The 72,089-nt window shown below is 35.8% G+C and overlaps 1 protein-coding gene across 1 annotated transcript; it reads right to left on the reverse strand.

Annotated features, from left to right (window-relative positions):
• Positions 1–29,119: 29,119 nt before the first annotated feature.
• On the reverse strand, positions 29,120–59,141 carry LOC131156997 (translation machinery-associated protein 22). Its single transcript, XM_058110805.1, has 7 exons — positions 58,812–59,141; positions 58,621–58,713; positions 42,713–42,777; positions 31,198–31,279; positions 31,042–31,109; positions 30,870–30,953; positions 29,120–29,455 (listed from the first exon to the last, which is right to left on the reverse strand). Exons 1-7 carry the CDS (start codon positions 58,957–58,959, stop codon positions 29,399–29,401), a joined length of 597 nt encoding a protein of 198 aa, XP_057966788.1. The 5' UTR covers positions 58,960–59,141; the 3' UTR covers positions 29,120–29,398.
• Between the last annotated feature and the right edge of the window lie 12,948 nt (positions 59,142–72,089).

Genomic DNA, 72,089 nt, shown 5'->3' on the forward strand with positions numbered 1-72,089 from the left:
TCACAAGCACAAGGATTCCACTAAGGCTCACTTCACGGGTGGAGCGGCACTATATACAACACCTTACCAGAATGGTGCACCTAACTTTCCTAATCGGGTCAAAGCCAATCCAAGACTTTTCAGAGGGCAAGCCTCCCTCTTTAAGCACATGCCTGGAATACAATCAATTAGCTCAAATTTGGCGTAGAAATAAAGTGCTTCTAAACAAGCAAATGTGTACTACTATATAGTTCAAATAAATATGCACTCACAGATGATTGTAATTATGCTTAGTGCCAATGAAGTGTGCTAACACTCAATCTAATGTAAATATACAATCAAGTCCTAGAGTGTATTTTCAAACAATCTTCGAAACAAAGTATCAATATTAATCAATCACCAAAAGTTTCAAAGAGTTCCAACGAGAGTATTCAAAAATATCTCAAAGATAATTTTCTTAAAATAATAGATCAAGAGATATTTGAAAAGTATGCTTGTGGAAAAAATTTTGAAAAATTAAAAACCACAAGCTTGATGAGTCTTGCAACAAAGATGCAAAGACTCACTAGCTACAAAGGTTTTCGCACACAAAGATTTATTAGTTAAACCGAGGGAAAAACCTTGGCTAAAACTCTCAATAAAAACAATCAATCAATCTAGAACAAGGAGAGTTTTGAAGCAAATGGAATCACTCAAGAACACTCTTAGGAAGCTTGATTTGTCAAAGGAATGACAAAGGAAGAGTGTATGGGCTTTGGATTTGATAAATATGCACTCAAAAATCACAGGATTTTTAGGCTAATTCAAATTTTAATCTTGTGTTAACTATGCAAATGAACTCATATATATAGACAAGGCCAAAATTATAACCGTTGGGGACACTCGAGGAATTATTAGAATTTTTTAAAATATGATTAAGAAATTAACCCTGTTTAACCCCAATTAACCGTGGTAAAATTTTGGCCAACCCGAGAGTTTTGGTCGACCGAGCCATAGGTTCCGTCGCCCAAACAAACACATGGTAAAAAGTGAATTTTCCATGTTCAGGTGCCTGATTTTAAGTTCAGTTTGCTATTCAAGGTGATTTTCCAAAATGTCCGAGGTCTGGTCACCTAGTCTTAAGTTCGGTTTACTGAACTTGCATGTTCGGTCGCCCAAGGGTGATTTGAACGTGAACGTTCGGGTGCCCGAGTTGTTGAACAAAGCAAGGGTGTGAGTTCGGTCGACTACAGATACTCAAGTCATTTGAGTTTGGTCGCCCAAAGTCAAGTCAACTATTTGACCAGTCAATAGTTCGGCCGACCGAGGCAATTTGACTTGCCTGGTTCCGTTGCCCGAAGCCCTTATGATTTTAAGCCTAAGGTCCATACTTTAATTTAAATTTACCCCTGATGATATGTGAGCTTAGAGGGGTTCTGTGCACTAAGTGTAGGAACCTAAGGGTCAATCTAAGGCCACCTGAGCATATAGTCCTATCATGCATGATGCAGTTCTTACAGACCATATTGAATTACAATCCAGAATGAAGAATATAAAAATACAATTACAAATGAAACACAATAATCGTCATTCGTGCTTGGGGTCACCATACGCCATCATGATATAATATTCTTTTCAATTCCATGCGTAGAGTGAACCTTCATGCAAGCTCAGGGTAAACATTAGTACGAAGGTATTTGTCATTATCAAAATAGGATACGACCAATCAGGTCAACACAAACCAAGGCATCTAAGTGTGCCGATAAGTGTATATACAGGTATTACAGTATAAAAGCACAATGAAAGATGCAAAAATAGAAAGCCATAAAGCACACTAGAAAATGAAATATGGCTATTGACATGTAGCTTGGATAAAGACCAAGCGTAAGGGCATGAAGACCTAAATAGTTTATCATGTGTATTGTAAAATAGGTTTCATATAAGTACATCTCAATTGATTTTTGTTACAAAACTCTTAGGGAACTTAATTGGTTCTTAGACATTTTTAAATACCTTAGGAAACATTTTTACAAAGCCAAAAAGTTATTTCAAATGGTTAAAATCATTTTCAGAATCAAAAGTAAAAAGGAATTCATACTTCAAGATTTTTGGGCAACTGAGGCACAGTGCTCAGTTGGCTAACCGAAGAATAGTCTAGACACTAGTCTGGCATCAGGGAGTTCGGGCGACCAAACTTAGAGTTCAGTTGACCAAATGACTACTAATAGTTTTTGAAATTCCTGATTTAATTGGTTTGGGCGACTAAACATTCATTCAGTCGACCGAAGTGCTGCGATAAGTTTTGCAAATGACAAAAAATATTTTCAATTCTCAAATATTAAGTTACCAAAACACGTACAATGACTATAATTCAAACCTACATATAAATAGCTAACCCTAAACGTGTTTTAAATAAGAGATTACACCTATTATTGAATATCAAGTGTGATTTGTGTCGTTCTTGCTAAAAAGCTTTTTTGTGTTCATATTTTCAAGCATATAACTTTTCAAAACCAGAAAACCTAGCCTAAATCTTTGAGCTTCATAGCAATATCATTCTGAGAGTGTATTAGATTTGATTGTTTACACATTTACTTTATTCAGAGAGTCCTTTCTGTACAAACTCTTTTTAATTACTTCTTTGTAACAAACAAAAGGGGATTTTCATTTTAGAGTCTTCTATACCTATTGAAGGAGAGAGGTAGTGCCACCTAAGTGAAGGAGAGAGGTGACTCTGCCTGGTGAAGGAGTGAGGCTACTCCGCCTAAGTAAAGGAGAGAGGTAACTCCACCTATTAAAGGAGAGAGGCAACTCTGCCTATTGAAGGAGGTTTGTAAAAGGCTTCTTTGCCTACTAAAATAGAGAGGCTTCTCCACCTACTCAAGGAGGGATAGTAAATCCTCAAAGCGGGTTGTTTGAGGCAAGGACGTAGGCACAGTCGTCGAACCTTGTAAAAATATGGTGTCACTTTTATCCTCACTCTTTCATATTTAAGCATACTCATATTAATATTGATATGTTGTGAATGTTGTTAATATTGTGTAGCTATGAATATTCATATTAAGATTGATCTACTGTGAATGTTATTTATATTTTGTAGTTAAGCATATGTATATGAATATTGATCTGCTAAGAATATTGTTAACATTGTGTAGTTGATCACATGTTAAAATCAGTGAACAAAAATTTTTCTTATTTAAGGACATCTATTTGCTGAAAATACTTCCGTGATTGAGAAGTTAAGGTCACTTGTGAAAATAATATTTAAAATTGACTCAAGCTTCCACATAAATTTTTAAATTTCCAATTCACCCCACTCTTAGGATCACACCTCGACTTTCAGTTAGGATTAGTGGCACATTATGATATGTATTTGGATCAAATGGACGTGAAGAAAGCATTTCTCCATGGTGATTTGGAGGAGTATATCTATATGGTATAGCCAGAAGGGTTAAGTCAACCAGGACAAGAGCATTTGATTTGTAAACTGAAGAAGTCACTTTATAGGTTGAAACAGTCTCCGAGGAAATGATACAAACGTCTTGATTCCTATATGATTCAGATAGGCTACAGAAGGTGTTGTTGGGACTGGTGTATTCCCAAGAAGGGGTGAATTGGGTTTTAAAAATATTTTGGTTGAATTAAACATTTATGTCGATTCACCACATATCATATCTCATTTTCACGTGTATGTAAATTAATAAAATGATAAATGTAAACATACACATGGAACAAATCTCATTTAAAATAGAGGCATGCATACAAATAATTAAAACAATAAATGAAATCATACACATTTGGAAATTCAAGTGCAGAAATATAAATGAGATAGAGAGAGAGCGACACAAGATTTGTTATTGAGGTTCATCCAAACCAACCTATGTCCCCGTCTTGGGCACCCCCCAAGGATTACACTATCCCTGCTCACTTGAATGAGTGGAGCAGAAGCTGTTATAACCTCTCCTTACGGGGTGAGGTAAACCCCAACTCAATTATTGGGCGGAGCCCAACTGGTCTCCCTTACGAGGCGGAGACTCCCCAGTTTAATTTTCAGACTGAACCAAACCGGTCTCATTTACGGGGCTGAGACTCCCCAGTTCAATTAACGGACTGAACCCAACCGATACATAAAATCAACTTTTGTAAATAATAAAATTCTTCTAAATACAAGTAGAGATGTACAACATTTAAACTCAAATACATACACTCTAATATGATATAAGTTATGCTCAGTAGAGAAATGGTGTTTTTCAAAACAAATATTTCAATCTTTGAAGAAAGATATATATGATAAAATGCTTCAAATATTTGAACCCTAATAAAATACTCTCCCAAAAATATTTTTCAAAGATGAACAAGAGAACCTAGGGCTTTTGGTCTTAACAATATTTTTGAAAAAAAAAAATGAAGATGTGTAATCTTTGATGTTGAGAGAAATATGCAATACACGCTTCAAAGATCAAAATAAAATAAGCATTTCTCCAACAAAGATTAGCAATAAAAAGTATTTGGGGAAATTAGGATTTATGCTCAAAATTTGTTTTTACAATAAACACAATCAAAATATATACCCAAACAAAATAAAATGCTCTCTTTCCAAATATTTTCCAAATAGTAATAAAGAGAGTTAGAGAGTGTAAAATTTTACCCCAAAGTGAATTTGCAATTGAAAATGTAAATAGGGGAACTTTGATTAAGAAAATAATTTTGAGAGAAAAATTGGTTAATCAAAGTTGCTAATCAAAGCAAATGAAGTTATAGTTTTTCAGGAAATTATGACCGTTGGGGACATGCTCGATACTTTCAAAAATGTTTAATTAAAATTAAGACGTGATTACTGCTGAAAAATAACCCAACCCGAGAGGTTCGATCGCCCGACGCCTAAGGTCGGTTTCCCGAACACTCATAGAGAATTTGAGTCTTAAACAAGGTTCGATCGACTGTGGACGACGTCGGTCGGCTGTGGACGAAGTCGATCGGCTAAGCCAAACGCAAAAAAATAAACCTTTGTAGGTTTGGTCGACCGAAGCATTTTTGAACTACAAGTTCGGTTGCCCAGGGAAAGTAGAAGAAGTCAAGTTCCATGGTTCGGTCGACTTTGGATGGTACATTCATTTTACGGTCAGTCACCAGAGACATGGTCAACAAGTTGACATTTTGGCCTATAGTGTGTTCGATCTACCGAGGTGTTTATAACCTTAGTGGGTCGGTCGACCAAGGCTTTTAAACTAAGCCAAAAAAACTAACGTCAGTCGACCTTCGCCCTAAGGTCAAATTATGGCCTTTGATTTCCTATGGTCAGTCTATTGTCATCTGAGCATTCAAATCATATCATGCAGATGCATGAATTATTACATACCAAATAATAAAAACTTAAATGCATAGACAATATAAAAATAAATGTCTTCTTCTTTGCTCCTCAAGACTTCATGGAAAGTGCCTGAGTGTATAGTCTTTATGTCCTTTCTGGCTTCCATGTCCTATCCACTTATGTGTGTGTTAAATTATAACATGTGCAGTCACCAAATACACACATAAGTAACTTGTGCTTTGTCAGCATCAAAACAGAGATCAGACTCAAAAAGCCAACAGGCGTTGATAGTTATGGTGCAACCCTAAGAGGGGGGGATGAATTGGGTATTTAAAATTTGTTGCCTAGGTCTGCAGATTTTAACAACAATGTAGTTTAGCCTAGGGTTTGTTTATGCAATCATCAAACACACATACACGTGCAGTAAATGTAAATAGCAAAAATGTAAAGAACACGCACGATATTTTATCGGGGTTCGGCCAACTGTGCCTACGTCCCCTCCTTGGCCACACCAGCACAAGGATTACCACTATAATGCTCACATAAATGGGTGGAGTGGCACCTATACAAACTAAGTCAATTCAAGGGGCTGACCTCAACCGACACACCTTAACAGGATGACATACTTATCTTTCCTAACCGGGTCTAAGCCAATCCGAGACTATTCAACAGGGCTAGTCTCCCTCTTCAGGCCCGTGCCTAGAAATACAACAATGTGTATGAAAATGTTTGTACACGAAAATGTGCTTCTCGAAAAGCAAATGTGTGAACCAATATAGCTCAGTTAATAATGCAAGCACAAATGATATGTAAATACGCTCAGTGCTCTAATGTGTGTTAAACACTTAATCACGTAAATATTTTCAGTCCAGATCTAGAGTGTACATCTAAGCAAGATTTGAAACACAGTATTTGAGTATCATAATATCAGATCAAGGATTCAAATATGCTAAGCAAAATAAGTCAAACAAACTCAATAGTATATCTCAATGTATAAAGCACAATGAAGTTGTTTGAAAGACTAGCTTTTTGATGAAAGATTTTTGCACACAAAAACTAGGTTTAGGTAACTTGCAACAATTATGCAAGAACCCAAATCCTCAAAGTCTTCCCACACAAGATTTATCAAGTGAAATCCGTGGAAGAACTTTAATGCTAAACTCTCAAAAAAAAATTATCAAACAATAATCCAAGTGAGAGTTCTAGCTAAGTAGGTTAAGCACAATAGCCTCGAAATACTCACAAAGCTTAGAGAAATCATGAATGAGAAATATGTTTGCAAGAAATATTTGGCTAATATAGGGGGTTTTTAAGGTTTTGAGAGTTAAGAGAATTTTTTTCCTAATCAAGTTTGCTAATGCTTTGTAATTAAGACAAATGAACTGGTATATATAGGCAATGAGGATTTTTTTACCGTTAGGGATACAATGGGTATAATTAGAATTGTATAAAAGACCATTAAGAAAATTAACCCAGTTTACCCCATTTAAAAATCAGTAAAAATTATTTTAACCTGCAAGGTTCGGGTGCCCAAACAGACATAGTAAAAGATTCAATTTTTAATGATTCCGGTGCCCGAAGAGTGAGTCAGTCAGCCAAACAAAAGTCAGTAGCATTTTTTCGTTAGTTTAAGTGCCCGGCTCATAGTTCGGTCGCCCGACCCTCATTTTGAACGTAAACCTTCGGTCACCCAAGTAGTTGAAAAGCATCCTATCAGGCTTTTAGGTGCCCGAGGAAAGTGTGTCCAAAATAGGTTTGGGTGCCCGAAGACCAAGTCAACATGTTGACTGGTTCGATCACCTGGGCCATTTTATACGGCATAAGTTCGGTCGCCCGAACCCTCTCAACCTTTTCAATTTAAGTCCATATTTTAACCAGTTGTAATACCCCTAATATGAAGATGATAATGGGCACTTTGTGTCCTTAGTGTAGGTACCTAAGGTCCAACTAAGGTCATTTTGAGCATACCTACCTACCATGCAAGATGCAAATTATTACAAGCCATACACGCACACAGTTCACAATAAATTACATCCCTGAATGAAGAAATAATCAAATGAATATTAAAATACAACACATAAATCTTCATTCTTCGGCACAAACATCTTATGCCATCAAAATATGTCTTTCCGTCCTAGAGCATGCACAAGGTGATCCTACATGCAATTTTCAGTACAACTATTTGTACCAAGAGTATTTGTCATAATCAAAACTGGGTGTGACCAATAAGGTCAACAATCTCCCCCTTTTTGATGATGAAAAATACTTTATGCAAAAGTGGGTTCAGCCAAAGAGCCTACTCCCCCTGACTTTATGCATAAAGATATGGGTAATAAGTGATGTAAGTAAAAAAACACAGTAATACCCACTTTTGCCTCTTCTCCCCCTTTTGGCAACAGCAAAAAGGGTTAATCACTAAAGTGCGAAGGCAAAGCACATCAATTAGATACAAGAGGTATATTGGGAAAGTTAAAAAAAAATTCGGCAGCATGCCGTTTGAAAGTAGACTATTTCCAATCATAACTCTGTACCTAAGTGACCTGTTTAGAATTATAAAGAATAGTATATGGCATATTTCAATCAATTGACCCAAACAGAATATGCATTAAGGAAGTATAAGTAGCATTCAGCATGTCAATAGTTTTAATATTCGATACTCCCCCAATGGATGATTATGCAAGGATGAAGATTAATCTTTCATTTGGTTTACACTCATCCTTTCAAAAAATATTTTAAATCTAATTTCATCATAATCATCTTTGGTTTCCAAAACGAACACGTATGCCCATAAGGTATAGTATATTGAATGTGTGAGTCTGATACCAATCGTTATAATTACGTGGTGAAGAAGATACGAATTATTAAAACAATACCACAGTTACAAGGGCACAATGTTAGTTTTGAAATGAACATGATATCAAATATAGATTTGCCAAGATGTGCACAATGATACCAATTGATATTTTTTGTTCCAAAATCTATAGCGGTGAATGCAAGATATAAATATATGTATATTTTCTCAGAGCCTAATGATTTTGAAATAGAGGACTCCCCCTAAGAATATGCATTTTCTTTATAAATTAACTTGAGTAAAATTCACAAAATATCGTAGAAGCACACTTAAGTTTTAAAGGAGTTTAGTATTAAGAAAATGATATTAGGTTATATGCAAAGATTTCAAAAATTTGGCAGCATTTTGTTTAAAGATGTAAGCAATCCATAAGAATCTGCCAGCATTCTAAATAAATACGCACAACAAGCCTAAGGAGTTTAACCAATTAACACAAATAAGCCAAGCGTAAGCATTTAGACTTTAAGTGTAAATCACATTTGCACACAACAAGGTAAATCATCTTAATTATTTTGTGCAAATGTTCTACAGAAAATTCGACAGCATGCCGTCTGTAAACAGGACATTTCCCAAAAATGACCTGCACAAAAATAATTCTCAAATAGGCAGTATTTCAAGAGTAAGGCATGCGAGAACCTATAGTCTACCAGCAGGCAATTCTCAACCACTGCATCCGCCATGCAGGAGACTTTCTATACTAAACATGTATTTTAACAAAGTAATCATTTAAACACAAACACATGCAAACCAAAGTACTGCATATATATATCATAATCAAATAGCATAGTCACCATATCATAGTATCTGTGTGTGTGTGTGGTGAATGTGAAAGTCAAATAGGAACAAATGTATAAGCTGTTTTAAGTATAGGTACAGAACAAATAAAAAAAGTATCTAAATAACATAGATGATAAAATGCAAAGCTGTAGAATGACGGACTGGATCCTCATGAAGCACTCCTAGGTCTCTCTGTCATCATAATCATCATCTCCCTCTTCCCCAATCAACTCCATTTGGTCGTCCTCACTGATATCCTCATCATTCATCTCTCGCAGTTGCTCACCTAGGATGTCGAAGTTAGCCCGCACCTTGGACCAAAAATCAGTGAACTCACTGTAAAAAGAGTCAAGTCTAGCTTGAGAAAAAGATGCCTGCTCAATCATGGAGACTCGAAACTCCTTAAACGAGGTAGAGAGATCGGTGATAGCTGCCATGATCTCAGCGGTAGATGGTACATGGGGTAGCTCTTGCAAGACCTCCTGCGCGTCCCAGCTCTCTCTCATGTGCAGTAGGCAACCATATGTTGCCAGTCAACTCATATCCTATCAACTTTAAGGTGGTAGAGTTGAAAAGGTCGGATGGTCGTACTTTCTTGATGGTGGCAAATGGTAACCTATTAAGTCTCTCCCTAACAAATATCCTAAATAAAATCCCACCGTAGGGTAAAATGATCCTTTTTCCCACGGTTTTGACAAACATCCACCGTAGGATCAATCTATGCAGATCTAGCTTCTTCCTGGTGAAGAGGCACCACATGACAAAGCAGTTCAAGTAGGACACATGATCCCTCGATCCTGACTTGGGCAAAATGTTATAGAAGATCAGGTGGTGTACCACCTTTACCTCTAAAGTCAAGGATTTGTAGCTGGGGGTATGGGTCAAATCAATTACTGGACGTGCCATTACCAAGTTAACGAAGGTACTTACAGTGAAGTCCTCCTCGGCTATCCAGGTGGAGGAAGAATCGAGGCAGATGAAGTTGCCACGCTGGATATCAAACGTCTCCGCCAGGTATGCATCATCGAAGTGGATGTCTATCTCTAACACCCTGGTGTAGTAGCCCTAGCCATTCTAGACAAGGTTGGCATAGAAGAGCCGAATGAGCAGCAGGTACATCCCCCTAGGCTGATACGCGATGAGCTCGTATCATCCCTGATATCGAAACATGTCTAAGACATTGTTGAAGTGGGTTTGCATGAATTCGATATCAAAGACTTTTCCCAAAATGGGATCCTTCAGACGAATTATCCTGTCATACTTTATTCGCCGATCGGGTGTGGGAAACCATTGATCCAATGGAACTCCCGCGGAAACACGTCTCTCTTCTCTGACCATGGAAATGAATCTAACTGAAGGCTAGGGAAGGATATGAGAGGAAAAGCAAGGGAGGCTCTCAAATTTATGGAGAAAATGAACCATTTTTTTGAGGAGAACCATATATATCAGAGCGGTTCAGGCAATTGAGCCTTGGTTCGGTCGCCCAAACAGCCTTAAATACGGGATCTTTGAGTCTATTCGGTAACCTGAAGAATTGTTCGGTCGGCTGAACTTCAAGTGCCAATTTTGTATTTTCGAGGGTCGGCCGCCTAAACAGATTTTGAACTAAGTCAATCGGTCGCCCAAAAGTCTCAGTTCGGTAGCGCGAACATATATTCGGGGACCCAAAGATGGTTCGGCAGCTCGAGCGGATTTGAACACGGGGATTCAGCCACCCGAAATTTGGTCAACGACTTGATCAACCTTCTAGTTCAGTCGACCGACGTACAAATGTACTTATGAGTTTGGTTGCCTGATTTGGGTCTATCTGTTCTTATTTTATCTGTTTCTTGAAGTAAGAGACCCTATGGATTATCTGTAGGAGTCAGGACACTGAGATGGCTTTCAGGCAAGATTGGGGTAGAGTTTATGACTTTAATTCCTAATCTTAAAGCTGAACAATGGACTGAGTATTGCTTAACGTAGGATGTTCATATTCGAGCAAGGGTTAAGCAATTTGAGGTATAAATGCAGGGCACTCATTTGTCATGTCCATTTAGGAGAGGATTTTGATTTAAACAGCCAATGATATATATTTAAACCAACAAGAATATTCATTTAGGCCAGATTGGTTTTACTTGAATTTACGTATTGGCTTAATTCTCCAAGCTGCTTAGTAAGCTTTTGAATGGTGAATATACAAGATTTCATATTTAATGAGCCCCAAGCCACTACCTAACCTTTTAGATAATGCTGCACCCTACAGCTAATCCTAACTACTAAGGAAGGGTTATGTGATCATTTAATTCCTATTTGAGCAAGTCCTTCCTTTTCTTTCTTAACCACCCATAGAATTATTCTTCCTTTTGTCTTTAATGGGTTAGGAGTTGGTGATTCTTTGACTTTCCATACTTGTTTAGGTTTCACACCTTTTCTTTTAAATGGGCAATCAAATTTTGTGTGCCCCTTCTTTTTACATAAGATACATGTGGTGTGTGTGTATGGACTAGAGGAGGTACTGGCATAGTGTTTCGATTCTTTTACAAAGTACCCCATGTATAGGTTCTTTCTTTTCTTATTTTCAATCCCATTATAACCTATACCTTCTTTATCTAAGGTCATCTTTTGTGCACCTAACAGTTTATCAAAGTTTTCCTTGCCTCTAGTGAAAGTATAGATGATCTTAGATTGGTCTTCTATTTTCATGCAAGCTTCATACTTGTTTTCCAAAACAAAATATTTCTTATTTGATTTTACAAGTGACTTATGAGTTCTCATGTATTCAATTTGTAGTTCCTCATAAGATGGCATGCTCTCACTATCACTACTATCATATGATTCACAATCAGACATATCATTCAAATCAGCATATGAATCATTTTCAAATTTGTCTACTAAAGCAGAAGGAATAGAGATAACCTCATCATCAATAAAAGCAACAAAGACCTGGTTACCTCCCTCAAGATCAGTGGAGCCTGAATCGCATGGAGAGATGACTCCTTTTTGCATGGACGCACCATATCTCCACTCAAGTTCGTCCCAAATCTGCTTAGCACTACTACAGGCCATAACCTTACATAAAAAATTAGAATCTAAAGCATGCAGTAAGGTATTCATGGCATCAAAGTTTACCTGTACTAAGCCCCTATTTTGATCATTACACCCAATAGACTTCATAGGCACATAATCACCCTGATCAATGACTTTCCAAATTTTCCAATTTAGAGCTTTTAAATATACAGTCATTCTAAATTTCCATATAGCATAATCAATACCACAGAATACAGGTGGGTGTGTGACTAATCTTCCCTCACAGGAAGGGGATGCACTAACACGAGCCATCATGATCTTTTACAAAATAACTTCTAAGTCTAAGTAACGAGACTCTGATACCAATTGATAGTTATGGTGCAACCCTAAGAGGGGGGGGTGAATTGGGTATTTAAAATTTGTTGCCTAGGTCTACTGATTTTAACAACAATGTAGTTTAGCCTAGGGTTTGTTTATGCAATCATCAAACCCACATACACATGTAGTAAATGTAAATTGCGGAAATGTAAAGAACATGCATGATATGTTATCGGGGTTCAGCCAACTGTGCCTACGTCCCCGCCTTGGCCACACCAGCACAGGGATTACCACTATAATGCTCACTTAAATAGGTGGAGCGGCACCTATACAAACCAGGTCAATTCAAGGGTCTGACCTCAACTGACACGCCTTAATAGGATGACGTACCTAGCTTTCCTAACCGAGTCTAAGCCAATGCGAGACCATTCAACAGGGCTAGTCTCCCTCTTCAGGCCCATGCCTGGAAATACAACAATCTGTATGAAATTTTTTGTACACGAAAATGCGCTTCTCGAAAAGCAAATGTGTGCACCAATATAGCTCATTCAATAATGCAAGCACAAATGATATGTAAATATGCTCAGTGCTCTAATGTGTGCTAAACACTCAATCACGTAAATATTTTCAATCCAGATCTAGAGTGTATATCTAAGCAAGATTTGAAACACAGTATTTGAGTAGCATAATATCATATCAAGGTTTCAAATATGCTAAGCAAGATAAGTCAAACAAACTCAATAGTATATTTCAATGTATAAAGCACAATGAAGTTGTTTGAAAGACTAGCTTTTTAATTAAAGATTTTTGCACACAAAGACTAGGTTTAGGTAACTTGCAACAATTATGCAAGAACCCAAATCCTCAAAGTCTTCCCACACAAGATTTATCAAGTGAAATCTTTGGAAGAACTTTAATGCTAAACTCTCAAAAAAAAATTATCAAACAATAATCCAAGTGAGAGTTCTAACTAAGTAGGTTAAGCACAATAGCCTTGAAATACTCACAAAACTTAGAGAAATCACAAATGAGAAATATGTAAGTGTTTGCAAGAAATATTTGGCTAATATAGGGTTTTTAGGGTTTTGAGAGTTGAGAGAATTTTTTCTCTAATCAAGTTTGCTAATGCTTTGTAATTAAGACAAATGAACTGGTAAATATAGGCAAGGAGGATTTTTTGACCGTTGGGGACACAATGGGTATAATTAGAATTGTCTAAAAGACCATTAAGAAAATTAACCTAGTTTACCCCATTTAAAAATTAGTAAAAATTATTTTAACCCGCAAGGTTCGGGTGCTCGGCCTGAGGTTCGGGTGCCTGAATAGACACAGTAAAAAATTTAATTTTTAGTGATTCCGGTGCCCGAAGAGTGAGTCGGTCAGCCGAACAAAATTCAGTAGCATTTGTTCGTTAGTTCGGGTGCCCGGCTCATAGTTCGGTTAGCCGGACTAGGTAATTCGGTCGCCCGACCCTCATTTTGAACGTAAACCTTCGGTCGCCCGAGTAGTTGAAAAGCGTCCTATCAGGCTTTCAAGTGCCCGAGGAAGGTGTGTCCAAAATAGGTTCGGGTGCCCGAAGACCAAGTCAACATGTTGACTGGTTCGATCGCCCGAGCCATTTTATACAGCATGAGTTCAGTCGCCCGAACCCTCTCAACCTTTTCAATTTAAGTCCATATTTTAACCAGTTGTAATTCCCCTGATATGAAGATGATAATGGGGACTTTGTGTCCTTAGTGTAGGTACCTAAGGTCCAACTAAGGTCATTTTGAGCATACCTACCTACCATGCATGATGCAAATTATTACAAGCTATACACGTGCACAGTTCGCAATAAATTACATCCCTGAATGAAGAAATAATCAAATGAATATTAAAATATAACACATAAATCTTCATTCTTCGGCACGAACACCTTACGCCATCAAAATATGTCTTTCAGTCGTAGAGCGTGCACAAGGTGATCCTACATGCAATTCTCAGTACAACTATTAGTACCAAGAGTATTTGTCATAATCAAAATTGGGTGTGACCAATAAGGTCAACAGGTGTGAGTATGATTGTTGCGTTTATGTAAAGAATCTTGATGATGGTTATCTCATTTTCTTGTCACTTTATGTTGATGACATACTAGTTGATGCCAAGGATATGACTAAGGTAAATCAGTTGATGATTTTGTTAAATAAAGTGTTTGACATGAAAGATCTTGGTGCAGCTAAGAAGATACTTAGGATGGAGATTCATTGGGATAGAATTGCTGAGAGATTGTGGTTATCTCAGGGCAGTTATGTGGAGAAGGTGGTGGAGAGGTTTAGCATGACTGATGCAAAACTGGTAAGTACACCTTTAACGAATCACTTTAAATTGTTTAGACTCAATGACCAAGGATGGATGATGATATCCGGGACATGTCAAAGGTCCTCTATGCTACTGCAGTGGGGTATTTAATGTATACTATGGTATGTACAAGGCTAGACCTGGCACAAGTTATCAGCATGGTAAGTAAGTTCCTTTCAAATCCTGGTAGACAGCATTGGTTATGTTGTCAAGTGGATTTTCATATACTTATTGGGTACTTCTCTCTATGGCATCTTGTTCGGTAAGCAACAGAGTAATCCATCAGTTGTGAGGTATGTTGACGCAGATTATATATACAGGGGAGCTGGATAATAGGAGGTCTACAACAGGGTATGTGTTGACCCTTGTGGGAGGACCCATTTATTAGAGGTCCATGGTACAACCTTTGGTAGCATTATCAACAACTGAGTCAAAGTATATGGCAGTCACCAAAACTACAAAGGAAGCAATGTGGCTTACTGCTTTAGTCAAGGAGTTAGGCATACATCAAGGAGGAGTTGAGCTGTGTTGTGATAGTCAAAGTGTCATCTATTTTGCGAAAAATCAAGTGTATCATGCAAGAACCAAACATATAGATGTGAGGTTCCATAGGATCAAGGAGTTGATTTCTTCAATTGAACTTGTATTTGAGAAAATTCACACATTTGATAACACAGTGGATATCTTGACGAAGACGGTTACCACTGATAAGTTCAAGAATTGCAGGACTTACTGAATGTCTCCAGTTGCTAGATGGGAGATGGTCCCAACCTAATGTCCCAAGGTCAACGTGGAGCAGCAGGTTTATGTTTTCAATTTCTCCTAAAGGGCATATATTCGCCAAGGTGGATATTTTTTTAATATGTGGCTCATATGATTTAGTGGAAGGCATGTACAAAGAGAAAACATGAAGAAAACATGAATGCTGACTTGCAAGAGGAAACCGTCAACGGTTTCCCTGTAATCATCGACAGTTTAGGCCAGATTCAGTGAAACAATTGATGGTTCTAAACCTGTTACATCGATTGTTTGCTCTCAGCATTTAACCATTGACAATATCTCTGCAAACCGTCAACAATTTGACTTGGGAACTCGGCATTTGTTTTCAAATCTTGAATTGGGATGTTGGAGAGGTTGGGTTTTGGAGGGAAAGCCTCTGAGAACTTTATATATACGTTGTATATGTTGTAACTATGTTGTGGTTCGTGTCTTTGAACACGAGATAGTAAAATCACATTACTAATTGTTTACGTGGATGTAAGTATTGCCGAACCACGTAATTCTTTGTATCATTATTATTACTTTTATTATAATCTGCGTGATTATTGTTCTGTATGTTTTACCGTACGTTGAGTGTTGTATTGTAAGATCAATTTATTCCGTTGTGCATTCCTTTTTTACAGTAAAATATTTTCATATTAAATTAAAGACAAATATAATCATCTCGAGTAGATTTTGAACTGTTATAAAAATTATAATAATTTTTAATTTCGAGAATGGGAGCATGTGTATGCAACTTTATATGCATCACCTATGCACCAAAGAGCTTTGGCTGCCATGAACCAAACTCACTTTATGGCATACCGAAAATAAATAAAATATTATATCTCCATGGAAAGGGACTCTATAATTCTTTACCATATGTAATAAACAAAGAAAATGACTAAATTGAGGGAGCCATCACTTTCCAGTTATGGGAATTTTTTTTATTACAGGAAACAACCTTTGATAAACTTAATCATTGTGGACATGCAATGATTTTGAAGAAAGATTTCATTAGATGCCCAAACACCATTGTTCAAGAACAGTTTTTGGCACTCTTACAACATCTTTGCGGGAATCCTGAAACCAAATCAAACACTAATCATGTTTAGAAATGCACATGTTCACTCCTATATACTCTAGTACGGATTCCAACCCTTTTCCTTTTGCCTTTTTTATTCTTTATGTTTACCTTTTGCCCACATGCTTGAACAACTGTATGTATGTTAATTAATGGGCACATTTTTTTTTTTTTCATTTTTTGGGCTCAGACTATGGTAATTATTTGGCTAGTGTTTGGCTCAATGCCTTTTTTTTTTTTTTTTTTTTTTTTAAATGGTCTAATACCTAATGCACAAGGTTCATACACAACTGAGGGTCTGAGTCTGGAGAGGGCAACATGCACATATTCTTAATTAAAATTTGATGATGAATGTTTAATTGTGCAATTTAAATGTCCATACTATGGGTGTTCAATTTTCACATTGCAATAACATTCTTAGTCTTTAGAAACAATATCCATAATATTTCCAAATTTAAAAATATTTTTATTTTGATTCAAACATATTTTAAATATTTTTATATCAAAATCAAGATTTTCTCAACCATCAAATAAAACATCAAAATGTCCAAAGACATCCACGATAGTTGTTTATATTTTTATTGTGAAACAACAAAAAACATATGACAATAATGTGTTTGTGTATGTTATAATATTTATTCTTATCATTGGTTTTAATTGTTGTGGATTTTATTTTTTTTATTTTTTTGTTTTCACGATAAAATTGGTCGGATTTGGAATGAGAGCATAACCTGAATCTATCTTATCAAGGATAATTTGCTTTACCTACTGCCTCGAACCACAAGGATGGCAAAATAAGTTGGTGGATTGAGTTTGGTTCAAGTTATAACAAGTTTGACTCATTCATATATGGGTAACTCTAAATCTAAACCCGTCAATTAATAAATAGGTGTACCTATTAAGAAGTATATAATATATTTATTTTAAATTTGCTTCTTTAATATTTCACAAAAATAAATGAGTTAAATTAAAAAAAAAAAAAAAACTCATTCATTCTTTTCTCATTAACGAAAGCTATTTATTATTTTTTCTCTCTAGTATTTCAAAAAAATTATTTGAAATTTATAGAACAACACCTATAACCTATCTATCATTTTTTTTTATCCTTAATATTCAACAAATTTAGTTTATCTCTATTCTTTTAACACATACATGCATCAACTATCATAATTTATACATATGGAACCAAATGATTTTTTTATTTATAAAAAAAAAATCAAATAGGTAACGCTATGTGTATCAAACCTGAACCCGGCTAACCCATTAATTGATAAAGGTGGGTTTGAGTTAAAATGTTTATAAACGGGTCATCTCTCCTACCAAACTCAATTTAAATGAGTGATAGCAGGTTCATTATATATTGACCCGTTTTTATACTCTTATATATCCTTATCCCTACTTCATTAGAAGATACACCTCCCATTAGATATCCACAAATTGAAAAAAAAAAAAAAATTGCATATAATTTTTTTAAAAAAATGGATATACCTTTATATTATTAAAATAAAGTAACTTATGTTTATTTTAATATAATTATATTATTAATGGAAGCTTACCTTCTAATAGAATAATATAAAATAAAATGATAGACAAAGAGATATGAAGCATTGAACTAAAAAGTAGGTACCTATATATATATATATATATATATATATATATATATATATATATATATATATATATTTACAATAAAGCTAATTAGTCACTAACATTCTTTGAATGGAGAGTCACAATTCTGTGTCACAATACCGCCGTTTTGGCAATAAAGAAACAAAATAAAGAAATAAAAGCACAAAGGCAAGACAAAAACAAGGGAGGGGAGGGACAAGCATTGCATTGCATTGCTTTGCAGGCTTGCAGTGTCATGTCAAAGTGGACATTTTGAGACACAATTTGTGATTTGTCTTTTATCCCTCGCATTAAAGGCAGTGTCATACAGATATATGCATTCATTGCTAAACCCAATGACACACCAAAAGAGACCAGCCGTGGAGAAAAAGAGCTGCATTAATTACCTTGCTCTCACAAGCCATCATATGCACATGCACATGCACAGACAGATGGGGCGAGAGAGAGAGAGAGAGAGAGGATATACCTAAAAACTTTATTATGGGCTGCTCCCTCTAGATAGAGAGAGAGGATGCTCCAAAGCATACATTTATTATGGGATGCTCCCTTGTAGGCTTGCATGTAGAAATAGCCCTTTCTTTCTGTAAGAACCAATGATTCTGTATACCTCTTTTAGGGACAGCCACAGACTCTGCATTCTTTATTGAACCTGCAGCCACGATTCCGGCCTCGCTCAAATTATTGTCACCTATAGCACACCAATCCATCTCTCTCTCTCTCTCATATTTTTATACATTTAGCACTGATGCATTTGTTTTTACACCTTAATTGCTTTCTCTGTGGGTGGTGTGAACGTGCAATTGTCTTCGCATGTTGGTGCTTCTTATTCTTTTGTGAGGGGTCCAATAGTGATAAGTTATAAAAAGAGGGGAATCCCCTCTCTCCCCTTTTTGGTATGTTCTTTTTCCCTGTTTTTCCAAAGAAAAAGCCTATTTTTGGGGGAGAGATTCTATGTGAGCCAATTTTCTTAATACTTTAAGAGTGCTCTAGCTACTACTTAAGTTGGGATGATTATGAATGTTTTGAAAGTCATAAAGTAATTATGATCCAAGGAAGCTAGTGCACATGATTTTACTAAAAAAATGAACTAGGAAACACTTTATGTCCTTTAAAAATATAATAAAAATTGCTAAGTTTACAAGAAAAATTCTCTACTTCATTTCGCTCCTTTTCTCCTAAGTTTCTAAAACTACATGTATGTATATATATATATATATATATATATATATATATATATATATATATATAATATTTGTTAGAGTACCTTATTATAAATCTTTCTTAATTCAATAAAAATCATGTAATTGTTTTTATTTTTATTCTTGAAATTTTTTTCATTGATCTTCTTGACAGGGTCTTCCTAGTAATCATATAAAGATATATGAATTTGATATCATTATGTTTTTTCGTCCTAATTTTTTTTGAAGTTTATTATGAATAACAAATGCATATGAGAACCTACATGTGTGTAATAAGGAGATTTTTCTCGTTTATTAAAAATTTTCATAGTTTCCCTATCATTTCAATGAAAAAAATAATCAACTGCATAATGTTGTGAATGGTGGTTTATTTCTTGAGATGACTAAGTTACACAAGGAGAAGAATATAGTGCATAATTCTGAGAGAAAATCGTCAACGATTTTCTATGGCTTTATTGAAATTGTCGATGGTTTCACTGAAATCTCAAACATCTTCAGAAAATGCTCTCGGTATCTCAAACCGTCAATGGTTTTAGGAAATCTTAGAAAATCGTTGACGGTTTTGTTTCTGGCCCGCGAGATAAAAATTCAAAATTTGAATTTGAACGTTAAACTGGTTGGTTTTTTTTGGGGGGAGGGGGGGAACCTCCGAAAGGAAAGTCTATTTATACTTGTCTGAGTATATTGTGACATATGAAATATCATTTTGAGAAGTGTATTGTATACTCTATAATTTCTTAGTGAAATTGTTATACCAATTGTTTACATGGATGTAGGTATTGCCGAACTACGTAAATTCTCGTGTTGTCGTTGTTCTTGTTGTTTTTATATACTGATTGTGTTGCTTGTGTTTTATTTCGCTGTGCATCTTTTATCCGACCATTATTACAACACATAAAAAATATAACTTAAAAAAAAAAATGAACTAGTCGACCATATTGCTCCACTATCTCCTAACCATTTCTAAGCATCAATAATGATGCTTTGCATTCTTTTTTTCATAAATTAATATTTAGGTTTATTTTCCTATAATTTTTGGGCATATCCCCTTTTTCTAGCCTTTTTCTCATTAATTAATTCTTAATTTAAGATTTATATTATTTTTTATTAAATAACTTTGTAGAACAACTTTTTCTAATTAATTTTCTTTACTAAAGGACAATTATCACTACTTTTATACATTCAATATTAACTAGATTTTCACTTTCTATGGCTCTAATAAACTTGGATAAAGTTTGGTTTCTTGCTTTTTGTTTCACTAACATCCTCTTTTTTTCTTTCTTTTCTTAATGTTGTGTTTAAGCATATGAATTTTAAGACTTAATTTTAGCTTTAGAAATATTTCTATGAATTATAAAATATATCTAAATTTTCATAAATCTAATACAAGATTTGAATTCCAAGCTCTCAAAATTGGACAAACATATTTTTCCCTACAAAGCACAAAACACAAACTCTTTCACTAATTTAATTATAAAACTTGCGGCTTCCATCGAAAAATGATATCATTCCTAGAAATCAATCCCCACAGCCCAACTGCTTATTTCTTAAAGCAAAAATTTTCTCTTGCTAGGTCCATGCAACTTGGTGCAAATGAGTACCTAGATAACTTCTATAGACAATTCAGTTCTTATGAGTAGAAACTAAAACCTTCCCAAACGGAGCTAAGAGACTAACTACTAGATCAAAGCCGGAGCTCAACATCCATATTATATTTTTAAAACTCTTTATCACCTGTGGGTGATGAGGAAAGTTTTAAACAATGCGTAACTTCTATATTATTTACTAGGTTCCCAGCCATAATGATTAACCGAGAAAAGACTTTATGATAAAGTAAGATAGGACTTTTAACAGACAGCAGCAGTACATTTCTTTTTGGACGGTGAGAACAAAGGGCTGCATCTTGTAAGAAAGGAAAAAGGAAGAAGAGGCAGAAGGGAGCGTGTGGATATTCTTTTTCCCTTGTTTGGCAGGATGGAAAATGAGTAAACAAAGAAACTGAATGCAAATAGGGTATTTCACTCCTAAAACTATTCTTTTCCAAAGTCTAGAAGAAAATCATCTGAAGGAAACCTAGCCTTTATTTCAAGTCGAGTCCACCAAACAAATGATGACGATGTATCTCACACATAAATGTCTTCCACACCCAAGAGTTTCTCAACCAGACAAGAGCAAAGGCAGATCTGACTCTCTTTCATTCCCATTTTCCTCCACTGCACATTCTGCTCTGCCATGGTGAATCTTGAAGCTGGGTGCATTTTTAACAAACCACAAGTAACGGCAGGAGATTGAATTCACGAAACCATATCATGACATCTATAAGAGGAGGACCCTGTCCCTAAACACATCCCGACAATTACAATTACAGTCATATATTTTAAAATGTTAAAACATGGGACAACCGAACGTGTGTACATAATTGCTTAATTTAGAACGTGGAGCTTTGGTAAGCAAAGGGCTTTTCCAGCCGCACACATGAAGTCATGCAAGCTGTCCTCAGACATGGTGGACCATATGAAAAAGACCAGAGGTATGAATTCTTTTGAAGTAGGCAATATATCAATGGAAGGGGATTTTCCCATTTTCTAATCACTTTCCTTTTTAAAAAGAAATAATAATATCATCTGTGAGATTGTTGATTGATTAGAAAAATTAATGGGGATAAAAATAAAATAAAATAAAATAAAAGTTGTCAGACACATAAGATGAATTTTTTTATTTATTTTTTTCATTTAGTTAATTAATTCTTCTCTGTCTTTTTTTAATTTCATTTTTTTGTGTATCTCTAATGTTTAGTCCTTATGTAATGAAGAACGTTAACATGGTAGTAATGGAAAGTTTTTTAATCGAAATTTAGAATTTGCCTAGGAATATTTTAGGATATTAAAAAATCAAGATTCACTATATGAATTAACTAAGTTGTAAATATTTGTATTAGTTATTAGTTATGGGTTGATTACACGATGCCTAGTATTTTTCTATATGAGATTAGTTTCTTATTACCCAATCAATATTTATTTCAGAAAATAAAATGTCAATACGAAATTCAGGGAATTCCCTCAACACACTAGACATACCATATATATGCACAATGTATGTGTAATTTTTTGCTCATGTTTTAAAATAAATAAATAATATAGTTAAGATTTTTTACCTTAGAATTTGCTCCCTATCTTACTATAAAACTATCATAATCTATTAGATAAACTACAATCAAATAATAACATTTTAAACTTAAATTTACAATTTTTATAGAGATATTTATGCTTTTAAACCATTAAAACAAGAAATTAAGAGTTGTACTTGTGGGTTATAAAATTTTGTGTTATTTATAATTAATTATCACGAGATACCTAAGGTTTTTTCATATTTCATTAGTTTTACTATTTAATTGATGTTTATAAAGAGGCATTTTAAATAACAAAAAGTGGGATCAAAGTAGAGGAATCTTGCCCCCACAGCATGGCGCGGTGGAAAAGCATCAGTAAATAAGAAGGAACATCGAGAGTTCAATTTTAAGTAGATACACTCACAGAACCAACGGACCTATGGATGGTGAGACTTTATTCTTTGAGTCAGCGAAAACCGTGGATGGTGAGAGTTCACTTTATGAGCCAGCGGAGACTGTGGATGGTGAGAGTTCTCCGTGAGCCAGCGAAGACCGTGGATGATAATGGAAATGTGTCTCGGGAGTTGGGTTAACCGAACGTCCAACTAATGCACAAAAGTCGTGTCCGCATCTGGACTTTACCCTAATCAGCGAGACCTGGGGGCGGAGAACGCTGATCCGTAAGTTTGGTGTCCCACCAGGGGGTCCGAATGGCTCGTTGGTGGCTGGAGTTCCTATGTAATCAAAAAAAAAAGTGGAGGAATCTCTTCTCTATATGTAAGGTGATACATGCAATGTAATTGTCTTCATCTTTTATATAATTACTTAGTTTTTTTTATTTTTTGTGTTTTTTATTATTTAATTACAAAATTTTTTTAATAGGGAATATTACGCGTGTAAAGTAATATTTGTTTTTTGGAAAGATTTCTAGTTGAAAATTTTGCTTCCTCTACCTCTTTTTCTTGCCTCTATTACTCAAGTTCAAGTCAAAATAGTGTTGTTTCTTCTTTTACCATTGATTTGGATGGTCCTTTGCCTCATTTGGATTTTCATTTTCAGAGGCGTCTATTCAATGATAGGAATAGGGTTGAGCTTTCTTTTTGGCTAATAATGTTGAATAATTGTTCTCTATTCTCGAGTGCAGATAGTCGATCTTTGCCTTTGATCCTTGAAAATCATTTTGCAATTTTTTTGAACTGTTATATATTTCCTTTCCTCTCCATAAGAAAAATAGGAAGCTAGACCAATGTTTCTCTATAATCTAAGGCTTTTATTTAATTGGTTGTGCTTAATATAGTCAATATCAATAAGTTATTGCAGAGTAGGAGACCTTTGAAGGAACTTACTTCAAATGTATGCATTCTTAGCTACAATAGTTTACAAATGGCATTGCATTTGTTTTTGTAATGTGATTTCACCTGTTAGTATGACATAAGCTATTTGATTTATTGAGAGAGAATTGAGTTTGCTCGAAAACGATGAAGAAATTCAACCCCCCCCCCCCCCAACACAAAAAATCCAAATAAAATTGCAAATACACACCTTCATAAAGCTACCTTATCCTTCTGCCAAAACTTGTGAAAAGAAATGGCTACTAAATCTTCCACTAATACAAGACCAACTCTCCCCCGTTATACCAAACAACTTATTTCAAATCCACCAAGCAAAATCGCACTATAAAAGGAGATAAGAAGTTGTCTCAGAATCCTTGAAATAGAGGATACAAACATCAAGAGAAAGAGCCTTCAAAGATCTTTCGATTTGCAACAAGTTGTTAGTATTTATTTTATTGAGTACAATAAACCAAGTGAAAGCTAATTTTTGAGAGAAGGCCTTCCACATTATAGGAAAGAGCATACATAAAGAATTAGAATGGATCAAGAATTCAAAAAAAAAAAGATTTGCAAGAACACACTCCCCACTGATCCAAGGACCAAATGCAAATATCTCTTCCCGAAGAAAGATTACTTTCGTTCAATAAAGATAGCAAAGAATACAATTCCTCCATATCCTTATCATTAAAATATCCCCTAAAATTAAGATTCACCCAGGGCTACTCAAATTTCCAATATATATATCTATTTTGCTCTACACACGTATAAATGAAGAGACGAAGGAAAGAAGTGGATAAAACTTCAACACCTAACCAACTGTCTTTTTAGAAGTAGATACTTGAACCCCTCCCCATCACAACATTAGAGTGAGGGGTAAAGGAAACATAAATCTGAAAAATGGACCTCCATGGACTCCCCCAAAGAATATCTTAGATTACTACTAATATCTTATCGATTCTCATCCAAGCCAAACTTGCTTCATATTACTCTGCCAAAGGGAAAATTTTTCTAGAGGGAAGCGTCATAACCATTCCTAGGTTCACTTTGACGTGGTAGTTGTGGATGCCTTAAAGCAGTGAGCTCCTCAAATATCTTAAAGGAGTGGGTTTTTCGTATATCTAAAAGCATTCGCTCCTCTTTTTTCTTTTTCATTTTTCTTTTTTTTTTTTTTTTGGCTTGATTCTTATTTTTTGTTTTTTTTTTTTTTTTTTTTTTAATCTATCTTTATCGAAAGGCATCTTACTCTCCTCTTTGTACATTCCTAATACTTTAGGTTATGTTTGGTTGGTAGAATACTTATTCTTAGGAATAAAATAGAATAGATATTCCATAGGAATGAAATAGAAATAGAAATAGAGTAGGAATAGAATAGCCATTTCTATGATTGTTTGATTTGTGAAAAAATAAATTCCTAATTTTCCCAATTTTCATTTCCTTTTCTTTCTTTGTGCAATTCTCACTTTCTTCCCTAATAAAGAAAATGACGAAGGACTCCAGGCTCCCTTCTTCCACTATTCAAGTCTCTTGCTCTTCTTCCCTTTCTTCTCCTTCACCCTTCACCCTCCCCTCACGTGCAACCCGACAGCACATGGAGAGATAAACACGTGATAAATAGCACCCATAATAGGGAATGTAATAATTTTTTTAAAATTGCGAGCAACAAGACTAGAACTCAGGACCTCTTGGTAACCAGCTCTGATATCATGTTAGATTATCAGTTGACCTAAAAACTTAAACTGTTAGGTTGGAACCAACAATGTATATCAAGTTTTAACAAATATCTTAGTTTAATCCAAATAATAAGTGAAGTCATTACCTCCTTGAAGGATCTAACGAGCTTGAGTCAATCAACAATTATGAAGTTCATCAATGACGAGTACACAAAACTAGTGCTTTTGCCCAATTATAAGAAGCATGAAGTTCATCTATGCGAAGAAGTTCTCAAAATCAGAGAAATCAACCAAAGTTATAAACCCTACAAAATTCATGCTTCCAAAGAGGCAAAAATGGGTGAAGGCCATAATGGTGGCAAAGAGGTTTCTGGCACAGCGATGATGTTGAATTAGAAGGATGCAAAGAACATAGCATCCAAGACCCAAAAAAAAACCCATTCTCTATACAACAAAGCCTATAATCTCTAAACATAGGGTTCAGGGAAGCATATTTGACCAATTAAACCTTGATTGAAAGACCCATCATTGATCAATTTCAACAAAGATGCTTATTATGGAAGAATAAATTAAGATAGATTTTGCAGAGAATAGTTGCAGAGAGTATCAGGTTGGGAGGGGATTCGGATTTGAGGATATTATTGGATCATTGAGATTTATAACATGTTATGGTTTAAGCTAGAATAGCTATTTCAATGTCTCTTCTTAATAATACGTGTTCTAGATTTAATTGAAACTAGAAACCTCACAAGGAATAACTATTTCACCATAAAAATCCAAACACATGAATAGAAGATATTCTATTGGGAATAGATCAGGAACAAAATAGCTATTCAAACCAAACGTAGTCCATCAATCAAATTCTGTTCTTTTTCTATTAAGAAAAGTTACCCATATAAAAGCTATAAGTTTTAATCAGAAATTTATTATCACCCGACCATGCACGGAATAGAGAATAAACATAAGAAACAGAAAAGGAATGAAACAAAACTATAAAATAGACAAACTTTTTTTTAGCAAAGAATTAATTAATTATATGAAAAAACAATGAAGTAAAAATATAATAGACATGCACCACACGTGGTTGTAAAAGAATGTGAAACCAAAATGCAGGGTGGGTGTGATTCGAGCTGGCTGTTAAAAATGGAGGAGGATGATGGATTTGACTACAAACCCCAAGCATGAGTGGATCATGTCAATGATATCAATGGAGAGGGTTGACCCACAGCATGATAAGATTTTGAGTTCCGTGAACCCCACTCACCCCAAAAAGATACAGCCCCCACCTCCAAATCCAAATGAATTGAGTACTAACTAATGCATCCATGGAAAATCAACTTCACAAGATATCATTACAATTATTTATTTAAAATAATAATAGATCTGAATCTGCCAGATTTTCTAATGTTGTTATTGATGACTGATTCCAAAACAGAAACAAAATAAAAAAAAAAAAAAAAAAAGAATTGAGAGAGACGAGGGGGGGGAGGAATTATTCATGTACTTCATATTCATGTACGTGCTCTTCTTCACTAAAATATTTCATCGTAGAGCCACCATGTAACACTAGTTAGTCTTATATAATGACCTGGATCATCAGGAATGCAGGATCAACTAAACAGGAAGCAGATGAAGCCAAACCCAAAATGAAAACTCAATCGGAATTGAAAAACTTACAACTCGTGTTCACAAAGAAGATGCAATGTCTATACTTAATTTTGGGGATTGACACTGTACCTGGACTTCTCTGCCTATACTATTTTGCACTTGAAACCTTAGCGTTTAATCTGTGAATCAATATCTTGACCCACGCCCTAAGCTGTTGGTGAGAGTCACAGTTTGACATTTGATACTCCCCAAAAAGGTGGCAGCCACCAAATGCACGAGGGTAGAGGAGTAGAGAATATTATTCCTAATCCACTGGAAAACAAATCTGATCTGTGTGCCGTGAAAATAATTTATTCATGGGAGGATTGCCTAAAACCAATCTGCCAACCCAATATCCTTGGTGACTACTCTTGGAAAACCATAGGTCGTACTTCAATGAATATATTGAAATAAGCGACCAAAAACCAGATCTCCGACATTAATAATGAATCAGATTTGGGTTTATGTTTTCATAAATAGGTCAATGCTCTCCCCATTATTGCAGATGACTTGGCGGATACCAGCTTGGAATTTTGCACTTCCAGCTATTAACATATTGACAAAAAGAGATTCCATACAACTTGCAAAGAGACACAGGTATGTCCTACGATGTAACCCATTACTTCAAAATTTCTGTGGCATTTGTCTAGACATTCGAAAATCCAACAACATATCTCCATGGGTCCGACAGATGTCCACTGCATTTACCAGAAACATCACATCTTGGTTGCTACAAGTATATGGCTGTAAGTCATTAGAACAGATTGCATCTATCCTTCATTCAAATTGCCTTCTCACCTTGGGCAGCAGAACACAATTTCAAATTCCAACAGTAACCCTGCTTAATTCTATTCACACGGGGCCTGCATCACTAGAGTTTCTCAGAAATAAAATTTGTCCCACTTACAATAATATATTTCCACAAACAAATTATACAAAACACAGCGGAGCAAACAAGCCAAAAATAAAAAATAAAAAGAAAAGCACAACAGAATGGCAATCATTTGGTACCGATCCCACAGCCATCACTGCTATGCTACCAGCTGACCAACCCACACTAACATGACCACCATCACCTCTATTCATACCACTATACCACCACTGTCTCCACCTTTACGGCTGCAACCAAGAAGTGTTCTATATGTCCACATTGAGCCTCTAAACTCTATAGTTGAGGAAAGGATTTGTTCACATAACGATCAGAACGTCTAAATCATACATGATTTTATGTCCAATTATGAAACAAAACTTTAAGGAAAAAATTTGATTACTAAACTAGCCCCACACAGCATTGTCCACTAGTATAGGTCATCCACAACTTTGCTTCCAACAATTCACTTTTAAATTTGAACCCCTTAATGCCATCATTTCTGAGTGTATATTTTTTTAGTGCAAGATTGCAGGTGCCTCTATAAAACTTATGTGATTTTGGATTGATCTAATTCCTCATCAAACCTAAAGAAATGTTTTCCTTGCAATATACCTACCATAGATAAAAAATCATCAACTTTGGAAGGCTAGTTGAAGACGTGGTTCCTGCATCCACGAATCTGCAGTCTAGTTTAAGTGGATATGACCATAAAAGTTTATAGTACTTCAGTTATTTAATTTGTTTTCTTGTTCCTCAAGTTGTTTACCTAGTTTAGGGTAGTCTGGGGAGGAATTAAGTCTATAAAAGCCTACACAATGCATTATTCTCCATGGATACCTTGGGTGAGGGTATCCATCGTTCCTCATCTCTATTCCCAGCTCCAACCCCCTTTCTTTCCCCCATTTTTTCACACATGTGCCATCCCTTTGTTAAGTTTTGATTTCCCCCCACATTCAAACATTAAATAAATTTACAGTATCTGATGATACATATACAGAAAATTACTATAAACTTGGCAAATCATTCATGCAATTATTCATATGAAAAGGACAAGTATATTCAAACCCTGCTTGGCATGAATTATTAATGAAAATAAATCCATCTCAGAATTCAAAGCCATTTCCCAGAACATATACATATAAAACTTGTTATCCAAACAACTTTATAAAACAACCCAATTGGGGAAACAGCAGCAAGATGAAAACAGAAGGAAAAACAACAAAATCAACTGAAATAGTAACAGTGCTCATAAAAGATTTAATTCAACAGCCACTAATTATATAGCACAGTAACACAAGTGCATAAACAGAGCAAACAATATTTAACAATGCCTCCGATACAATTCACATCTGTTACTTGAGCATAATTGATTGAAAAAAGATTAAGCCATTTTAGACAACAAAGATTCGGGAGTGTAGCCAACATAAAAAAATGTCTCACTTTTAGCACTAGATTCTCCAAACATATCTGGAAGCCAAGCAGCCACTTTAGCAGGGCATGAGGACTCAAGGCAAGAGGTTGAAAGACTTCCAAATTCAAGCGGCTGCGACCTTTCTTCCATCTTCAATAAAGAAAATTGCAGTCTCTGGTACCTAAGAGTAAAAAAGTAGAAAGTCCGATCAGAAATCAGTAAACCCATCACATGTCCAACTTCTGATAAATCAGATATCCACATTTAACTCTTAAGGTGTGAGCAAACATGTTCCTACATCTTACATGTAATATAATGTAAAAAATTCTCACTCCTCAATCCTCATGCATACACTGGAAATCATTATACAAAAGAAAGAAAACTTATTCAAAGCAGAGAGAGATCGGCATTCAGAACCAGAATAGGAGTTTCTTGTTCAAAAATCAATTTTAAAAGGTTTTTTTTTCAGATTAATTATCTGTTTAGCAGTTGAATATGATCAATGAATGTTTACAACCAAAATATCAACAATATGAAAGTGGAATAAATCCACAAATAGTTTGACCCACTCCAAATCACCTCCATGATAGAGGTCTATTAGCAAAAACATGATTTGGAACACTAAAACAGCCTCCATGTAATCACATCACAGAGAAACCTCAAGAAGGCATGCAATGGGGTGCCACCATGCCTTCCACCATTAAATATCCAAAAGAAATAAAAGTCCACCTTTATTTGCCCTATTACTTTTAAAAAGGAATTGTCAAAAGAGAAGAACAGGCATACAAACACAGGAACTGTCAACAAAGAGGAACATTCAGATTAATATGCAAAATTCCAATGCATCAAGAATTGCAAGAATCCCAAGTATTCACACAATGCATGTTAGTCTTGCAACTCTTGGCTAAGTACTAGGTGTCACAGGTAACAATTTAAGGGGATAATGACCTTATATGTAGTTCTCCAGCAATTCACATTGTAAATTAAACTCTTCAAGTAAACGAATATATTGTTGCCTTGTTGGATGAATGATATAAAGAGACCCGCTCATGTGTGTGTACCATGGTGCTTGTTTGTTGCGTCAGCTATTCTTGATGGACTGTTTGTTATGTTTATAGCTCTTGTACATGTGTACCTGCGGTTGTGAATAATACTCCTCTTGTTGCCACTGTGGTTTAAGTGATTTATGTGATGCACGTGCATACAGGCTTGATCAAGTGAACATTCGCTGACTTGATAGGGGAGAGCTCTCAATAAATTGGGTCCCTGACACTAGGTTTCTGCTAGTGTGTGCTCTTTAATTTTCCCAGGATGCAGCATGTACCATGAAGATATGCAAGGGAACAAGGGGCAACTTCATGAAGTTGAAAATTAGAGTGACATCGTGGCAGTATTTTAGAAGTAACCCTACCTTAAGCTTCTGTTCCTTCAATACAGTGAGATCAGACATGACCTATCTTATGGCAAGCAGTTCTAAAGTTCTACCTTTATTTTAGATGTAATGGGGAAGGAGGCTAACCAAGTATAACCAAACAAACATTTAATAGTTAACACCAGATGCCATATGAAAAAAGAGATCACAACAGAAAGTATACATCAGGCCAGGTATCCGTAACAAACTCCACGATGTCATAGGATATGTCTCCTTGAACATCAATCTGCTCCTTCTCAGTTGGACCCTAAAACCATTAATCAAAGATATAGTAAGACATAAAAGCATTTCAAGCAGTTTAATTTTTCATATTAGCCCCTGAAAATATTGTACACCTTAACAACAGAGGCTCCTGTAGCAAACTTCTTGCCAAGCTTCTTTGACGCATCACTAAGTTTAACACCTGATATAGTATCCCACAGACTGAGTTGATAATGATAACAAATTGTAAAACACAAGTAACATGAGAACCAGAGCAAGATACTGCTCACCAAAAAGTTCCAGCCCTTTCACAGTGGTGATACATTTTCGCTTGTTACGCACAACCTTCTCAATAATGATTTCTTGCTTCTCCTACCAAAAGAGAGAGAAAAATAATAAAGGAAAACAGGGCCAAACTTGAGATGTTGTTAAGGTGTAACTGAAAAGGAAATTTGAAAGTTGAAAACTTTCCATTGACAAAATATCTATATAATGTGGTCTAAACTGTCTTCATAAAAACAATTAAAACATAAAACCCAACAAACTCCAGAGAATTCTAGTCCTAAATACTCTTTCGAACACTTTTAGGCATTTGAATCCAAATAACTAGTTCTGGCAATGCCTTTGGCCCTTATTGTGATTCATAACTAATTTTCACAAGATAGAAAAATTTTTAGCTCATTTGAAGAAAAAAAAAAACCATATTTAGTCAAATAGCTCCCCTATGCAATCAAGTAGGATCTGCACATGACTTACATGAGACAGAAGAAAGGAGGAGCTGGCTTTGGCAGCTCAAAAGGCACAAATATTACAGACGTATGCAATGGATGCAATAAAATAAAAGAAATTAGAGAAGCAGTGACAATTGTATGCATTTAGGCAATAAATCTTGTTACATAAAGTAAATATGAACACACCAAACAGGGGTTGGTACATTCATGTATCATAGTCCTACATTTTTGTACCCATGACACATCCAAGATACTCGCTTGGGCAACCTTAGAAGGGCACGGTGTCACATCAGATGGGTTGTGGAAGGAATTATAGTAAACATGGATTCAACCGTGGATGTCATATTACGTACTTTGAATGTCCCTATGATGTTTTGGTGTACCTATTAAGCATAATTCTTCAAACTTGGATGGGTTACTCATGCTAAAGCGAGAATGTGACAGAAACATAGTATCTCTAGGAGGAACACCAAGTGAGCATCTTACCATCCCTAATTCCCTCTGGACACTAAGTGAGCACCCCAAGGAGTGCTTGGGGTTGTGCTCTTGATATCCTTGAACGGTTCCTAGGGCTTCTATGTGGTATTGAGAGCTCCATGGCTGACCAACTGAAGATTCAGTTCATGCGCCACACTCAACATGGAGGTTTAGACATGCACCTATGTTGGCCTTTGGTTATGCTCTAGAGCGATGTTGTCTCATATCTAATTGGACTACTTAGGGATATGATCTTTTACATGTTTGTCTTGAGTGGTATAATGGTCTCATTTCCCTTAGCTCCAAGCCTCCAACTAATTAGTGGCAAGTTCACTTGCAAGACGATCATGCTACAGGGATGAGAGTAACCTAATGCTTGTCGAATGTGAATTCAATACCCTTATAGTTCAAATCATGGTTCCTCAATGACAACCTCAGCTAGGACAAGGGCTGTCAAGCCATGAGACATAACTAATGAATTGGATCCATGAGTTTTTTCACATATTTTGATGAGATGGGACTTGGTATGGTCTCTGTTGCCGCAAGGGTGTAACTCTGTCACATGTTGGGCACATTAAGGCAAAGTTGGTTCTTGTGGTTTGGAATTTTTCCGCCCTATGACACTTGGTTGTTTGTATCACATGGGGCCGCTCATTCAAAGTTTAAATTAGATTGATATTGCAACTTCAACTCTTTAGTTGAAATTTGAGATGTGACGTAGAGTGGGGAAGGTTCAAATCCACTCTCAGGTGTCTGTTGGTCACTCTCTCCCTAGTGGTTTCAAACTTTATGTGGTTTGGCTGAAGTTGGCCTTCAATATATATTATGAGGAAATCAAGATGCTTGAGATCGCTCAATAACCTGAGTGTTGGGGATGAGGGTTTGTTTTGTGGGACCTAAAATAAAAGGGTGTCTCTGGACCACAAGGTTTCCCGCTTTTTGAGCATAAGTGGAGGGTTGTTATAGTGTAGGCAGCCTTACCCCTGCTTTTATGAAGAGAGACCGTTTCCTTGGACTCAAACTCATGATGGACTAGTCACAAAGGAACAACCTTACCATTTGATCCACGGCCCACCCTCAAATGATTGAGAATAATACTCTAAGCCTTTAAGGCAAGTGCTCGACCCACATTATAGGATTTTTCTTATTTTGGTTTCCATTGGAGCTTGGATGGTAATCTACACAGATTTTTTTTGGTTCCTCAATCCATAATCAAAGGTGATATTCTTAGATCTTTAGAAATGGGCGATTGTAGGAGCTTTTCTAAAGCTGTCTTTCGCTGAAACTTCATATTCCATAGAGAGATGTGAGATTCTTAAGATATATAGGAAAGGAAAGAGTGGTGGGAGCCCCTCTGCAGCTAATCCCCATATAAGAACGGCTCTATGTTGGTCAAAGTGGGAACCCTAGGAGGTCCCTATGATATGAGCTCCGATGGGAATGCATGGAAAGACTGTAACTCGTGAAATTCACAATTTGAGTCCTTGCGCATTGCGTTTGCTGAGGGCAGCCAGGGTGGTCGAAGCCCTTCTGTGTTTTTGTGCAGCCATTATAACTTGGCCTAAGAGCATATCTTTCATAGTTGCCTAGAAAGCCTAAGTTTGTGATTACGAAAGCCAAAAGGCAATGGAATAATAAAGTCAGCCACGACAAATTGGGCTTGGGGTTGGAATGTTAGAGTACAATTTCTATATGATCGGTAACAAATACGTGTTTGAGGCATGAATTGGCTCATTATCTGTGAGAAGAGGATTTTGTTTGAGTCGAAGAATTTGGAGATGTGAATTCTGTTTTGAGTAAAGCATAGGAACAGGCCTTGATGTCATACATTGGAGTCCTATCTACAACAGAGGAAAGTGTGGCGAAAAAACATATAGGCCTTCAATATAAGAGCCCTTTGGGGAAGAGGCGAGTTCTAAAAGAATTACTTTGCAAACGAAAATAACTGGGAGTACCCTCAAAATGAATTCACTTTTGTAGGAGTCTTGGGTTACATATTGTTTTAAAGGAGCCATTAGTTGAGAATGAAGTTATCTTGGGTTAGATTTGGTGTATCTTTGTTATTCTTAGAGTTTGAGGTTGACATTGGGAAAGAGTTCACCCTAGTGGATAAGAGGATTGGTCTTCTACTCGACTTGTGATAGAGTTTTGGGTTTTTGAGTGGCAAGGACAAAATACAACTCCATATCAAGGACTTGAGAGGTAGAGATGTGTTCGATGAGTGTTTTTTACCGTGGCAACTTGTGGAATTAAGCATTGCTGATGGTGAATGAGCTGAATCAATATTCTTGGATGAAGCAACTTCATTAAGGAATTGAAGATCGATAAGTTGGTTTTAGAGGAAGTGGAATGTTAGTTTGGACCTTGTTTTTGAACATGACTGCCTGGTCAAAATTGTCTTCCACAAGGGTCTTCAAATAAGATCGGATTCAAGTCTACTTCACAAATAGTAATCAAGATTGTACACCATGGAGTAGAGTGGTTTAGTGAGCCCTGCTACCTAAGGGTTTTTGCTTTGTGTATGTGGCAGGTTGGCAAAAGACTGGTATGGTTTACTATTTTAATTGAGAACGTTGAAAGAGGGAATTGGGGAAGATGTCATAGTCCTATTTTAATTATCTGATACATATACAAGATGGCCCTACAGCTAGGGCTGCGCATGGTTAAGTTAACCAAACCATACCCCTCAATCTATTTACTAAACCAAAGTTTTAGTTTTCTAGAGAATGTGAATCAAAACCAAACCATTTGAAACAGTTAACCAATTTTTAAGCTGATAACCAATGGTAAACCGAAATTAATTGAACCATTAGATCCAATTTAAGATTTTAAAGTCACTAGAAATTAATATTCATGTAAATTCAAATATTAAAACTTGAGCATCAATAAGAAGTCTTAAATTTATAAACTTTAAATTAGCATGCAACATATGCTTTAAAACATTCCAAGAACTGATCATAAACAAAATCCATAATCCAAGCTCTATTTCTGAAAAATAAAATAAAATAAAAAATAACATAAACGTAATTAAACCAAGTTCTAAGTTTTTAATGAAAAATAATTTTTTTTTAAATTATTATAAGTTCTTTAAATTATTAAAATATAATATAATATAAAATTACATTATATATATATATATATATATATATATATATATAATGTCGATATAATGTCGATTTGGTTTGGTTAACCACAATTATTGAATGGTCTGAACTGAAATCAAACTGTTAATTGGAAAATTTTAAAACTCTAAACCAAAAAATAGTTAACAGATTTTTCGCTTTGGTTTGATTCAATTTTGTGGTTTGGTTTGGTTTTACAATTTGTCTAGCCCACCCCTACCCACAGCCATGGAATGGCATGATAATCATGTTGGATGGGTTGTGGTAAACATTAATTTGATTATGGAGATGTCATTGGTCGTACTTTGAATGTCACAATTGTGGTCCAGATAGTAACCAAGGTGGCATTCTCAATCTATGATGTATGATTCTTCAAACTTGAACTGTTACTCGTGCTAATGCAAGAATGTGATAGAAAGATTGTATCTTTTAGGAGAACACTAAGTGAACACCTACCAGCCACCACCCTTGGTGTCCTTTTGGGCACTAAGTGAGCACCCCAATGCATGCTTAGGGCAAGCTCTTGACACCTTTGAGAGGTGTCTTAGGCTTTCATGTGGGATTGGGAGTTGTCCATTGGAGAATGAGGTCATGTGTCACTCTTGACCTTAGGCTGAGACATATATGTTGGCCCTTGGGTATGCTCTTGGGTGTCGTCATCTTATACCTGATTGAACTACTGAGGGATGCTGATACTTTGTATGTTTTCTTGAATACTATATGATGTCACTTCCCTTGGCTTTGGTTTATTGGTGGTTAGTTGCAAGTTCACTAATAAAGGGATTGTGTTGTGGAGATGAGAGTAACGCCCAGTGCTTGTGGAATGTGAATTCAACACCAAGTCTAAAGAGTCCATAGAAAAAAAATCTTATTATTTTTTATTTTTTTAATTTAGATTTGTAGTTGTTCTTAGAAGAGAGGAAGAGTAGAAAGAAAGGGTACACTCTTTATAAGATTTGCTCAAGGCTATTCACTTTCTCTCAGTCACCTGGTATCTTGAAACCTCTTTTGCTTGCGAGGCAAGGGAGGAAACGTTTGAGAGAGCACTTCACAAAAACATCCTCACTTCACAAAAAAATCCTTTGGCATGGTGAAAGATTTCCTATTGGGGTTTCTGGCCTTCCTAGTCTTCTCAATTCATGGAAACTTTGATAACGAACTTCACTGTGACAGAGGCAGTCATGCCATGATATTCGACCACAGATTGGATACATTGGTGTTTCCTGACAAGGTCTTCTATCTAAAAATTATTTTATTATTGATCTAATAAGTGGATATGTATATATATATATATATATATATATATATATATATATATATATATATATTGAGGTAGAGATTTAGAAGTACGAAAATGCTATGATTTCCTTCTTCCTGACAAAGTCTTCTATCTAAAAATTCTTTTATTATTGATCTGATAAGTGGTTTCTTTCATGTGATCATTTATATGTGTCTGGTTTAACCAAGTTGTGTTGTTCTTATCTTCCGATTAATGAGTGCACACGCCAATCAAAAGTTTGTTGAATCCTGGAGGTAGACACCAACGAGCCTTCGACGCAATATTGGAGGGGCAAAATCTTCCCTAAGGGCAATACTATGCACACTTCAACCGATATGATTTCTCAATTTTATTTTTCACATCCTATTTTCATATTCATTTTTCCAACAATCTTAGGGAAGAATTATTTATTTATTTATTTATTTATTCGTTTATTTATTTATTTATTCAAACCAAAATCTTCTGATTAACATGGATGTTGCACCACTCACTACCACAGTTTTTCCTAACACATTTAAAATTGAGATGTCTAGAGACACATTTTTTTAAATATTGGCAATTGGTAACTTGTTTTGAGAAATTTGTAATTTTTTTGGGTTTAGGTAGCAGCTTGGATTTGTTTGTGTTAATTGAATTGGGTGTGTTGTGTTCTTTTTTGCTTTTCATAGCTACACAATTAAAATTGCACTATTTTAATTATATGCACGGTTTTTTGTATTTGGCAAGGAGTCCCTATGAAGATTTGTTTGATTGAGCACAAGGTCACTTGGATAAACTCAATATTGGCCTTAACCATTAATTTGATCAATCTTTATTAGCTATGATGTAGTTACTTCGATTTACAAGTTATAGTAGTTCAATGAATCTATTGACTATGTTGTGGTTATTTCTACTTATGAACCATAGCTTGTGTTATCATTTTCATTTGATTTCTCATTATGTGTTCATATAAGAATTGTTCTTCAAAATGATAGGAAAAAGATTTGATTATCTAGGATGTCATTTTCAGGAAATAATGTATATTTGGGATTGTTATACATTTTTGCAAATGTAATGTTGTAGACAATTAATGTAAATTTGAGCACATGAAATGGTTAATATCATATAATCTACTGGTACATAGATGCATGCAAAGTAATGAAACAAAGTTTCTATGAAAGTAACTAAAAGAGTTAATTATTTGCAAAATAAAAATTCTAAATATGATTATATGAATGACTTCGCCTATAAATCTTGGTATTACTAAAATAAATAACTTCAATAATTTGTTAATATTTGTAGATGCAAATTATTTCTCAAGTCAAAGTTACGTACATTATATGGATTATCCTTTATATCGCTGGATTTTTGAATCCTCGGCATGCTATTTTGACCTTCTATTTTTATTTAAATAGTCAATTTTTGGTCAAAGTCCGGGACTATTTTCATCAGTTAGCATTAAGATTTTACTATGTAAATTCTCTTTCCATGTTTTAATGAACTGACTAATGATAGGAATGTGTAGTCCCAAATTAGTAAGTATTGCAGATTGTTGGACGACTTAAAAATTCCTAGATTCCTTTTGCGGCTAGATGTCTTATTAATACACCAAAAGGAATAATTGTAAGTAGCATCTGAAATATAAAAGAACACATAGATGTCATTAGAGGATGTCTTGGTGTACCTTACTATAAAGAAAAACTATGCACTTTGATTGATCCAAATTTATGATCAATGATTAATAGAGGTGACGATGGTGTATCACAATCTAAATATGCTAAGATAATTGAAATTTTGTTGCAATTAATGAATTATTCTCGTTTTGAAAGCTTGTGCAATTTATAAACTGTGTAGATATAATCAATTTGAGACTACTTAGACATTTAAGGGGTACCATGGACTATGGCATCATGTTTAGTGGATTTCCACTGTATTAGAGGGTTACAACGATGGTAACTAGATCTCTGATTCGTATGAGACAAAATCCACTAGTAGTTATGTCTTTACCCCATGAGGGGGTGTGGTGTCTTGGAAATTATCCAGCCAAATTGTTATATAGCTCGATCCACCATGGAGTCCGAGTTTATTGCCTTAGAGATAGGAACTACAATTTAGTGGCTGAGAATTTCTTACTAGATATCCCTTTATGGATAAAACCAGTTCTATTTGTGTTTATTGATTTTTTTTTTTAATAATAAAAGAAGAATTCATTAATAGAATAAGAATATACATCTAGGAGAATAAGACATCTCCTTAATGAAGTCCGGGAAATCCAGATAGAAAACATAAAGGAACAACAAGCTCACCCCCTTAAATTCTGTTGTCCCAAACACCAAAGAGAATCCAAATAATGTATCATTACCCAAACCAACACCTGAGCCAACTTTTCCGAAGTGATTGGAGATCCTGTGAAATAGGTTCAAATGGGTAATAACAAGTCATTGGTTGTCCTTTCATACAAAATTTATAAATGTTCATTCCTATGCTAAGGATAGTGTAATACTGCAATGTATGAGGTTGTGCACTTGCTCTTAATAAATTTCATAGCCCTTAAGGGTGGTGTGCTTAATTGCAATGCATACTTCATGGTTTTTACCTATAAGAGAGTGGAATGGAGCCACTCCTATGTAATCTTAAACAGAATTGCACGAGCATTCATGAAATTCAGGCAATGCGCACGGCTATTCATGCCAATTCGTGCTGAACTAAGCTTAAAATTGAAATGCGGATGGTAAGTTTGTTTGACTTACAACGGGAATTATGGTTAGAAACTTAATGTTTCACCATATTTTTGTGGTTACAACTTATCTTTATTGGTCTGGTTCATAGCCCAAAAGGCACCAGATATGATACATTACATTTTAGTTGGTAAACCCAGAATACTCTTAAGTCTTTTGAATAAAGGGGAAATATTGGTGTTTTGTGTAAAAATATTTCAAAATCCTTTACTACTTCTATCCTCTAACAGTCGTTTAAATAATTCATTTAATTTTATTAACAATTATAAAAATGGTTGACTGTTTTATGACCACTGTTAAATGTTTTCGACCGCTTGTGTGACAGTTTTAAAATTAATTGTTTATATATATATATCTTGAGGTAGGGATTTAGAAGTACAAAAATGCTATTGTTTCCTTCTTCCTAACAAAGTCTTCTATCTAAAATTTCTTTCATTATTGGTCTGATCGGTGGTCTCTTTCATGTGATCATTTATATGTATTTGGATTAACCATATCATGTTGTTCCTATCTCCTGATTGGTGAGTGCACGCCAATCGGAAAGGTTGTTGTATCTTGGGGGGTAGACGCTAACGAGCTTTCTGCACCGTATTAGAGGGGTGAAATTTCCCAAAGGGCAACGCTATGCACAGCTTAACCAACAAGTTTTCTTAATTTTACTGTTCACATCCTATTTTCAGATTCATTTTTCCAATATTTGGATGAGTGCAGGACAGAACTTGGTGTAGTCTTGTCACAACATAGATGTGTCTACGCCACATGTCGGGCATATTAAGACAAAGGTGGTTCTTGTGGCTGGAATTCTGCCACCCCATGACACATGGCACCTAGGATAGATTCCTAAGTATTTGGGGAGCAATTTGACCCTTACTAGAAGTGTTTTATATGCAGTAAGAAATTCGTACTTCCAACAATTATAAACAAGATTCTGCTACAAGAAAGTTAAAAAATAAACCAAAATAAAAAAAAAAAAAACAATCATAAACAAACATATGTTATGGCACGAATGACCATGAAGGGCATCTAACTGTCATACTTCGCAATACAAGTTTAAAAAAAAAATAATGGTAATAATGGCTGGAAAGTCGGCCTGCACTTTGCGGTGGCATACATATGCAATTTGATAATTAGTTTTAACAATAATATCAGGATTTAGCACATTATTTTTCATTATTCGTTTAACATAATTGTTAAATATTAGTAAATTTATATGGAAAGGGTAGAATTTCAAAAATTGTATGTAGCACATAGAATTTGAAAGCTGATACGGACATGTAAACAATAGATGATATAAATTTTCGTGTGAAAGGGCAATTTAAATGTGAAATTAATTTAGGAAAATAAAATACACATATAGACCATACTAATATCAAATGATAATGTAAAATTTAGGTAAATATTAATTCTACACATTTGATTAAATATTTCTAAATAAATATAATAAATCAATAATACAGATTATGATCAATTCCAATTTCAAATTTCTACCTAAAATACCCATGTAACTACCTATAACTATCCTAAAATGTCCTTCTAATTCATGATAAATACTCTTTTAAATAAATTTAAATACCTTTCAACTTCTAATTATTTTTTTACAATTATTTTTTCAAAATAAATATGAAGTGTGTTCCCATGGCTAGTTTTTAAAAATTTGAATTTGAATTAGATATATAATTTTAAAAATAATTTGAATTAATTTTATAATTGTTAATGTATGGTATATATATATATATATATATATATATATATATTTTTTTAATAATTTAAATTTGAATTAATTCTACAATTTTAGTGTATGTACATATAAACAAAAGATAAAGAAAGTGAAAATTAATAATTTAGATTAATTCTATAATATAGAAGTATTGAAAACAAAAGTGGTTAAAGTGGACCAATAACATAAAGAGAGGAGAGCAACAAGTCAAAAAAAAAAAAATAGTGGGACCCATTCATATTGGGGGTTTTTATCTTTTCCGGTGAAAGAGAGAGGTGTTTTAAAAATGAATAAAAAAATTAGTGGGACCCACAAGGACCCCCTTCCTGCTGGTCCCCTAACATAGAGAGAGAGAGAGAGAGAGGTTTAAAAACTAAATAAAAGATTTTAGAGGGGCCGATGGGGACCCTTCCTGCGGGCTCACTGAAGTAGAGAGAGAGGATGGAGAGAAAGAAAGAGAGGACAAAAAAGAAAAAGCCCAGCATCATGTGTCAGCAGTGGGCTAGCCTCCTATTTCAGGATTAATATATAGTATGATAATAGCAGGAAGAGTTTGATTTCTCTTGGCACACGTTAGCATACTTATGCTAACTTGTGCCAATGCCTCAAGAATTCAAGATATTGTGCTATTTTCATCAGGATTTTCAGTTTAATTGCAGTGTTTGGTATTCTTTTCTATTTAGATTTGAAATTTACAGGTCAATCTATGAGAACCGAAGGTGATCCCAAAGGATGATCAGAAACATCTCAAAATCTCTGGAGATTTAATGGATAAGGAGAAGAGTTGGAAAAATCTGTATCAAAATTCTTCTATTCAAGATTCAGATATGAAATTCATTGAACCAAGAAACTTAAATGGTTGTGTATTTGTTGATCCTCCCGAAGATTAGGTACAGAAAAATAGGGAGATGCCCTTGTTGGCCAGTCCATAAGTAAGTCTCCTCCTTATATGTATGTTAAATCCATTCTTGAGAAAATATGGAAGAAAATTGGGCAAGTTGACATATACTCAACGGCTGCAGGCGGATTCATTTCAAATTTGACAAGTCAAGAAGGAAAAGCTTGGGGTCTTGAAAATGGACCTTGATTCATTGGTAATTCACCAATGTTCCTATCACATTGGAATCCAGGTGGGAAGAGAATTCCCTTCAAGATCCCTATTTGGGTCAAATTATTTAGTGTTCCATCAATCTACTAGACCTTCTTGGGGTTAAGCTATATTGCGAGCTCAATTGGAGTTCCACTCTTTACAGATTCATACACATTGTAGATAAAGAATCTTACCTATGCCAAGGTTCGTATTGAGATTGGCATACAGGATAATCTCCCTCATTCTATAGAACCTCTTAGAGATTACCTGAAAATCGAAACCGAGTATGCCTAGAAGCCTGAGAAGTGTAAAAATTGTGCAAATTTTGCCCATACATGTAAGAGTAACAAAGCTAGAAGTGTTTATACTCCTGCACACATTCAAAGCCTTAGTCCCACAATTGAAGCCATTCTGCTATCATATTCTAATCTTGACAAAGTAAAATATTACAATAAGACATCATTATATTTTATGTTGGGTCATGCTCTAGAATGAGCTAACACGAGTTGTCCAACTTAGGCTAATAATCCACAAGTTAATTTAAGTATAAAGAAACTAAAATTAACATAATTATCTATGCTAGAAATGAGTAATAGAACATAAATGCGTAATAATTTTGCAAAGAGGTCATCATAAGAAATTTGATGGAAACATGGATGTTAAAAATCCTACCTTCCTTTTTACTTTTCCACCTGGAAGACGCTTCACTTCTTCTTGCTTAGATGTTGATGTACCACCTGCAAATCAATAATTTAGTCATTTTTGAAGGAATATGGGCAAAAGATAACTTTTTATTTTAAAATCTAGTTTTAAGATAAGTAGAAAGAAGACTATATATGAAATGTAACTTTAGTCATTTTAGAGGAGTACTTGGACAAAAAGATTAAATGGCCAAGAACTTATTAGCACTAGAAAAATTTGGATACCTTAGATCTATTATGCAAGCTGAAGGAGAAATTGAAGACGATGCAATATGTAGAGTTAAAGCAAGTTAGATAAGATACAGAAGTGTTTCCAGTGTGTTGTGTGATTGTAGAATGTCCAAGAAATTAAAAGGGAAGTTCTATACAATAGTTATAAGACCAGCCATACCACATAGGATAGAATGTTGAGCAACTAGCCAACTAATGGACAACAAATCCAAATAGTAAAAGTGCCTAAATGAGAATGCTAAGGTGGATGAGTGGTGAAACTCTTTAAGATAAATTAAGGAATGAACACATTTTTGGTAAGTTAGGCATAGCAGATATAAAAGATAAGACAGTAGAAGGACGGGGGGGTTAAAGACAAGCATGGTCATTGAACTTGTCACTTAAATCCAATTGAATCACTATACTTTAATTCCTGTAATTTTGGTCATCCAAAGTTTGAATTGGTTCAATGTCATAAAAAATCTAATGCCCGTCAAGGAGAGTGGGTGGAATGCTGTGCTGGCATCCCAATCAGCAACCCATTAAACCAAGTCACCATCCAATCAACCAAAAAAGGACAACCCATTTTTCCCCTCTTCCCCTTTCAACACTTTTCCCTCCCAATCACCCATACCAAGAAGAACTGCTCTCAATCATTAGATTATGGGAATTTTAGTGGTGCGAGGATTCAATTTGGGAAGGAAACAAAGGCAGAGGATGATTCCAGCATTTGCTAGATGCCCTTGTGGAAGACAAGCCCCTCCACGAGTCCGAAATCCGAGAATTCACCACCACATCCCCACCAGCACCACCACTAGAGTTTGTCCCTGGCGTCGTGGACTCGGGCCATCGCCAAAGGCTGCAAGGAGCTCATGGATTTGGTTCGAAACAGACCTGAGTCTTCATACAAGCTGTCTTTGAAGGATCTCGTGGAGTAGCCACTGGTGGAAGTCCAAACCATAAGTTGGACCTAAGACAAATGTGAAATGATACAAAACTTCTCCATTGATGTTCCTGAATCTTCTGGTTCATCCCTCAGCATCCATAGAGAGATTTTGAGTGGCAACTTCGAACATAGGTTGCTCTGCTTGGAATTGCAATGTGCATTCTCCACATTCTGATATGAAAGTTGAGACTACTACATCGCCTTCCTCCACCTCATCTACCTTCTCCCCCACACAGTGCTGCCCTATTTATGGAACTAATTGATTTGTTCTAATTAAAATTGAAAATGAACTAATCTTTTTCTAGTGAATTTACAGTCACTGGAAAAGACAATGAAATGACAGATGAAACGAATGAAGGATTGAAGTTACCCAACTGATTTGAAGCCAAAAATTCTTGGGAAATATGCAGAAGGGTCCTTCAAACATGATAGATGGATAGAATGATTTAGTAATTAAATGTGATTTGTGAAATTAATAAATGGAGAGATTTGGAGTATTTTGAGATGATAGGAGAAAATTGGGATGGGAGGATGAGTACTTTCATTTTCCAGAAAGTGAGGTTAGTGTGATTGAGAGTGAAGCAAATGATTCGAAACCCGAGTTCATAAGGCATTGGCAACGCTGCCTCCACCTCTTCTATCACCAAAGGCTCCCCTACTCCCTAGCGCACATAGGCTACAATTTGTTTTGTATTTTTGTGTAGAATTAGAAATAGCTACCAAAACACAGCCCATCCATCCATAGATAAATTCAAAAACAAAGTAACCACATTTCCCAATATTAATCATTTAAATAATGTTAGGAAAACAAATAGATTATGATCTTTCGATTTTGATGACACACCAACTCGATACTCAGGTCCACCTTATGGTTTGGACTTCCACTAGCGGCTGCTCAACGAGATCCTTCAAAGACAACTCGTATAAAGACTCAGGCATGTTCCAAACCAGATCCATGAGCTCTCCTTGTAGCCTCTGGCGATGGCCTGAGTCTACAATGTCAAGGACAGACTCTGTCGGTGGTGCTGGTAGGAATGCAGTGGCGTGTTCTCAGATTTCGAACTTGTGAAAGGGCTTGTCTTCCACAAAGGCAACGAGAAGACGCCGGAATCATCCTTCGCCTTCATTTCATCCTAAATCGAATCACTCCACCACTGAGATTCCCATAAATCTCATGAGTGAGAGCGATTCTTCCCAGCATAGGAGATTGGGAGGGAAAAGTAAGGGAAAGGGAAAAGGGAGAAGAATGAGTTGTCCTTTTTTGGTTGACTGTTCATTGACTAGGTTTAATGGGTTGCTGACTGGGATGCCAACAGGCCCAACACAACATTCCATCAACTCTCTTTAACAGGGATTAGATTTTGGATAACATTGAACCAATTCAACAATTTGGGTGACCAAAATTCCAAGAACTAAAGTATAGTGACCTTATTGGATTTATGTGACAAGGTCAATGACCACACTTGTCTTTAACCCTAAATGGGCAGTTAAGATGGTTTGTGCCCTTGCAATGTTTACCAAATAATGCTAGTGACAGTAGAGGAATGGGTAGACCTAGAATAACTTGCACTAAGGAAGTGAGTAACAATTTGACAGCCCTCCATTTATTAAAGGATATTGCCCCAAATCCTGTAGAATGGAAAAAGAAGGATTCATGTTGCCAACCATAGTGGAGCTTAAGGCTTGGTTGTTGTTAATGTTGTTGGACTAAATCCCCTTCCTTGAATTGCTTCACTTCGATACATTACGGACCTAAGAGTAAGACACTAGTTGGATGTCTGGTGCCGAGATACCGAGCAACATTAGACTCAGGTGCGATTGCTTGATATTAATTCATGATTTATGTTTACATACGTAACATCCTTGGAAGGTTCTAAAAGTGATGCTCTCAAAACGATTCTCGCAGTTCTCTCTCGTTGAAGACCATTGAAGCCTCGCAGCTGTCATCCCTTGATACTCTCTCTCCTTATTGTTCTTCGAAGTCTTGTGGCCTTGCTATGTCAAAGCCCTACTTCTCAGCCTCGAGCAAGAGATTTGTCAGAGAGCCCTAAAGCCACTCGCGACTCCACCTTCCTCAAAGCTCTTTTCTGTCAATCCTTGGAACATTCACAGCCTTTCATATGTGCCCTAAAGTGATTCGCAATTCCTTCCTCAACCACAAAACACTCTCCCAACCTCGAACTTCTCTCCTTGTCTTGTAACCTTCTTCAGCCCCATCCTGTGCACTCCCTATCTCCACCATGCATCACGATGGCAGGTTAGCCATCTTCATTGATAAGAAGTCCTTCAACCTTGCTCTGGATTATGAGAAGGTCAACTCACTCAAGGTTACTGAAAATCACAAATGTAGGCGGTTCTCCATTTTTCTTGATGTGGGTGAAACCGAATGGCAACTAGCTGCCCTAGATGATTTTTGGAGCTCAATCAATGTTAGACCTTCCTATTGGCTTTGACACTAGAGGTCAAAGGAGAAGTCATTGCTGCTCCAATGTAAAGATAATTGTTTAGGCAGGTTCCTAGCCCTTACCAAAATTAATGAAGGAGTTTGGAGGGCCATCGCCATTCCAAAGGTTTCCGACTCGAAAGGCTAGTTTAAGTTCTACTTTGCTATGAAGGAGCTTAGGTTGTAAAATGATCCCTAGCCCTCTAGCCCACCCTAAGACATTCATCTCTCTCCCTCATCCCCCTTACTATTTTTTGGGTGGTGTGGAGAGAAAGGAATAGTATAGCCTTCAAAGGAACTACTTCTCCCATTTAGTCTGTCATGGACCAATGGATGGCTATGATCTCTAGCTGGCATTATGGGCTGGTTGGAAGGGACCCCTTTGTAATCCTTGATTTTATTGACACTTCTCAATAAGGGATGTTTCTCTCCTGTTGTTTTCCTTTGTACTTGGGTGGCATCCCCCTGATGCCTCTTTTTAATATATTTTCTCTTTACTGATCAAAATATAAATATTTATATTATGGATCTCAAGGACAAACTTATATGGCAAGTCTTTTTTTGATAAGAAATAAGCTCCATATATTACCCAAGCTGGAAAATGGCAATTTAGCCATACAACGGATTCATTTGGGTTACAACTTACAACCAAAAAAAAAAAAACATGACTTGTAGTGATGATAAAATGAAATAGTATCCTAAATGAATGAAGATTCACACCATTCTACCTCTGCCTATTTCTAAGAGTTCAGCTTTCCCCAATTAGGAATTGAAATATAATTAGTCCAGAACAGCTAGCTTTGATATCCCCCACAGCTTGCCCTTCTATGTAATCCGAGTTTACAGCCTTCCCCTCAAATAATAAGGCATTCGTAATCCTAGCTTTCCAGGAATAATATAAAGTAGAAGCCCAAATTAGCTTGTGTGCTTCCTCATGTTTTGAATTTCACATGGCAAAAATCCTCCCTGTATATTCAATATTGAATTTGCCTTCTTATAGGCATACATTATGGTTAGGCATTCAAAAAATAAGCAGTCCTCAGTTTCAGAGCAAGAACCACATATTTAGAATGTAAAATATGAGCATCTGCCCCATGTTGCAATTCTGTCCATATAGCCTGTTTTGAATAGCTAGACACAACAAAATACTGTTTTGGGATGCAGTTTTTTGTCCAGAGGGTGTTAGCCCAGTAGACAGGGGTTTTATTTTCTCTTATAGTCTCCCAAGCTGAATAGAATAAAAAGGCTCCTGAAGGTATCAAGTTCCAGTAAACTTGATCATAAACTCCAACATTTAGAGAGAAGTATATGGTTGATCTAAAATCAGCTATTTAAGCTGTTTCTCTCCTAAGTCAAATCCATGATTCACCACTGATTATGGAAGGCAGTCTTTGCATACCGGAAAAAGCAAACCAATCAGAGAACTGTTCTGATGCCAATTGTCATCGTAGAGATGATAGGATTTTCCATTGCCTGTTCTGTATTTAATATTTGAATCAGCAAAGGATCTTGCCTTGAGTATTCTTTTCCATTTCCAAGAAATCTCTGAAGTAGCTTTCAATGCCCAAGAGCTTTTCGCTTTAAGCTTATAAGTATGAACCGAAATCATCCACAAGAACTTAAATCACATAGAAGTTTATTTGCTAAAGCTATACTCCATTCTGCAGGCAGTTTAATGCCTAATGCTCCTCCATAAAGAGGTTTGGACACATCCTTACAATTTTGTGTGTTGCATCTGTTTTCCCTCCAAAGAAATGCTTTGAACATCCTTTCCAGTTCCAGAATTACAGCTTGGGGAATAAATAATGCCAATAACCAATATCTGAAAATATTCTGAAGAATAGATTTGGTTAGTTACAATCTGCCTGCATAAGAAAGATATTTTTGAGTCCACTTGCAAATCCTGGCAGAAATTCTTTCAACAAGCTGGTTAAAACCAGCTCTGCTAGCTCTTTTAGTGACTAGTGGCAATCCAAAATATCTGACAAGGAAATGCCCAGAATTTCAATTCCTGTGCAATTTCTTTAACCACTTCTGCAATTCCAGAACAAAATAATTCAGATTTGGCAGGATTGCTCTCCAGGCTTATCAATTTATAGAAGATTAAAAGGACATTCTTAATGGATGTAGCAGAGTTCGTATTGCCTTATGCTAAAATTAGTAAATCATCATTAAAATATAGGTTTAGCAAGTTTATCTTCTTGTGTCTTGGATGATAAAATAACCGGCCATGAATAGCTGAATACTGCAGTAACCTGGTTACAACTTCCATAATCATCACAAATAGTGAAACAGGTAAGGAGATATAGGAACTCCTTGCCTTATTCCCTTCTGCCCTCTAAATAAGCCTTCCGTTGAACCATTGATCGTTATGGAATAAGTTGGTGTAGCGATGCACTCTTTTATCCACCCAGTAAAATTCAGTGGAGAATCGATACATTCAAGGAGTAGTATCAAAAAATCCAATGAAGAGTCAAAATCTTTCATCAGATCCAATCTAAGAACCAATCTTGGGAGCTTATCATCAAAATGGTAGGCATGTAACAGTTCTTGAGCCAGTAAGATATTATCATGAATACTTCTTCCCCTTATGAGAGCAGTTTGATTTGCACTGACAAAAGAACTAAGATTCGACTGCAATCAATTTTCCATCTTTGCAATGCATTTATAAACCAAATTGCAGCATGCAATAGACCTAAAGTTTTATGAGTAGGGTTCTTTGTTATAGGGACAAAAGTCAATAGAGTTGTGTTGACTTATTTGAGAAGCTTAGGGTCCGTATAGTAGTGGAAAACATTTTCCACTTTTCATTTTTTATTTTTCCAGACTTACAAAAAATTTTTGTTTATTTTTTAGTTTTTCAAGATTTGTGGTTTTTCTAGGTCAAAAATAAAGATTTTGTTTGTAGTTTAAAAAGGTCAAAAATAAAGAGTTTGTTTAAATGTGCAAAATATATTTTTTCATTTTTATTTATAAATTTCAAAATAATTACTAAAAAAAATACAAATTTTTCCAATTTTCTAAAAATTATATTAGGTAATATTTGGAATCATGGATTTTGGGATTTGAATTTGGATTTGTGTGGATTTAGAAGAAACTTTATACATAATCAAAACAAATTAAAATCCAAGATCCAAATTTCATGTTACTATACATAAATAAGAGTTAGAAATCTAGAAAAATAATAAAAAGATGTTTCACAACTTTCGGGAAACAAATGTGGCATTTTCATATTATTTGAAAACTTAGAAATAGAAAATAAAATAATCTCCACAAGCAAATAGTGCCAAAACTTCTTATTGTTGTTCAATTATCTCATACAAATGCGGCAAAAATAAAAAATTAGCTTCATTTTTTATATTTTTTTTAAATGGAAAATGAAAACTGTTTTCCAAAACAAGACGGGCCCTTAAGAGTCCTCAAAAAAGTATAGTACCACTGACACTCCTACCAACTACGTACCAGTAACTCTTAAAAAATTTAGCATTAAAGCCATCAGGGCCCAGAGATTTATCATCTGAAAAAGAGAACATGGCCATTTTTATTTCATTTTCTTCTACTTGTCTACCGTGTTTAATTCCCCCCCCCCCCCCCCTCTGAGGCTCTGAACAAGAAAAATTGAACACCTTAAAAAAGTCTTGAGTTAACACTTGCCCCATCAGCTATGGTCACAGACCTTATCTGAGGTTTAACCCTTCTATCATTCTCCATCATGGAACTTATTATTTCTATCTTCTAGCTCCAACCAGCCTTTTGTCTTAGGTATATGGTAGGTTAGTTAATATCATCTAGTTGGCTATTGTAAATTAACCAAACCTTTTTAGCACAAGAAGCAAATCAGAGCCTATACACACAGGCCTCCTAATGGGGGAGAGAGAGAGAGAGAGAGAGAGAGCGAGAGAGAGAGAGGGAGAGAGAAATTATAACCTAGGTGAGGATATGAAATCCTCAAAAAAAAAAAAACATAAAAGAAATTAATAATAGAAGGAAATGCTCTTGCTCAGGTGTATTGGCGGAAAAGGATTCATGTAGAAGACCCCATCTAGTGAGACTTAGGGCTTGTCACCGTTGTTGTAAAAGAAAATAAAAATTAAAAACACAAAATTAACCATGAAATCACCTCTTTAAACCCTTCCCTGCATAATCACTGAACACTTCAAATTTCCTAGTTCCCTCTCACCCTTCTTAGCCTTAGTTTCACCATCTAAAGTAATGAATGAAAATGATTTAAAAAAATTCAATAAAAGGACACAAACTAAATTTACTATTAAACATTTAATTCATAAACTTGTTAATCTTTAGTGACCATCAAAATTAACAAGAACAGCAAGGTATTGTAAAAGAAACATTAAAGGTCAAATATAAGTTTTTGACTCCCAGTATCCTACTAAAACGGACACATTGATAATGTTACATAGTTAAAAAGGTTACTTCCTCTAACGTAAGATTCTCATTTATAAATAAAACTGCCTTGGAAAAAAATTAATTAGAAAGCAGAAAACATGAACAAATCCTTAGCACAGATAGATCCAATCACAATCATCACCAAATTAACTAGGTTATACTCATACACATCTCACCCTCTATCAAAAATAGGCTAAGCAGTTAGGACATGAAATCAAAAGTATTAAGGAGATTGATTACATATTATTGCTATAGATTTCAAGAAGAAGATGGGGGAGCAAGAGAGAGATTTCAGCTTTCAATTTCAGAATTTTGTTACCATTATACTAATAGATTCATATGACCCAAGAAAGAAAACATTTACGAAGTGAAAATTACCAGAAATATCCAATTTCAATTTAGTAACAAACCATTTCCAAACACATCAAATAAAGAAAAAAAAAATTGTGCCCAGGGGGGGTAGGGGTGGGCAAGAAAAACTGCCAAACCGAACGAAACGAAACAAAATGAAAAAAAAAAATCAGGTAATTATTTTTTCCCATTAGGTTTTGGTTTGGAATTCTCATTTCTTTTAGTCAGTGGTTTCGCCGGTTTCTTCAACCCATTCAATAACCATGGCTAACCAAACCGAATCGATATATTATAAATATATAAAAATACCTATTACATAATATTTTAATAACTCAAATTCAAAAAAAATATTGCTGATGTATTCCACATTTTCACTCAACCACTCATATCATGTGCCCATGGCATTCCTTTTTCCCCCAACCCTAGCCACTGTGCTCACACCCACAGCTCATCCTTTCTCCCAGCCCCAATATATGGCAGCACCATGTCCAACCCAAACCACATGTTCGGCCATAGGCAAACATGATACATGGAAACTCACAATCATTATGCTCATAGTAGTCAAAGGTGCAGGGCGCACCGAGGCGCAAAGGGTGCTTAGAGCCTAGGCGCAAAGCAAAGGCGCACGCCTCATGGAGGTGAGGCGCATATTTTTAAAATTTTGTGTAGAATACCCTACATAATGGAATTCTTGATTGTAAACACATTAGGACTAATATTTGAATTTTAAAATATCAAAATACTCAATACTAGGACATAAAAATGAAGTCATAACACAAATTTTCAATAACATGCAATGTTCATGCCATAAGTTCCACAAAATAGAAGCAGAGCAGGGAAATTTAAAAAATAAAAAACTTAAAAAAACACCAAAAGCAGCAGCAGCAGTGCAGCACTGACTAAAATGCCAGAAATTCCAGATTGTAGAAGCAGAAATGCTGAGAAGAAGAAATGCTTCCAGGGAAAAAAAACAGCTCATTTCCCAAATGAAAGTGCAAAGAAAGAGGGAAAAAAAAACACATTAATGAGGGGGCATAGAGCAGCAGAGCAGTGAAGAAGAAGAAGAAGAAGACTGAGAAGCAGCAGAGCAGAAATTTCAGGAAAAAAAGAAACAGAAATTTTAAAAACAAAATGGACAGCAAAATAAAAAAAATTAAAAAGGGAGTTCACAGCTTTGACTGAGACCAGCACGGCAGGCCAGAAGAAAAAGAAGAAAAGAAGAAAGAAGTCTGAGAGCAGCTGAGTATATATGTCGGGAAAAGTGGCAGCAATTCCATAAAAAAGGCAAAAAATAAAGAAAAAAAAAAAGAGCAGATGGTTGAGATTAAAAGAGAAGTAAGAAAAACAAAGAATAAATTTGAACATTTGTGAGGCGCATTAAAGGTCACCTCACCTCAACCCCTGTCGCAAGCCTCATTGCCTCAGTGCGCCTCACGCCTAGGTGTGTGGTGTGTCTCAGACACGCCTTTGACTACTATGACTATGCTTTGTGCTCTTGCGCACTAACATTGACCCTGATCGTGGGAGAGCCATCATTGACCTATGACAGTAACCACCCTTGTCCTTCCTCCACTATGCTGAGTTCGAAATCCTCCTTGTTCTCTTCTTCCTCGTCGAATTTCTCACCTCAATATATTTTTTATTCTTTTTTGCATATAATGTGTAATTTTAAGGTATATTCGTTCACTTCCACTAACCGTTTGATATTGGCCTGAAAATAAAAAGGGCAGCCTGGTGCACAAAGCTCCTGCGTATGCGGGGTCAAATGATTAACTGAAATTCAATTAACCATTTGAAACAAATCAATTTCAATTTGCCTACCAAAACTTCTACCAGGTTAACAGTTTTAGGGCTATAATTAACCGAACCATGCCCAACTCTATTCAGAGGTGTGTGCCCCCACCCACTAAAATGGCACCACATTAACCTGTGTGAGGTCACACTGCTTATATGGCACCCATGTATTGGATGGAGGCGCATGAACCCGGCCACCAGGGGCATGTTGGCATGTAAGTCTTTCACCATCAAATACTTGCATATGGACACTTTGACTTTGAAAATGAATCAACCATTCAAATACTCCTAAAAATATAGCAGCCAATCCACCTAGTAGCATGTGACTAGTTTGTTTCATCCTTTTTATTCAGAAGAGAAATGTAATAATTCAACTAAAGTAATGGGCAAAATAAAAATTACGATACTTTAATGGCTTGTATCATTAATATTTTAATAAGTTTTGAACATATATAAAAATAATTTAACAAAAAATATAATGAAAATAAAAAATAAATATGCCATTTTACTATTGTCATGCTAATTTTCCAAGATTTGTTACATTGCCCTTAGCTTATTGCCTTGATGAAACCAGTTCATAGGTTCCCCTTCTATCTCGAAGCCTCTACTAAGCTAGCCTAGCTTGTGATAAATTTATGTGCTTACAATGTACATGCTCTTGCCATTCTTGCCCCTAAATATAGATGGAGGTAGGCTATGGCAGCTTTCTTCTCTAGTCTTTCTTGTGCATCACAAACAACAGATTCAACACCAATATAATATGCAACTCATACTCTCCCTCCGTTGGTTCTCCCTCTCGAGTTACTACTGCTTAACCTACTACCAGGTGAAGCTTCTTTGTTTCTTTTCCAGCCTCCAAGCCAGCTTCTTCCAAGAATATTCTTATTTTGAGGTTCAAAGTTCAAACACAAAACATTCATGGAACCTTACGCTGACAATAACAAAATCTCACTCCCTCATCATGATAAAACCTTGTTTCCATTATTATAGACCTCAAGTGTGCAGTTGATACATCGGACATGACTCAAAAAGATAGGAATGAAATCAGTGAATGGGATAGGATATATCAGCAAATGTATGTAGTGTTTGATGTACATCCATAGTTTTAAATCAATGCATAAACACCATTATGATCGTTACGTGATGACTTCTATAACTAGGGTGATATCCAAGAGGTCCTTCGATTCATGACCATACTGTTACACGCCATAATGGGTCATTACACTCAAACTGGCTGTGAGTGACTAAAATAGGTTTTTAAGTCCTGTTTTTTCTTTTTCTTTTTTCTTTTTTCTTTCTTGCAAATTTTGCCCTCTCTTTCCCCTTTATTGAGGCTTAGAAACTCAATTTAAGCTGGTTTTATTTTACTTAGCATTTATTTATTTATTTTTATAAAAAAAAAAAATCATTCTTGGGTCCATTTTCTTTGACATTTAGTATATCTTTTTTTTTAAAGCAACTAGCATCCAACTAAACCTAGCTTTTTTTTCTTTCATTAAATTACATATTTTCATATTCTAAATTCTTTCAATTTTATTTCTTTTGTGTCTTTCTCATACCTAATTTGGAGACAAATATACGTTCTATGGCTATGCATATTTTTCTTGTTTAATAAACAAACATTGTATATCTTATTTTATTTTTTTTAGATAACAAAAATTCCATTAAAGACTAAAAGAGAACAAAAGATGCCACTATATATTCTATATTTCTTTATGTTTATGATTTCTTAGTTTAACTCCACTTTTCATCAATAAAGTCGTGAATAGTAGCATATGCATGCTTCTTCTCACGAAATTCAATCAAAGCAACCAAGATGACATCCAATACTCGTAGTGCATGTTACATTTAAATGGATTAAAATTTACTAAAAATCATTTAAAGCATTAGTATGTAGGATTCTAGGATCTAACAAGTTTGCTAATGCAAAAGATGAATTCACAGACATGGTGTGTTACCCATTAGTCCATTACAAAATGCTTGAGATAGCTGCAACCATTTCACCATGATTCCATAACCGTTATGCGAACTGTTACCATTATATTACATGAAACCATGTGTACATCAAATAGCCAATACGGATTGAATGGGATGTGTGTTCAAATGACAAAAATGCCATCTCATGGTGATCCAGAAATGGCCTGCAAATAACCCATATATCTAACACAGCCCATTAATTATTTATTATATAATGAGCACAGATTTTGGAGTAGCTTGCAGATCTAAACCCGCAGCCATCCAATCTAAAATGGCCTTTAACAACTCACCATGTTGCCAACTTGCCATCAATCAAGCCTCATCTTTCGATCCCAATCAAACCCACCCCCCCCCCCCCAACCAGGTGTAAAACAAGCACCCCTGCACAACCAAAAATGATAATTTTCTGGAAATGGAACAACAATGAGAGAACAATAAGCAGACGAAAAAAACAAAGATGAAAGAAATGGAGAAGATGGTGGCTGGCGGGAGATTATGGGCAGTTGTTCAGAAGAAATGGTGGTTCTCCTTTTGCCAGTGATGCTGGTTGGCTGGAGATGGTGGTCTGCCCATGATGATAGGGTTTACTCATTGGAGACTATTCAGACCTGAAATGGCAGGGCCAAGGGTAAGGAGACTAGAAAAAAAAAAAAAAAAGGCTAAATCCAATGGGAAGGGCAAGGCTAGCCCATGGGGAAGGACCAGCCATAGAAATCCTGTGTAAATGGGTTAAGTGACATCCATAGTCCAATCCTATCTACTTCAAGTATGCATCCCAAACATGGGATACAGGCTTTTAGCCTGCTCTATATTATCTTATCCCATTCACCAAAAGCACCCCACTTTTAGTAGGCCATATACTAGGAGTTTATTACTTTTGATTCAATTAAAATGATGAAATAAAATAATTTTTCAAGACCTTAGGCATTGTTATGTGAAAATAGTCTTCATGAAATTGTGTTAGTTATACGTTGGACTTAGACAAACACATACTTCTTCAAAAATATTATATTTTATCTATATTGTGTAATTCCATACATATTTTTGCAATTATATATAATTTACATGCTTCTTAGACACTTCTAACCTTCAAATCTAACACATGTTCCAACTTCCAGCGGCCTGCACCTGCACCTGCACCTGCAACCGTACCCACTTTACCAACTATGATATTGATACACTCGTTTAGTACCCATCCAAAAACCAATATCTAGAAAAGGAGCTAAGGAAATATGTGGAAATTTAGTGCAAACAAACACTAAACAAACAACAACAACAGCGACTGCATTTTTTTGACCAATTAATCAAACATATAATTTCCATATGGTTATAAATAGATAAGCAATTCTATAAGGATAAGAATCCCCCGGGTCATAATGCTCCCCACTTTGCAAGGGTAAGAAGAGGGTTGTCACAAAGTAAGCAGCCTTACCCGTACTTTTATGCAAACAGGTTGTTTATTTGGATTTATATAAATTAATACTTATGGATCTTTAACTTTGGGTTAAGTTTCATTTCAAGAATATACCTAAGACTAAGACGGTATGCTCCAATCAAAAACTTTTCTGGCACCATTTACTGCCTTGTGACAAAAAGTGGGTCACATGAGCTTTTCAAGATGAGACCCCATCCTAAAATGGAACTTTGCATAAAGTTCAAGGCCCAACAGATCACTTCTCCATGAAATTCAAGGCCAAAAGGGGGCTTACATGAGATCATGCGACCTGCTTTTGTTGCAGCAACAAATTTCCTAGTTTGAAACACAAAATACTGTTTGAATCTAGACAAAACATGTAGTCATAGTCCTGAAATGGGACTACCAAAAGTTCACATCCTTAAAGATTTTTCCTTATAAAAGGGATAATCGGGGGCCAAAATATAACATTTTGTTTGGTCGGAAGGAATTGACACAAGAATGGAATCGTGATTCCTATCCCATTTCCATTCCTTTGTTTGGTTACACAACATAATATTGGAATGAAATTTCCTTAGGAATGAACATTCCTTTTATTTAAGGAATAGACATTCCACTGGCTGTCTACTAAAGTCAACATTCCATTCCTTACTCCTATCTCAAAGACAAAAATACCCATGCGCAAATTATTGTACCCACAATCATATCCCTTTGCAACCCAATAGGACACACCCTTTCTCTCTTCCTTCCTCCAGCTCCCCTTTCTCCCATTGGAACTCCAAAAAGCTTGATGTTCATCTTCCTAGAGCAGTAATATGCAAGTATGAAAGCCCATTGACAATCTGGGACGCTGACGGCACAAGTGTACCTCCCAGACTGCTGGATCTCATGGGCAGCAGCGCTGCCTAGAAGCTTCCTGCACATGGTGGAGCACTTGCCCATCTCCCCAAATTTCTTCTCCTGTACGAACTCAACTGCATCCAAAAAAGTCTCGATCTCCAAGAATTGACTGACGGCCATGTCGATGGACCTCACAACTTGGGTGATCTTGGTGGTGACAAGGAGGAAGTCAGGCTCAGGCACCAAGTCCGACAGACAGCAACCACGACACAATGTAGCATAACTAGCAAAAAGTGCATCAAATGCAAGAGTTGAGCAGGAGACAATCAATTGCCATTTAAAGCTACTGTCCGGTCAAGATTTGTAGTGCCAAATTCCGAACACATTCTTGAATCAATGGAATATTGGAGTTTATTTTCATTGAGGTAAATGCTTCACCTCCTAGATGGTTGGGGCATTAGATCCTGTGCTGGGTAGCTAGCAATGAGCCATTTTCAAATTTTGATGAGGGAAAATTCTAGATTTGAGAAAAGTCCTCTCAAAATTGCAATGCTCTACCTTTTTATTTGTTTTTCTTTTTTCTTTTTTTTTTGTTGAAATTGAGAATTTGAGGAAATAATTTGTGATCGATAGAATATATCATTGAAGCTGATGGTCAGATCGTCCATCGGAAACTCATTTAGAATTGAAGCATTTCATTCCTGTAGTAATTCCTTATTTTAACCAAACATCGGAATGGAGTCATACATTCCATTCAATTCCATTCCTTGCTCAATTTTTCATTCTGCAAACCAAACAGGGCATAAATTTCTTCATAGAATATATGGGAGTATATTCATTTGATTGGTAATTTGGAGGGGGGAAAAAACAAATAAGAAAAGCCAAAGAGGTGTAAAATGGAAAATACGTGGGATGAAAGTCTTAGATATGTGGCCATACAAATATTCAACCGAATGCATGGTCAACTCAATCAAAATCACATAATTTTTTGTGGTTCTAGACCTTAGAAGAATGTGATGCAGCCTTTAAACATGAGAGTAATCCCTCAACGATTTGAGCATGACCACATCACAATTCATGGTGAACGAGCTATCCAAGAAATCCTCCATAATTCACCATGCTGGCAATTAAATGCAGCTAAATAAAATATCGTTGGTGAATGGAAACATATTTATTCAAAAAAAAAATTACTTTACAGGACGAAAGAAAGACCCTTTCCAATAACAATGATATGTGCAAATTTGGATGTTCTAGATCAAGGTCTCTTAACATTCATCTTGATAGTGTTTAGCAAGCCTTTACAGCTTTACATACCTTGACAACATGAAGCTAATGCCCAACCATAAAACTCATATACAAGATGGCCAAAGCTAACTTAAACCCAAAATTTAAGTAAATAAATAGCTTAAATCCACAGTTTTTTTTTTTTTTTTTTTTTTTTTTTAAAGATGGGATAAACAACGATATTCATGAATATTTGTCGTAGAAATAAAAGCCTACCGGAAGCAGTGGCTCCATCGCCTCCGCCTGCAGAAGATATTCCGGTGGACTGGAGCTGATCAGCCAGTTTATCAGATTCCTTTGCATTTGCCTCTGCACGTGAGCAACCAGTGATCAAACAAACACGAGTTTGCCAAAAGCGGAGATTGGGAGTTTTTTCGGGGTTTGGGAAAGGAGAAAGGGAGACGAACCTTTGAGGAGATCAGGGTAGAGGTCAGGAGCGTTTCGGATCAACCAGGGTTTGCATTTCTCAAAATCAGGTCCAAATTCACAGTACTCTGCCGGTAAACTGCACACCGGACAGCATAGGACGCGCACCGGCTGGGGTTTCTCCGACATCGAAGTTCTATATAGCTAGCTCTCCCTTGGGGAAAAGATTCTCTCCGGGGAAAATTCACGCAATATTTCCCGAAGAAAATATTTGGCACTGAAACTGGAGAGAGACAGAAGGAGAAAGAGGAGGCTGTGCTGAGGACGCTGTTTTTTGATTCTTTCGAACGCATCATTGCGCATTTGGAGTTATTCTGAGAGTTAGCACGACATCGTTTTAAATGGCTTCTCTTTTTTGAAAAAAAATGACAAATTTTGTTCCAAAATATGGATTTTGGTTCTTGTATTTTGATGTGTGTGTATTTGGAAGGAATGCATATAATTTTGTACTATTTTATATTTAAATTTAAATAAAACTAAATTGAAAACTTGAAATCTAAATTTTCAAACCAAAGATGAGTAAAACATTATTTGTTATGCGCATATACCTAATTGACTTAAGATAATCCTATATTGCAGTTAGGAGAATTTGGAGGAAATAGGGATAGCTAATCTGATTCAAGATTTTAAATCGTTTTATTCGAATGCTTGAATTATAAGTCAAGTTCCATTTGGATCCTAAAAACTTCAAATTTAATTTGCATGGTGATCTTGCAACAATTGTAACACTTTCTTTCGATAACTAGGAGTTAAAAGAAAATATATGATAGTGATTTCTTTTATGAAAAGAAAGGAGAGTAATTTTATTTCTTGTGATGTTTGGATAACAAGAGAGAGAAAAAAATAAAAAGAGGAGGAGAGAGTGAGTTATATTTTATTGTTTGACCAAATAAATAATAGCCTAACTAAAAATTTAAAATTCAAGGTTAAAATGAAGAAAAATTTTAAAAATCACAGTACAATTGACAAACCACTTATAGGTGATCAACTATTCCATTTCCCACGCTTTTTTCTTAATATATGCAACAAGAGGTTGACGACAACCTAATGGGTAGTTGACTAGCCTTTCAAGGGCAGTTGACCGATCCTTTGAGGACAATTGACCAATTTAGTAAATTTTTGAATTTTGAAATTTGTTTTTTTCTTTTCTTTTTTTCTTTTTTTCTTTTTTTTTTTTTTTTTGTGATTGGTTATTCATCCCGACGTGTCACACATCCTTGTTGCTGCCAAAAATTGAATGGCTTAGGTGGATTAATCCTCAGCCACGACCACCTATAAGAACTCAAACAAGAATAGCTTGCAGGACTCAAGGTGTACTCCGAGGGACCATTCTAATGCTTAAGTCAAAAATTAATGGAGGTTTAGATTGCAACAATAAAAGAGAATGGGTGAGAATGAGATGCTTACCTTCTATTAGGATGCCCCTTTTATAGTAGAGGTGGCATGCCCTTATTTAATTCAATATTTATGGGTACATTATTTTACTTATGGGGGTTACAGATTAATTTAGGGAGATTTATGTTAGGCAGTAAAGGTGATTTATTGATTGTGGCCCCTCATTTATATGAGCATTAATTTTGGCCATATTAGTCCCCCCCCCCCCACCCTTCTACTCTTGAATAAAAGAAATTTAGTTCAAAAATTCAAGAGCATTTTGGGTCACCTTATGATCTTTAAGCAGTCTTCCATGTGTTACCCCTTTTTTGGAGAGAATGGATCATTATAGGCCGATGTCAAGCATTCAACTTAATCTGAGCCAATTTTCGTGGGAGAATGGCTCATTCTGAGCTGATGGTGAGAATTTGGCTTAATCCGAGCCGATGTAAGGGGAATTTGTCTCATTCTGAGTCAATTTTTATGCATGCGGCTCAATTCGTGCCACTTTTTTGGAGAGGACGACTCATTCCGAGCCAGAGTCACACATATGACTCAATCCAAGCCAATGAAAATGAAGATAGCTCAATCTAGGATGATTTCAAATATTTGGCTCAATGCAAGCCGATGTGAGGGGAGAATGACTCATTCTGAGCTAATGACACACATAAGGCTCAATCTAAGCCACTTTTTAGGAGAGGACGGCTTGATTCAAGTTGGTGTCATACATACGGCTCAATTCAAGCTGATGTTAAGTCAAGATGGCTCATTTTGAGCTAGTGTCACACATTCGACTCAATCTAAGATGATATCTGGTGTTTGGCTCAATCCAAGCCAATATTAAGGGAGGATGGCTCAATTTGTGCTGCTATTTGAGAGAGGATGGCTCATTCTAAGCCAATTTCAAGTGCTTAACTTAGTTCGAGCTGATTAGGCTAATGCATGGCTCGATCTCTAATGGCTTAATCCTAGGTGGAATCAAGGATTCGGCTTAATTCAAGCCGGTTTGTGTTCTTTAGCTCTCTCCAAGCCAATTGCAGTTACTTTCGCTTTTTCTGAGTCTTTTTTTTTTTTTTTTTTTTTTGCCATTTTTTCAGGCTATCTAGGGCAATTTTTATCTGTTGAGCATCTTTCATTGATCATTTTTCTATAAGATAATGTCTTAATGGGCGGTGCTCATCAGATTAGGCATGTCTTCGAGCCTTATAAGTGATTCTCATCAGTTGGGGCATTCCTAGTGAGTCATGTTCACCCTTTTGTTGCCTTATAAGCGATGCTCATCAGTTGGACATGTCTTCGAGCCTTATGAGCGGTTATCATCAGTTGGGACATTTCTAGTGAGTTGTGCTCACCCTCGTGCTGTGTTAGCCTTGGTGCAATCCCAAAAAGAAAGTGAATTGGGTATTTAAAATTTTGTCCTAGGTTCAACTAATCCAACAATCCGTATTACACAAACCTAAGGTCTTTCTATGTAATCGTACACTCAATCAAATATTCAAACAATAAACATAAACATACAGGTGCAGAAAGAAAATTGCAAAAAATAAAATTAACACTAGATATGTTATCGGGGTTCGGCCAATACTGCCTACATCCCCACCTTGGCTCACCAGCACAAGGATTCCACTAATGCTCACTTAACAGGTGGAGCGACACCGATTACAACCAGGTCAATTCGCTGGACTGACTTCAACCTACAATTGCTCCTTACCAAGATGGTGCACCTAACTTTCCTAACCGTATCTAAGCCAATCCGGGACTATTCACTAGGGCTAGTCTCCCTCTTCAGGCGCACGCCTAGAATATAACAAATGTAATTTTGCGTACACGAAAATATGCTTCTACACAAGCAGATATGTACTACAATATAGTACAGTATAATTAATGCACATCAACACAATATATAGAAACTATAAGTTCTGTGCAATAAGTGTCCAACTACACTCTTACAACCCTCAACATGCAATAACCACAAAGAGTGTACAATTAATCTATCTTTAAAACTAAGTATCAATATTGATCAATCATAGCAAAGGTTTCAAAGATTTGCAACAAAAGTGTTCAAAATATCTCACAAATGATTTTCTCAAAAATATAGCTCAAGAGATATTTGAAAAGTATGCTTGTAAAAATGTATTTGCACAATCAAAATACAAGCTTAGTGAGTCTTGCAATGGTGATGCAAAGACCCACAAGCTCCTAAGTTTTCCCCACACAAGATTTATTAGATTAAATCAATGGGAAAACTTAATCTTAACTCTCAATATGAAAATCAAATAACAAATAATGCAATGAGAGTTTTTTAGCAAGATTGAATGGTGTATAATCACTCTAGGTACTCTCACAAGGCTTGGATTATCAAGAAGGTAGTAGTATGCGAGAGTATAGACTTAGTATAGGAAAAATTTCCTCTCAAAAATAAAAAGGATTTTTGGCTAATCCAAATCCCTAATCATTGCTTAAACATGCAAATGAACTCATATATATAGAGAAGGGAAGGATTATGACCGTTAGGGACATAGGGGTCATTATAAAATTTGTTTTAAAATTGTTTAGTAAAATTAACCCCATTTAACCCCTCTTAATCGCGGTGAAAAATAAAACAACCCTAGAGTTTTAGGTGCCCGACCTGAGGTTCGATCACCCGAACAAACACAACAGAAAGAAAAAAAAAAAAAAAAGTCATTTTTGAACATTCAGGTGCCTGAATAAGGGTTCGGTTTGCTAAACCGAGGCGATTCTCTAAAAGACCGCGATTCGCGATATAGAGTTCGGTCTGCCAAACTCATGTGTTTGGTAGCCTAAGGCATTTTTGAAAGTGAAGTTCGGGCTATCGAGTTGGTGGGAAAAGTCACAATCAAGGTTCGGTCGCCTGTGGACACTACAGTCGCCTGAAATCAAGTCAACATTCTAACTGGTCAAGGGTTGGATTGCCCGAAGTGTTTTGAACACAATGGTTCGATTACCCGAGACCTCACTGATTTTACCCTATAAGTCCAGTCTTAATCCAATTAATTCCCCTGATAATATATGTGATATTAGTGACTATTTTACGTGTAAGTGTAAGGACCTAAGGTCATTCTAAGGTCTTTGAGAGTACGCCTAAAAACCTGGCATCGGTCAACCCTTGTCTAAGGCCTCTCAATTTCCACGTGATGTGTAGGGACCTAAGATCATTCTAAGGCTTTTGAGCTTGTAGTTCCTACATACATGATATGTAGATTATTACAGACCCATTTGAAATGAAATTATTACAGACCCAATAATATTACAACAAATAATAAATGTGTCGGGGTCTTCATATTTCTTCAAGTTACTGCATGCTATCACTGTGATCCAACTTAGTATGATCCTGCACACAAACTTGAAATTCATCAAATACCAAGAGTATTTATCATTATCAAAATCGAGTGTCACCTATAAGGTCAACATGTTGCCTCATAAGCAATGCTCATCAATTGGCTCATTCCTAATGAGTTATGCTCACCCTCGTTTAGCCTTATGAGTAGTGCTCATCAATTGGGCAAGTATTCACACAACATCGTAATTTGAACAATTCACTTCTCTATAAATAGCCTTCCTATCTTTTTAATTCTTTTAATCTTGGAAAAGGTTACTTTTACTAGAGGCATGCTTTCTTCATTTCTCTCTTTCCTTGTCTTTATTCCTTGGTAATATTTTCTTTGAATTTGTGAGTATTTGTGGATTTCTTTTAACTATTTTTGGTTTTTCTTCATGAGTTTTTCAAAATTTTAAAAGTCCCTTTTTTGATCTTCTTGTTGAATATAAGTGTTGATTTTTGTCATTATTCTTCCTTTAGGAGCCTTGTAAAAATGGAAATTTCTGAGGCCCAATCTTGAACAGTAGCTAGTGTGAGGAGTGCTAGATCTTGCTTATCCTCAAATGACTTGTCCTGTCAATGCACCTTATATTTTATTTTGAGCACTATTCACCTAAGGGTGCCCACCAGCTTTGAATCGATCTTTCAGCTAGGTCCAAATGAGATTTGCTTATATGCTAATTACTTTGAGAATGGGCTTAGGCTACTTTTCCACCCTTTTATCTATGATACTCTACAGTTCTACAACCTATCACCCAACCAGTTGGCCCCCAAATCTTACCTTACCTTAGTGTGCTTCGCAGCTTTGCTCATTTGAAAAGGTCACTAATCCACTGTCAGGTTATTTCAATCGTGCTATCAAATGAGGAAACATTCCTTTGAAAAGGAGGCTTTCTATTTCAATTATCTTCCAAAGTTTAAACTCTTCACCCCTACCACTTCTACCATTCATCAGTGGAAATCTAAGTTCTTCTTTGCTTCCAAGAAGTTGAATTTTCACATGTGGTAGGCTCGCCAAGGCTTGGGTCCTTAACTACCAAAGATAAAATTTATATAACCTAACTAATCCCAAGTTCAATAGAAAGTGGGTGTCGATCCACGAAGACTTAAAGCGCAGTTATGAGACCTTTTACAAATTAGTTTGATATAGGCTTGTATAAAAGAGAAGTAAAAAGGTGGTATTTTTCAATGGGTGAAGTCTAACAATCTACTAGAAAGCGTGTAAAAGAAAACAAATAAATCTAAGTTAACCCTACTCCTACAAAGCAGTGTTTAGACATGAATATAGTTTAAGATATTGTTTTGCGTAATCTAAGTTCAGTGAGTTTACTATACTAAACTAACCGGAACTCAGCTAAACAATCCAAGGAGTTGTTCGATGGCATAGAGTAGCAAGGGTGCACCAGCCGTCCGAAGCACGGTCAAGAACCGAAGTATACTCTATCACAAACGATCACAAGAACCTCTATGGGGACTACAGCCTAATACATGTACCTAATTGAAGCCATAGAGGTGCTAATCTTGTCACTAAACATCATCACAATCCAAACAATAAAAGAAAGTAGTAAATGAAAGCATGTAAAAAGATCATCCCTTTGCATTCATCATATCTGTCACTAACGCCAGGAAGTACAAAAGAAGATCGTGTAATATACACAGAAGCACAAGAACGCTGCTAGTTGTCACAACGTCGGACACTTCATGCACAAACCGAAACAGGAATTGAAATCTACTCTACTCCTAATCTAAAGTGGCTCTCAATGACATCTTATGTAAAGACTAGGAAGATTTAAATTATGAAATTAAAGAAGGAAAAGAAATTTTAAAATGAAATCAACAGGGCTTCGTCGACGAGTGCCTTAGGCTCATCGACGAATTGTCTTTTGTGACCCATCGACGAGGACACGTGTCTCATCAACGAAGAGATACTGCGAGCAGGATTTCAAGACTCTCGGGTTTGTCGATGAATTCATGACCTTCGTCGACGAACTCCCTTCTTCGGTTCATCGATGAGTCCATGTGTCTTGTCGAAGAAGCCATGTGGCCAAACGTTTATATATACATAAAAATCAAATTTTAAGCGAAGAAATTCTCCTCCCTCTATTTCTCTCTCTAAAATTCGGATCCTCTACCTTCTCTCTAAGTTTCCAGCTCTGTCTTTCCCTATTTCAACAATCAAAAGCTACCACGATGATCCTAGGAAAATTCTCTACAACTTAGCTAGAGTAGAATTTTGGTTGGAGAAGTTTAGGAACCATCCCAAAATCAGGCCTAGTAGGTTATTTTAGGGATTATATGGTTAGTAGGGTTTTTTGAACCCAGATTTTGTGTTGGATGGAAATATCCTGGAATCTAAGTTGATCAAATTAGGGTGTTGTGATTTTAGGGTTTGGGTTTTCGAACACCGCAGGCATGGGTTAAGGAGCCCAGCGGGTGTTTACTCAGGAACTCAGGTAATGTTGACAAATAATAAATAGTTTAGAATTTTATGCATAAAAGAAATATATAAGTATGGAGAAAAGGCGAGTATAATTATTATTCTGAGTTTGGGTTGACTGAATTAGGAAATGTACATTATTTCAGGGTTTTGGAATCATGAATGTCGTAGGTGTGAGTTAGAAGTCAGTAAACGAATTCAGTTAGCCAGGTAAGGGAAATATGTTATGCTAGTTAAATTAGAAGATATACCAGTAAAGCATAGCATTTGATTATGAGTTATAGAGTATGATTTTTGAACAAATCAGAGCATGAAAATTATACAGTTTTACAAATTATATTCAATGAGTTTTAAGTAATTGTGTGGCATGAGAAATACTGGGATATTATAGAATTTTATACAGATTTACAGAATTATGATTATATAGTTTTTATAGATTTACGATATATAGATTATACAATTTTATTTACAGAGCTATGGCTATACAGTATTTTACAAAATTATAGTTTACATGTTTATACATGATTATGACATACAGTTTATACAGTACCATGAAATTCAAATTACTGGATCAGGAATATACAATATTTTACAGAATTATGAATATACAGTGTTTTACAGAACCATGATTATACTGAGTTTTATAGAACCATGATTATATAGAATTTTACAGAACCATGATATACAAAGCATAGAACCATGACATATAGAATTACAGATGATACAGATATACAATTATTATAGCATCATGGTAAATACAGTTGATACAGAATCATGGTAAAACAAATAGATATTATATAGAAATAGTATTATATGGTATCAGACCCTGATGGAACAAGGCTATTTACAAAACACGATACCATAGCTATACAGTATAGATAATGCAACCATACATCACAAATAGAGTATGGTATTGAAAGCCGATTGTGCCACAAGTAGGGTAGAGGGCTCCCTGGCTTTCGGACCAGGTAGAGCAGGCCTTTTGTGCTACAGACATATACATAATACAGTTAGACTAGCACTGGTAGGCCAACCAGTGTTTAGTCCCACTTACGAGCTGCACAACCCTATCATGAGGGGTTAAATCATGACATATAACCATCCCGGAAAGTTTTCAAAACTATATACATATTTAATATATACAAAAAAAAAAAGATTATATATTATAGATAGAAGTATGTTTGAATAATTAACTCAGAATTACTGTATTTTAAATGACATAGATGTGGGTTATAGTATAGATACTTTTACATGATATCTTATTTATAGTTTTAATAAAAGATTATGTTTTGCATATAAACTCATATGCCACACACTTGTATAACATGTTTCTCCTTATTGAGAGGTGTCTCACCCCAACATTATAAACATTTCAGGTAACCTAGAGAGACATGCAAGGTCGGCTTAGAGATAGAAAAGACAGTTGAGTCGACATAGTTTTAGGGTGAGTTTTGGGCTAAGTTGTAGATCCCTCAGCATTTTGGGACTTCTGGGAAAAGTGTACATATATGTGTATGGTGGATCTTTAGTACTCTAGTATTGTGTATTTTGGGTTATGGTTTGGATATTTATGTTTTTTCACTACATAGGTATTATACATGGAATGCACAATTTACCACGACACCCACTCTGGGCCGTGATGATGATATGCATATATATATATATATACAGGGTATTAGAGTTATGAAATATAGCTTGATAAAAAAAATGGTATGAATTTTTGGGTCATTACATCTTAAGTCTATCACTAACCTAAAAAAGGCCAAAGAGGAACCTAAAGCTCATGTTCGTAGCGAATACTTATACGCTCTAGGGTTTACAAAGTTTGTTTTACAAGTTATGGAAGTTGATAGAAAATCTCACGCAGAAGATCGTCGTTGTTGACCAAATCGCTCCTATGTCATTCTTGTGCGCGTCTTAGTTGAGACTTGCGGGAAATCAGGAATTTGAATCTTCAATGTCTTTGACAGTGTCGTGCCTCAAGGTCTTACTGGTCGAGTTGATGGTCGAGACTTGCATGATCTTGATCTTCTGGAAATCTAAGGAACTCGACATAGTCGCTCCTTAAGGTCTCTTGGTTGAACACTTCATCGAGGCTCTCGGAAATTCTGTACTCAGTTCAGTCTCAGTATCTCGACGTTGTCGCCCTGAAGTGTAACGACTTGCCTATTTTACTATATATATATATATATATTCCACAATAATAGCAATCATAATGATCTTGATAACCTATTATACTGACATAAACAAGATCAACCCGGACCCATGGGTTTCGGGGATATACCTATCATACATCTCTGATACCTAAGCAGTGGAAAACATAAATTACTTACATGCCATTCAACCAATCACAATACCAGAGTTCTACAAAATCTGACATATATATACAAACATCCCAACAAGATCAAAAAAGTATCCTAGGGTCATAACCCAAAAACCCATTTGACCCTAGCTCAACAACTTACCCTTCTAACATGGTAGCTTAGTCAGACTCTACTGTCGCGAAGCACTATCCGCCCTTCTATCTGGATTTCTTGAAATGTTTATAATGCTGGGGTGAGACACCTCTCAGTAAGGGAAATAAATTGACATCAGTGTATGACAACATGGGTATTTCCATGTTGTCAATATGTACATAAATCATATTTGTAAAAATTGTCTATTTGATTCTAAATAAACATAATCAGTCGTAACATACATATCATGCTATATTTTTGTAACACGTAAATCATCTTATATAACTGTACAATACATGAAATAATACCCTAGATGGATAGTTAGTTGATGTCATGTCTTACCCCAACATGACTAGGTTGTGCAGCCCGAAGGCGGGACCTAGCAATGGCTAGCCGACCATGCTAAGTCAAACATAAGTCTTTAAGTACGATGGGCTTGCCCCTCCTGGTCTAGACTGCCAGAGGGACACCTGCACTACCATGAAGTCACATCAACTGCCATCTCTCACACTTATTTGAGATGTGTGGTAGCACTAACATGAATATGAACATGCACATATAGCTACAATACCGTGCTTCGTGAAACTAAACTATGTCATCCGGGTTCTGATATCATATAGTACGTTTCATATACTGATAAATGGCTGTTTCATATTTAAAATAATATCTGACATGATAGAATTTTTCATGAAATCTGACATATCATAAATAATCAGGACATCTGCACCAACATATCATAATATATAAGTCACGGCATCTGCATCGACCATATCATAACATATAAATCACGGCATCTGCGCCGGCCATAACATAACATACTGTATCATGAAGTTTCTGTATTGTTTAAAATAATATTTTAAAACCATAGTTTTTGTGCTATTTTTATGATTTTTTTCTGAAAACTGCCATAACATGCTTATTCTGAAGAAAACATAATATTTTGGTATAACATAATTTTCATGGAAAATTATACTCATGTCACACAAGTATAAGTAATGTTTTAACATAAAATCTAAATTAAAATAATATTTCCTGATAAAATGTATTAAAACCATTTCCTTATTCAACAGAAGTATTTCTAAACATAGTTTCATATCATACATATTTTCCTAAAAATAAATGTTGTATAATAATAAATAATTTCATGAAAAATGTTGACTTAGTTTATCCCCTTACTTGGCTTACTGAGAAACCCACAAATTTAACCAAACCTGCACCTGTGGTGTTCCTAGCTCAACATCCTAAAATTCACATTTTCCCAATAAAATTTCAGTATTATCTCACCTAATACATTTTTCTCAGTCCAGAAATACCAAATAACTTATAAAGCCTAAAATAACCAACTTACCCAGATTTCGAGATGGTGCCCAAGTTGGCCTAACCAACAATCTACTTTAGCAGACTTGAAGAGAATCTTCCTAGAAGTAATATGGCGGCTTCCGATCGTCGAACCGGCGAGAAACAAAGTTGGAATCGAAGAAAGAATGTAGTGGAGATGAAATTCTAGAGAGAGAAAGAGTTGGCATGCAAATTTTCTCGCAGAAAGTGTGATTTTGGCCTTATATAGAGTATTGTCCACGTGGCCTCGTCGACGAGCCACGACACCTCATCGACAAGTTCGAGAAGGAAGTTTGTCAACGAGCACATAACCCTCGTCGATGAGTTTCTGGCCCTGAAATCAGCTCTCTCGGTAAGTTCTCATCAATAAGACACGTGTCCATGTCAACGAGCCCAAGTAGGCTGCTCGTCGACAAACACTCTGCGCTCGTCGATTAGACCCTGCTAAGTCCCCCTTGCAATTTTCCTTTTCTTTCATTTCTTTATTATTTAGTTACTATAATTCTTTGGGTCTCTACATTCTCCCATCCTTATAAAATTTCATCCTCAAAATTTACTATTTGTATTGTATATGTATTGAACACCATCCTTTGAGGAAAATAGACTACTTATTTTATTACTTACCCTCACTTGTGGCAGAGGAATACTGTGATTACATTCAAGGTTTTGAGAGATTACAAATACATAAAATAAAATTCTCCTAAAACCAAAATACTATCTACTAACTGAAAATTATTATATGTACTGACAAACCTGCACAAAAGAAACTTAACATGCTTATCTGTATTTTTCTTGATTACTGCTGGTCCCCACTAAATAGGTGCGGGTATTTCTGTCATATTTCTTATTCAAGCTCCTAAGAAGCTTCTTCTATTGCATGATTCCTCCACAGGACTTTTACTAATGGAATTTTCTTATTACGCAATTCCTGCTCCTTCCTGTCTAAGATCTGTACTAGTATCTCATCATAAGCCAGTGAATCTCCGAGCTCTATCTCCACATAACTAACCACATGGGAGGGATCTAGGATGTATTTCCTCAGCATGGAAACATGAAATACGTCATGTAATCTGGATAAAACTGGTGGTAAAGCTAGCTGGTAGGCAACTAACCCCACCCTCTCAAGTGTCTCGAAAGGGCTAATAAAACTAGGGCTCAACTTACCCTTCCTCCCAAACCTCATAGTTCCTTTCAGTGGTTCTATTTTCAGAAATACATGATCTCCCACTTCGAATTCCAACTTTCGGCGGTGAGTATCCACGTAGCTTTTCTGCCGACTCTAAGCTGCACTGACTCTTTCTTTGATAAGTCGGACTTTATCGTACACCTGTTCTACTAACTTTGGTCCCAAAACTCACCTCTCACCTAACTCATCCCAATATAGAGGAGAACGACATCTCCTACCATATAACGCCTCAAAAGGTGTCATGTCGATGTTGGCCTGATAGTTGTTATTATATGCAAACTCTACTAGCGGTATATACTGGGTCTAACTACCCTTGAAATCCAGCACACATGCCCATAGCATATCCTCTAATATCTTAATCGTCCTTTCTAACTGCCTATGTGACATCCTCAAAATTTTCACTATTTTTTTTATAGTAATAAATTACTCCAATACCTGTATGTAATGGACACCCCTATGCAGCGGAAAAACATAAATCACATATACATGTATATACAATACCAGAATCCAGTATCTATCGACCATAGCCATACAAAACAAATCCCTCCATCATCATCTACCCGAAAAATACAAAACTCTGTCAAAAACTCACCCTATAACCAGGGTAATCAAAATACTCTCTATTTGTGAGCCTGATTTGCTCGCCCAGTTGGCTCAGCTGAAAAATGTTAAAGTCATGGGCTGAGTCGGTGCTCAGTAAATGGAAATAAGCTATTACTAGTGTGTGGCAACTAAGTTAGGAATTCTGTTTAAATAATAACTGAACTGTAATACATTAGTAAATTTTTAGAGCATATCTTTCTTTTCACAATTTAAAATATAACTGTATCATCTGTGTTTTCTACTCTTCATACTGCTAATATCATACTATACTCATCATATACTGTAAAGCTGTATACATATACATAACTGTGTTTTATCCCTGGAATTCTGTATGTCATGATTTGACCCCTCATAACAGGGTTGTGCGGCTCGTAGACGGGACTTAATCTGGTCAGCCCTGCAGATAAGTCAATATACTCTACACTACCTCAGTCCGGCCAAACTGCATCCACTCCTAGGCTCAAAACTAGCTACTACCTCGTCAAACCGGCCCCCTCCACCCAGCGAACTGGGGAGCTGCATACT

Source organism: Malania oleifera, chromosome 6 (assembly GCF_029873635.1).
Source record: "Malania oleifera isolate guangnan ecotype guangnan chromosome 6, ASM2987363v1, whole genome shotgun sequence".
NCBI classification, from domain to species: domain Eukaryota; kingdom Viridiplantae; phylum Streptophyta; class Magnoliopsida; order Santalales; family Ximeniaceae; genus Malania; species Malania oleifera.

Excerpts from the sequence above, each read along its gene's own strand:
- LOC131156997 (XM_058110805.1), bottom strand. The coding sequence starts at position 58,959 with ATGTCGGAGAAACCCCAGCCGGTGCGCGTCCTATGCTGTCCGGTGTGC. Across the intron at positions 58,714-58,811 it reads CTACCCTGATCTCCTCAAAG|AGGCAAATGCAAAGGAATCT; the intron begins GTTCGTCTCCCT and ends GCTCACGTGCAG. Across the intron at positions 42,778-58,620 it reads CGATGGAGCCACTGCTTCCG|GTGGTACATCAACATCTAAG; the intron begins GTAGGCTTTTAT and ends ATTGATTTGCAG.